The sequence below is a fragment of the Podarcis muralis genome, chromosome 3 (genome assembly GCF_964188315.1).
Source record: "Podarcis muralis chromosome 3, rPodMur119.hap1.1, whole genome shotgun sequence".
Lineage (NCBI taxonomy): Eukaryota > Metazoa > Chordata > Lepidosauria > Squamata > Lacertidae > Podarcis > Podarcis muralis.
The window spans coordinates 80,278,703-80,350,791 of NC_135657.1; the positions used below are offsets into that span (position 1 = coordinate 80,278,703).

Consider the following 72,089-nt stretch of genomic DNA (forward strand, 5'->3'; position numbering starts at 1 on the left):
TCTTCATGAAAGCATGACAGTAATTGATCATTTGTCCTCGCCCACATTCGTAATGCATTGTACTGTTCCTCACTGTAACATAGTCTCTACATATGATTGGCAGAGCCTCCAACCAGATTCACTTTTTTTCTAACAGCTTCACACAAAATAGTTCACATATAAATCTTAATTCTGAAATGTGGTCATGGGAATGGGCTACAAGAAGAGGAGGTGAAACATCTGGGTTGGAGTGAAGAGCCCTGCCCATACCCCACATCCCCAGAGAGAATATAATGGACAGATAAAACAGATAGAGAAAAGCAAACACAAGATGATTTCCATCTCTTTTGGAGCACAATTGCTAGCCATCAGCTTAACAGAACATTCGTAGCTTCTCACAGATACAGGGCAGGTCCATATCGTACATTTAAAGCAGTGTTAGAAAGCCAGGCAACAAATGACACCTTAAACCTGGGTTACGGTCGCCACAACAGAATGTCTATTCACCAGGGGGTTGGACTAGATGACCCTGGGGGGTTCCCGTCCAACACTACGATTCTACAATCTCAACTACATTGCTTGACCATAGCTTGCTCCAACATCAATTCACATGTCCCAGTATGGAAGAAGGAGAAACACACACAGTGGAAATGGAAATGGTATTAACTATGGACTAACTGTGATTGCCAGCTTGGTGCCTAGAAATCTCTACTGAGTCATGATAGGAATGTTTTGCTCCTTGCACAGGTCCTAACACCTGGGGCATTTTGAACACTGATTTAAAGCACTTAACTTTCCCCAAAGAATCCTGAGAGATGTGATTTCCCCATTCATAGAGCTATTATTTCCCAGTACTGTACCTTCAACAAACTGCAGTTTCTAAAATTCTTTGGGGAAAGTCATGGCTATAAATGTGTGTTGCTTGTGCTTTAAATATACTGTGTGAAACTTTCCATAAATCAGCAGCATCAATCCACAGGAAAAATAAAAGGAAAAAATCCAGAGCATTTTAAAAAAGAAAGAAAGAAAACAGCCCCCAACACTTTGCGCTTTCAGCTCCTTTTTAAATGCCATTTTGCTTGTACAACTTTTTCTGTCTGACAGAACGTAAGTGGGGGAGCAGGAGCTGCTCTCTCAAGAAAGAGCTGCAAAAGGAAAATGCCACTGAAAAAGCGCTGGTGTACACAAAAGGCACAATATCATACGAGGTTTGAAGCAAGATAGAAATCTCAGAAATAACTGAATCAAGCAGAACAAGACATGGAACAGGCCACTTCATAAAAATACAGCACCTCTTCTACAGAGCCTCTGGTTATTTTCCAGTTGTTTTTGCTTAACATTTCATATTCTTGACATTTGTTTCAATGAACACCTTACCTTCAACAGTTCAATCAGCAACGAAAATGCTAAAAGGAGCTCCAGTGGTGACTTTCTGTACTACAAAAATCCCAAGAGTGAAATAACACACACAAAGATCCAACAATATGTTTTGCAGCCAATTCTGGAATTAGCAGTAAACTGGATGAGGATCAACAAACTAAAGCAGAGTCCAGACAAGACAGAGATAATGCTAGTGGGCCAGATTGCACCCTGCCTACATAATCTAGCTTTTATTTTGAGGAGAGCTATTTGATCCAGCCATATTGTTGGGTGCTCAAATTACACCTGGGACACAACGCATTTTCCACCAGCTATGGCTGGTCCTGGACAGAGCTAGCCAGGTGGCAGCTAGCCATGCTCTGATAACTTCCTATCTGCACAACTATAATACAAGATACATGGGGCTGCCCTTGAAACTTCAATTGATGCAGTGTGTGTGTGTGTGTGTGTGTGTGTGTGTGTGTGTGTGTGTGTGTGTACTATTCCTCACAAATCTTAAAGCAACGGCATTGGCTTCCATTCTGTAACCTAAATGACTAGAAGACCCAGTTATCTGCGCAAACCTGTCCATGTATTAAGATCTTCCTCCAAGCTCCATGTCCGGGTTTCCCTCCCTTCCTTCACAGGTAGATGGTATCAGTGATGTTCTCCCTAAGGAAGCTCACCTTGTGCCAACTCTGATGTCTTTCTGGCGCCTGACGGAGACTTTTTTATTTGCTTGTGTTTTTAAAAAGCATTTTTTAAAAAACTCTTATCTTTTGTTCCCCTTCCCATTTTAGTAAAAAAGCTGCCGTTCTTCCAATTTGTCTTTAATTTTATCATGTTTCACTCTCTTTTTAGAGACTGAAAAGCAGTCTGCGAAAGGTTCTATAGCTAAATAAATATCCTTTCTACCAGCTGCCTCGACTAGAGAAATTGGTGATCAGCAGCCACAGCGGGTCATCAGCAAAAGTCTGTGGCTGCAAAGCAATCGCGGCGGCGATACCAGAGCGGGGAGGGAGGCAGAGAAAAAAAAAGAACCCCCTCCCCTCCTCCATTTACACGTTCCCAGCTGAGTATTGATTCTCCCAGTCACAGCTGCACTCCCGCTTCCAGGCAAACCGGACTCTTCATCTCACAGTCGTTGGTTCGAGCCCCGCGTTGGCAAAAAGAGTCCTGCATTGCAGGGGATGGACTAGATGACGCTTGTGGTCCCTCCTAATTCTACGACTCTAGTACGGTTCCGATTCCAGACGGCATCTCTACCCCTGCCGCGTCTTTCTACGGAAATACGGAACCACTGATCAATTCCACACGGTCCCTTTACAATAAGGGGACGGAGCGATTCAACGCTTGGCGGCTGAGACACGCGCGCAGCGGTGAAATCGATCCGCCAACAGGGCTTGCTTCGGAGTAAAAACGTGGTTACGGTGCGGCTAAAGAGGAAGGAGAGCAGAGGGTCCCCTCCGAATTAAATAGTCTTCTGAGCCCACCTGCAGCCATCCCATCAAAACATACACTCCCTTGAGTTTGCTAGGAGGGGAAGCCGCGGGAGAAACGCCCGAAGCTCGCCGTGTCCCGTGTCCCGCCCTCCCTTACCTGTCCAGGGCTCCTTCCTCCGCTCCAGACGAGCGGGCAAGCCGCTTTCATTCATAAGAAGAAGCGCGCCGCAGTGAAGCAAAGGCAGGAAAGCTCCTCCCCCTCAGCCAGCCTCGTGAATGAATGCGCTCAAGCTCCTCCCACGTCGGGAAAAAAAGAAGGCTCTGGTCACGTGGCATCGAATTCCGAAAAGGACAGGGGCCATTGGAGGAGAAGCAGAGCGGGTGGTAGCCTATTGGATTTTACCTCTGCAAACTGTGGGTGGCGATTATATTGCAAACTATTTCTTATTTTAATCAAACCTGCCTCTAGAAAGCTAGCGCATCAAGGAGTTAAGGTTTAATACCTCTCATTTGTTCTTGTTTATTTTATACATTTGTTTATGCAGACCATTTTTCGCCTGCCCTTCACCTCGAAGGATCCAGAGTTTGTACAAACTGAAATTAATGCGTGCAATCGCATAAATAAAAATAGCATCTGCATTCTATCAGCTGCCCTGGCTTCCAGTGTATTTTCAGGCCGAATTCAAAGTGCTGGTGTTAATTTTCAAAGCCCTAATCAGGCCTGAGCTATTAGATGAGCCACTTGCACTCATACTAGGATGCCCACAGCTGGGATCTCAGTCTGAGAGCTTTACAGTGTGTCCAACTCCTAGACCTTTGAGAGACAGGACCTTTTCAGTGGTAGCTCCATGCCTTTGGAACTCCTTCCTTGTAGAGCTGCATGTGGTTGCACTTCCAGGTTAGAGATGTTTCAATTGGCCTTTGAGCAAATCTTGTCTCACCCACTGCCTGGAGGCTGAAATATGTGCTTCTGAAACAAGTGTTTTCTCGATGCCAATGTTTATTAAAAAGCATAGGTCAACTTGCAATGCATCTGATGAAGTAGATCCCAGTCCCCAAAACCTTATGCTATAATAAATGTGTCACCCTTTAAGATCCCACAAGATTCCATAGCAACCAGTTGCAAGGGGTCTTGATGTACCTGTTGTGCACTAATTAATGTGAATGGGTCTGTCTCCATGGTTTTACCTGGAAGCAAGAATTTGAGAAAAGAAGCTGAGCCCCTTTAATGATTGTTGGTGCTCCCTGAATGCTCAATTCACATTTAGGTTGGAGTGTCCTGGGCCTGTGCTCTGCAGTGTGTGCTGTGTGCAAAAGAGGCAGATTAAAGATCATTGGATAAAAGTTCAGTTATCCTTTGGGATCAACTAAACCATGATGTCCTTATTTCTTTTTGAAACTCGATGCCAAAGTTCCCTTTCAATTCCCAGCAGCAGTTTTTGGAGGGCCCTTAAGTACAGTGGGGCTATTGGGTTTCTTCACTACCATTACCTGATTGCTTGCTAGGAAAGGAGGCTACTGGTGGGTAAGTGATCTAGCTGAAAGTGTCTGCCATCCATTCCCTCCTCTTGGCCAGAGGAAAAAGGCAGGCAAGCAAGCTGTTGGCAAGGAGGAGGAGGAGGAGGAGAAGGAACAATGGAGAAAAAGGAAGCCATCAAACCGTAGATCAGTCAACCTCAGCAGAATGCAAAACATTCCAAAGGGACATTCTAAAACTAACGTGTGGCAGCAAAAGTTATGAGGTTGTTGTTTTTCATATTATTAAAACTACTCGCATTGCTAAAGATACCAAACTAAAAAAGAATACAGAAAAAGTTTTAAGACATTACGAAAGTGTTCTAAAGAGATGATAAAAGGTATATTGAAAAATACACAAGCATACGCTTATGCACACATTAAACAAACACAAATTATGTTCTATTAAAGAGGGATTCATAGATAGGCCCATCAATGAGGGTTTGGGTTTGGATTTATTTGTTAGCAGCCATAAGGTTCTCCACAGAGCTCCGTCCAGAATGTAGCTGCTCAAAATCCAACTAGTCGTTGTCGTTTTTCTAAATGTAAGTGTATAATGAATATATAATAATAATTACAAAGCAATACATTTCTTAGCTGGCAAACAGTATTACAACACAAGACTCAAACTGCAAGAAAACAGGCTATGGGGGCATAGCTGTCAACTTTTCCTTTTTCTTGTGAGGAATCCTATTTGGAATAAGGGAATTTCCCTTAAAAAAAGGGAAACGTTGACAGCTATGTATGGGGGTCTCTTCCGCCCATTCCCCCCCAAATCTAAGCTTTATACCAAGCCACATGAAGTGATTAGACATGGCTTGCCGAGATTTCAAAGCCTTTCCGTGTATGTGGATAGGCCCTCTTTGTGAGGAGAACAAAAGCTTTGGAAGAGCTATCTTGTTTAACACAATTACCCTGTGTAATCACGTAAGACTTAATTTCTCCATTGTTGGAACTCTCTTTTGTCAATTACCGTCAGATCACTAGACCAGCAGTATTAAAGTGAGATTGACACTCCAAAGCTCCCAAGTGTCTCGGATCCAGTTATAAGAAAAACCATTAGAAATAACCTAAAATGGAACACGTCTAGCTATCATTTCTCATTTGCTGGAATCAATCCTCAGCCAGACGTCAAACCAATTTGTTCTCTTTCTTTTTTGTCTCTCTGGAACCAAAAACTCAGAAGCAAATCATACAAGATAACATCATCAGAAAAAAGTCCCTGTTTGTGCTGGATGTTACCTGTGTTAAAGGACATTTAATGGGTTATTATTACATGCTGCTTCAGTGAAGCGTTCGGTCAAAAGTGCAAAATGGAGTGGGTGGATGTAGACAGCCCTGAGGGGGATCTTTGCCACCAGGCCCTATAAAGTCTTGGTGTTGGCTGGTGAGAAAGTGCAGGCTGCTTAAGTGACTATGTCCTGCCTGAAGTGCTTCCCTGGCTCTTTTGGATTATGTAGCACCTGCTTCTGACACCCGAACCTAGCTACTTGGAGCCCATTGGTTGCTGAGGCCTAAAGATGTACAAAGGCAGAAAACCCAGCTTCATGGAAGCTGTGTGTACATTTTGGATTAGTGCTATGGGATTTCTTTGAAGACTTCACGTGTGTTTCAGCTAGTATAAAATGCTGCCACTAGACTGGGCTCGACATTTTAAATCAAATTCTTGTCAGTTTTGAAGTAAGTCCATTGGCAACCGGTCCACTTCTAAACACAGTTTGAAGTGCTGTCCCCACCGCCTCCCAGCCCTGAGTAGGTCAAGACCACATACCTTAAAGCACCATTGACTCCGCTTCAGCTTCTTGGATTGCTTGTGGGCAGCCTTCAGCGGCTCTGTTGTTGAGATGAGAAAAGCCAAAGCAGAGATTTCTTAGTAGTGGGACCATGTTTCTAGAATGCATGCCACAGAGATATTTGCTTTGATGTTGACTTCATATTTTCAGCACTCAGTAAAGATATTTGCATTTTTCCAGCGATGGGATGGAGAACCTGTGGCCCTTGAGATATTGCTAAACTACAGCTCCCATAGTCCTTTAGCATAACAGGCCATTCTGGCTAGGGCTGACTTGAGTTGCAGTTCAACATTTGTAGAGAGACATGTTTCTTCTCTCTGGCTCTGGGTCTTTTCCTTTTAATGCCTGATGTATTGTGTGTTCTTTATATTCTACTGGAAGCCACCCAGTGTGTCTGGAATGACCCAGTCAGATGAGCGGGGTACTAGAAATTTATTTATTTATTTATTTATTTATTTATTTATTTATTTATTTATTTATTATTTTCCTGCTGTTTGTTCCTAGTCTTACACGATTCTAAATCTACCCGTTATCTTCTGCTGTTTTTAATATTTTATTATGGATTGACTGTTTATAGGCTATTACTTTCAGTTGTTAGATGCTCTGATAACCCTTTGCGACTGAAGAAGGGAAATAAAAACAGGGTAGGGCTGTAGAATACATTTTGCATATAGAACACCCCCCAACTTCGAACCCTGGCATCTCCAGGTAGGACAGGCGTGAACTCCAACCTGGAACCCTGATAACCATTACAAGCCACTTGAAAAACAGGAATGGGTTGCCGGAAGCTACAGGAATAGCCTCCTGGCAGCTGCCTCAGTGCTGCTTGAGATGAGAGTGAAGGGAGTGGGAAAGGTGATGGCAAGGTCTGAACTCTTTTACCTCACTGGTAAAGAAACTCTGGCATTATCACCAGTGGGCCCACCCAGTCCTGACCTCCCCACCCCTCATCCTCCGAGTAATGCTGCTGCTGGGATCCTGTTAAATATATGCATTAAATAAAGTAAGGTATTGGAGGCTGCCTCTCTGGATTTCTGTTCAGGTACAGCACGTTAAAGCTTGCTAGGCACATTCATCCTCCCAAGTGATTTTGAGGTAGCCACCCCCATCCCCACATGAATGACAATAGTTCAATGCTGATTCTTCTGAAAAGCCAGTCAGCGCCTCCCTATGCACCTAGAATTTTATTATCAGTGAAGCAAATAAATTCTACTCCGGCTCTCTGAAGTCTTTGTCGATGCCTAGGCATCTGCGCCATTTCCCACTGTGCAGGAATTATTCACGAGCAGAACTCAGCTGCTTGCGCAAGCAGAAAAGTTCCCGAATATTAAAACACACCAGTAACCATTTCAAAAGGAAAATTGTCTTAGTCCATCAAAACCAAATCCATAAACTGCTACATTTTCCCCAAAAGAGGAACTCTTTGCACCAGACACAATCCAATTTAATTCTACACAACTCCTTCTCCACTCCATCACAAGACTCTTATCACCTGCTGCAAAAGGGCTTTTTTTCATGATCCGTCACCTGTTTGTTTTGCGTAATATCCAGTATGATCACGAGTTCTGATTTTCTTAAAAGCTTGGACATTGCGTTCTGATAATTTATTTGTTTTTGTTTAGTCGTTTAGTCATGTCCGCCTCTTCGTGACCCCATGGACCAGAGCACGCCAGGCACTTCTGTCTCCCACTGCCTCCCGCAGTTTGGTCAGACTCATGTTTGTAGCTTCGAAGACACTATCCAACCCTCTCGTCCTCGATGCTTTATTAGTTGATTCTAATAAAGGCAGAACGCTGCTGTTCCCAGCTGAAAGAGGAACACTTATTGTAGAGGGTAACTGTATATGAGCGGAAAACAACAATGGCCTTTCCTTCATACATGCTTTAAGGTTTTTTACATTTGTAGATAAGATACACATTTGGAAACCAAGTAGATTATGCTCTAAGGCTGAACTCTCTTGGTAAAAAGGACATGCGCTCCCAGCCACTAATAAACAAATCAGTGCACTGAACACAGAGGGGCTTTCTTACTTGTAGGATTGGGCTTCGCTTTAGCTAGCTAAGCATGCATACAGCTATTAAAAGACAGCAGAAAATGATATTATGCCCTAACCTAGCTCTACATGTCCTTCCACTTTTTTATTCTTTTGCAAGCATTCATCCTCAGCCTTTTAAAGCATAAAGAAAAAAAATCATAGGGGGGAGAGAATGAAGACCGACTCCAGTGAACTGCGGAGGAAGGTTTACAGCTTGTGTACATCATCACAAATTACAAATGCCATTTTGCTAACCTTCCCACAGCATTTATTATGCTGTTGAGATCACTTGCTTCCAGACTGCAACAGAAATAGGAGCTGCCTTTGTTCAGGTTTTATTAAAGCTAGCGCAGCCCTCCAAAATTGCATGTGGTTTGGTCCCTACAATTAATAATCATTTGCTTGAAGCATGTTGCCCTGGGCATTAGAGCTTGGGGGTGGGGAGAGGACCTGTTCTGTCCTGGATGCCAAAACCAAGCATATTTCTTCTTACAGGAGCAGAGTAGGATCTGTGCAGGTTGCTTAACTTAGAGCTGGCGTTCGGAGGGAGCTCATATGGTCCACTAGGACAACATTTATAGAGCTGCACTGGGGAGTGGGCTGATTTCTCCCAGTCTTCATTCCTCCACCCTCCCATGGCTTCTCAAGGACTCATCAACTTTCCCCATGTCTTGGCACATGGGCTTTTCTGAGAGAGCATCATTTGTGGTTGCTTTTTAAAGGACGCTGTAGCACTAGTGCGCAGAGTAAGGCTGTGTCGACATTACCATTTGCTCCCACCACTGATGTTCAAAGCTGTGTACACATGACGTCAACCACAACCCACAGGGATCCTGCAGTTCCTTGAGAAATATTCCTTTCCCTCAAACCGGCTTCCATCTAATTTGAAAACTCAAGCCAGAGTTATGCTGAGGTGCCTGAGCAGATGATCGTTTCCGTGAACAGGAGTTTGGGGTGATGCAACTTGAAATGCTAAGGTTGCCTAAGATTTGGGGTGGGTTTTTTAAAAGTCGGGTGAAACAAGTAAGGCTTTATCCTAAGTTTCACTGGTTGGCCAGCAGACAGGAGGATGAAAGTCTGGAGAGGGAGGAAGGCAAGAGTAACCAGATGAGACAATAGCAATGCCCTTGGACCTTCTGCTGGTAACTAATGAAAGACAGGCTGGTTTTCTTTGTTTTTAAACAGAAGTTCTTGAAGAAAATAATTTTCCATTTGTTGCCTTCTGTAATGGGGCAATCTCTTTACCAGAGTACTCTCTGCCGATTTTCTCCAACATTTCTCTCCCAATTTTATTTAAAAGATAAAGAAATGTTTCTTGTGTTCACACTTCTAATACTTTAGGAAGGTTTCACCAGGGGAAACTTCTAAACCAGTCAATAAATTATGAACTTTCTACTAACATTTTCCGGTCTGTTGATTCCATATCATGCAATTTTAAAAGGCCCTCAAATTCCCTCTTGCAGGAACAGAAAACCCCTTTAAAATGCTCTCTCAATTATTCAAGGGTGGGGGTGGGGGGAACAAATATCATCTTGGAAGCTGTAGGCATCTAAAAAATAAATTTTAGCATATTGCCTGTTTCTGACACGGCCCTGTGAACAAGTCTATTCTGATTCTGTTCTAAGCGATGCTCTCACATGAAGATCAACCTGGTGTTGCTTCATTCAGTGCCGTTATCTGGTTTTGCCTGTTCCCATGAAGAGGAAGTTCTGATCAACCTTGCTTTCCAAGTGCAGAACAAAAGAACAGAACGGAACATGATTATTTTCCAGCGGTTTGCTTTCCCTTGGTTTAAGTGTGCCCATGTTACTATGGCAACACTCTTAACAGGGGACGCCACAGCTAGATGTTTTGCTTGTAGTAATTACACACACACAAAGAGAGCATGATTCAGGATTTGGGACTGTCAGACATCGAGGATGGTAAGAAGAGATCTACTGGATCAGAAAAAAGACCCATTCAGTGGCCAGGGAGATGCCTTCAGCAATCCCACAAGCAAAGCAAGCAGGCCCTTCTTAATCCTCTGTTTGCTCCTCAGCACTTGCTATTCAATGGTAGACTGCCTCTCACCCTGAAGGTTTCCCTTAGCTATTCATTGCTGACAGCCCTTGCCAATAACCTATTCCCCATTAATTTACCTAATGCCCTGTTGAAGACGTTTAAACCAGTGTTCTCCCCCTACTGTACAGCAGCAAACTTCACAGGTTCATTGCAGAGGCAAAGATAAACCCATCTTAAGCATTGAGCTCAGAAAGGAAAAGCTGAAAGATGATCACGTACTTTCTACAATTCCTACATTATATACAGAAATTGATAACAGGCATAGTAAGGCTGAGAATCCAAGCTTTCACTTTAAAAACAAACAAAACCAAGTTTATTACCTTTATGACAAGATGGAAAGCATGTAGGTAATGTCTGATGAAGTGTCACAGATGAGTGGGAAAAGTTTAGCAAGATTTCTAATGATTAGGAAGCTGGGCCCTAAATAGCTCCTTCTTCCTGCACCTTGCCTGTTAGAGTAATTAAGCAAAATCCGTGGTGGGGAAAGTAATGGCATGTACTCCTCCTTAGGGCTGGTAGGGCTGCCACTTCTGAACACCATACAATCCCAACAAGAGATTTTTTTCCTCTGCATTTACTCCCATCCAGGTATTATTATCAGAATTGAATAAATATCTATGATGATCCCTGGACTATCTGCTTTTTGTATCACTACAGCTAATCCGCTTATGTAGTTTACCAAAAGAGAAAGCAGTGATCATTTATTCTCTTTACATAAGCAGAGCTTCGTTCCAAGTGATCCGAGATTATATGTGCACATTTAATCAAGCAACTCTCTTATGGGCTAACATACGTTCCACCAGAGGTAAATCATCACTACACACACACACACACACACACATTTAAAAGACAAAAGTGAGCTAACCTTCCTTTTGATTTTCTATTATATGTGGTATGCTGTGTCTCCATATTTAGGGTACAATTTCTTCAGCTCTAAAGCCAGATGCCATCAATTAAAATTCCAATGAAGGCATTTACCTTGGTGATTTTCAAGGTAGTGACTGTAGGTGATTGTTGCTTGTCTTAAAAGCAGAAAGAAGTTAATCTTGCAGACCTATGTTGAAAACTGCATATTGTATTAATACAGGTTGAGGCAGCAGTGTGACGCAGCAGCAAAAAAAGCTAATGCTATTATAGGCTGCATCAACAGAAGTATAATGGCCAGATCAAGGGAAATAATAGTACTGCTCAATTCTGCCTTGGTCAGACCACACATGGAGTACTGTGTCCAATTGTGGGCACCACAGTTTATGGAGGATATTGACAAGCTGAGATGTGTGCAGAGGGGACTGACCAAGATGATCAAGGTCGGGAACAGTTACGGGAGTTGGATGCTTACCCTGGATAAGAGGATGTTGCGAGGAGATACAATAGCCATCTTCAAATATCTAAAGAGCCGTCACATGAAAGATGGAGCAAGCTTGGTTTCCCCTGCTCCGGAGGGTAGGATCTGAACCAATGGCTTCAAGTGACAAGAAAGGAGATTCCAACTAAACAGCAGGAAGAACTTTCTGGTGCTAAGAGCTCTTTGACAGTGGAACGGACTTCTTCAAGAGGTGGTGGACTCTCCCTCATTGGAGGCTTTTAAGCAGAGGTTGGATGGCCACCTGTCATGGATGCTTTAGCTGAGATTCCTGCATTGCAGGGGGTTGGGACTACAGGGCTGCTTCCAACTCTGCAATTCTAGCTTCTCTGTTAATAGTAGTTATGAGCATGGATAGCCACTTGAACTATGTGTTGATGACATTAAACTACCTGGGGAATGGGTGGGTGGAGGGTCAGTGGATGCTGGTGGGGAGGAGGCTGGTGTTTTTGAGTTCTGTACATTTTTGTGGTTGTTCTGAAATCCAATAAAATTATATTAAAAATAATAATGAACAAGTTGATGTATTTAAACGCAACCATCTTGTTTTTATTAACATGATACAAAAAGTGATTTAGTATATAAAACCAATATTTTGCGTATAAATTATAAGAACACTCGTTATTTACAATACTACAGCGTTATGACACCTGTAAGATTGTTTTCCTGAGTTAACTGTGTAACATATAACTTCATACTATATTGCCGAGACTTTGGAAAGTGGTGAAGTTATAATTTAAAATAAGGTCTCTAGTGCCTATACAGACATAGTAACCAGTGCAAAGGGATGCTACTAAATCGTACTTGATGGAGGACAAAGTTCATATCTGTGCAATACATACACGTGCTAGTTTACTTACCCCTTAAAATATTCTGGCTAAGTTTGATATAGTAACAAAAATAAATACAATTTCAAAACAGCAGAATATAAAAGAACCCACTCTCACCTAAATATGATAAGAGTTCAAGTAATCACATAAAAAGAACAAGATATTCATGCATAATATTTTCTTGGTTTTTTTTAAAAAAAACCCAATGTTTTTGAAGTGCACAACCTAGGGTCTTAATGCTGCATATTTAAGCTGTAAAACAGTGTGTTTCTTTAGAGGAATACCCAAGATCTTGCAGAAACCTGGAATGAAACAAACACATATACACAAAATAATGTACAGAGGGAAAACACGAATATTAAAGTAGCATTACATTAGATAGATAGATAGATGATAGATAGATTGATAGATAGATAGATAGATAGATAGATAGATAGATAGATAGATGATAGATAGTAGAGTATTCCTATTATAAAACTGGGATTTGTTTGTTGATGCTACAAAACCTATGACCAACTTTTTCCCCTAGCGCTGTTGAGCCCGCCCTCACTTAAATATAGTGCACCCACCTCACAGAACACCAGTTCCACGAATTCCTACAAACTACCCTAGATTATCTTGTAGGGTACTTGTGTGAGGGAAAACTTAATAATCTGGAGTCTCAGGCGGGATTTGATCCAATAAACAAGAAAGATTTTATTAAACAAAGGAAGTTTATGACACAAAGTGGATAAAACATAGGATACTTCAGATTATAAAGCTATTTCACTTCAGTTCTTTCTCAGCTGTTGCACAGCTGTTGCCGCTTAATACTTTGGTTCTTAAACAAGGTGGTATTTTCTGTCAGTTATATCCTCCTTAGGCAACCCTACTCCTGAGATACTCCAAGTAACAGACCCAAGGGATCACCACACCCCTCTTAACTGGTTTGGGAGACTTCTCTTTTGGTTGAAGAATCTCCCCCCTCCTGACTGGAATGAGACCTAAGTAGACTGTATCCTCACAGTTTCTACTTCTCCTGGCTCAGCCTCCCAGTTAATTCCTGGCCTATTACTCTTACAGGACACCACACACTGTCCTTCACACTAAGCTCAGAGTCTCCTTTCTCTAGCTTGTGATATATTCCTCCAAGTGGATGTTTCTACCCAGAACCAACTCTCTCTCCTCTCACTCCCTACCTCCCACCCTATTCTCCCAACCTACAAACTGTCTCTCAAAATCCTCTCCTTTTCAACTCCCTCTCCTGGAACCCTGGCCAATCAAGAGGCTGCCATTCGTTAACCATATGCTGGCAGGGTAAAAGAAAAAGAAAACACTTGGGGACCCAACCTGCCCAGCAAAACAAACTTTTCCATCACACTAACCCACCCTTGAAATTAGCCCACAGAAAAGCAGTATTAAAATTAACGAGTGGTATCCAATTTTAGTCAGGGCAGACCCATTGAAAACAATGAATTACGCTACCCTAGGTGGCTCTCACCAAGTTTCCCACATATGTAAATTCTTTACTGCTTTATATTTGAACATTTTTAAATAAAATATCAATTATAAAAATCAAGGGGAGGGAGTGCACATGAAGTTTACAACATGTAACCGATCAATATTTCCTCTTTTACTTACTGTATTCCTTGCTCCATGAAAGGTGGTGGACCACAGATACATATGAGCACCTTAGAATCACATTTACTTCTTTTCACAAACTGGGAAAGAAGAGAGGAAGAAATTTTTCCTTCTTTGCCTTTCCAGCCTTTCTTTGGCTCCGAGAGGACAAACTGAACCTCAAATCTGAAAGACAGAATGATTAAGTCACAGAACATGCACAATTTATTCAGCCATAGAACAAACTGGAACAAGCAAAAAATAAATAAAATTGGATTTTATTTGTATGTCAGCATATCAGGTCTTGTATGGTTTTGCAACACGGAGTTTGATCTAGAGCTAAGGCTAAAATCTGTTCCCTTCTGGTCTTCAATGCATTTGGGAAGTATGAAAATTACAGTGACTTCAGGATTTCTCCTACTCTTGTTTTAACAGTTATGCTTTCTAACTGCCCTCTTTTATTGCATATTCATTAACAATGCTTTAATGTTCTGATCAAATTGTTATTGTGTATTTTAATTGTGTATGTATTTTATCATTGATTTCATAGCCATTTGGAAACCATTTTGGCATAAGTGGCATGCAATAATGATAACAATGATGATATTGTTCTGGAATTTAGGGGACAAAAATATTATGAACTACAGCAGCAGCTCTGAACAATTAAAGGCATATTGAGATGTTGGGAAATCACCACTATAGGCAGAAACAAGATTTCTATATTTTCCATCAAAATCAATGTGAAAAACAATTTCCCTGTGATTTTTTTTCATTAAAATAATAAAGAAAGCCGCTTTCCCCTGCAGTGTGTAACTAACGCGGCAGATAAACAACTGAATAAAAGCTTTTTACATAGCCCCTTCTGTAACAAAAATAGTGAATGGTTTAGATATCAAGCAGTGATCTGATGTTGGTCCTGCAGAGATGAAGCACTTTGCTTTAAGCAAGATGAATAATTATTCAACACAACCGCACCCACCGCCCAAAGCACTTCATTAATATTTCAAAAAGTAATTTGGATGACTAACAAATGAATGCCTTGTACGCTACACTACTGCAAATTCAAACCAAGCTTAAATGTAAGACAAGGGGTGCAAGCAATGAATGATGTAAACAGGGGAGATGAGTAACAGGAGGTTTGTGAACTTTAGACAATATGATCATCACCGCATTAAATTCCTTTCTGTGCACCTATCCCTACATAGGATATATATTGTTCAAAGCTAACCCGTACTGCCCAATAAAGCTGCATTTCTATGTATTTTGTGCTTGCAGGAGTAACATACTTCTCTACATTGCTAGAACTGAGCAGGCACCTACTGCAAGGAGAGTGGGGGGAAGTCTCCATCCTCCTCAAGAACAATAAAGTTACCATCCTTCCCCCCAATTACCCAGTTCCAGGGTCTCCCCAGTTACCTTGCATCATTCAGGGCTAGTTGCTCCAGCTGATTTCTCCAAAGTATGTCATCTTCCGTCTTATTGAAGAACATAAATTTCACTGCCCTTAAAAAGAAATTAGGGCTTCAATATTTAAAATCACAGCTGTTAGAAACATTGTACCCATGCAGGAGACACTGAATAATGCAACAAGTATTCCTCAGTAAGAACTCCCAACAGCTTTTAACAATGCCACTTTGTGTAATTTAATAGCAATGAAAGACTCATGTAAGTTTACTTATGTATAGTGGGGTTGGAAGAGATGATTCTGGCCCCTCTATAGCCCTCATTTGCTTTGCCCTCCTTATCAAACTCACTCCAAGCACGCCATAGCTGTACTAAGACCACTGCTCACCTTTGTATTTACATAACATAACTGCCCATTGTCTGGATGGGTTAGAACAAGAAATACAACAATCAAATATTATAATCACTTAAAAAGCATCAGTTAACTACATTCTGTGGTCCAGGCATAGTATATACCAGGGGTGTCCAACTGGCCAACCACCATCGACAGGTTGATCCCCGAGTGATATTGGTCGATTGTGGTAGATTGCTTGCTCATTTCTGGCCCCGCCCTCTTGGTATGTTGTGCAGGATCGCTAAAACGGAAGATGGAGTTATCACCGCCCAGCTCTGTTTTTGGTGGACGTACTTTGGCATTTCCGAATTAAGGAGTGCATATTCGGTGCCACCCCTAAAAAAGCTTAAAAACTTTGAGCTGCCCCCCCCCCCAGTCTCTTGGGAGTTGGATGTTCCTGTTATATACAAGAGGTGTGACCAAAAAAAATGCACAATTTTAGTTGGTGTTGTACTGCAGGCCTACGCTAGGGCTACCTATCATTTTGAGATTGCCCAGTATCTCTTTTTCTCCATTGTCTTAGTGGAGAAATCACTGTAGAAATTGTATTGAAGGGTGATGGAAAAATTGGGACCCCCACTGCCGCTAAAAATACAATTTTTCTCCATAGCTGGGGAATCCCTCGATTATACAGAAACTCCTACATTCTATGAGGGTGCTCTCATTTCAGTGACATACTGGTAGTCACAGGAAATCCATGGTAGAAATGGAATCAGCTAGACCTCTGGCAGTTTAATTACCATGAAGAAATCAAACTTCATGAACCCGGACCCCACATTAAAACCTGCTTGTAGGAAACTGTGCACATGTGATCTGAGAAACTTTACAACCACAACCACGGAAGCCACCAGTCTTGCCAAGTAACATTAGCAGAAGCCTTACAGTACAATCCTATACATGCCTACTCAAAATTAAGTCTGATTTCAATACGGATTACTCCAGGGACAGTGGGTGTAAAACTGCAACTGCAGATATTGCTAAAACAAGGTAGTAAGAAATACTGCAACACAAACATTATGAGCAATTTGTATTGTTTTGTCAAAACCTTCCTTCACAGCAAAAGACTGTTTTGTTTCTATCATCAAATACCTATGCAGTGTTTTGAAACAATCTTGCTGCTAAACACATAACCAGAGCAAGAACTACTTAAAATGACTTTTCTTGTCATTTATAATGCTTGCACCTAGTCATAAGCAGAGAAGATACCTGAGGCTGTTGCTACTGGTCAGAGCATAGCTGAGCAGCTTAACCATTGGGGTGAATCCTGTGCCTCCTGCCAATAAAAACAGATCCTCTACATCTTCCATTTGCGATTTCATGAAGTTACCTTCAGGATTACTCACAGAAATATACTCCCCTGTAGAAGAAGAAGAAGAAGAAAAACATACAGTGCAGTGAATCCTGGAGAGAATGAAATAAGGGCACTCTCAACATCCACCCATTAAAAGAAACCTAAGGGTGCATTAGCTCACATTTTATACAACTATAAAAACAGTGGGCAGGATTCAACTTATGAGTCCTGTCCATGGAAGCCCTACACAAAGACCTCTGTTTGCGCAACAGGGTTTGACTCAGGGCAGTTGGGAGAATCTCTGTAACAGCACCTTTGGGGGTAGGAGAGGAAAGAGGGGGTTGTTTTGTTTGGTAAGCCAAAATGCTTGCCCTGATGGAAGGGTTGCCTTAGTGAGGCATTGAAGTCCTTCTAGTATAAAACAAGCATTCATCAGGAAAAGATTGAAAAACAAAACACTTAAAAATAAATTATATTTTATTAATTTTTCAAGAAAACAAACTATATTTTTGAAATGAATGCTTTGCAACCAGATTTTTTGATAGACCACCGTACGATGCTTAACAGCTTTCCCCCTTTTTTCCATTTTCTATTAAATGTATTTTCATATCATTAAAAAAAATTAAAATGGAAACTTTCACAAGATTTATAGCAACAAACACTGTTTTAGAATATCCCGAAAGAGTGCGAGAAAAAGAAAGAAAGCAAACACTTACCTATTTGTAGGGCATCAAGTACTGGTGTGAATAGTCCACTTGGGTAAATTTTGATTATGAAAAATATATGCAACTGATCATCGTGACAGGGATTTTTGAATGTAGACACCAAGAAAGATGGCACTGGTGTATATGGCTTCACTATCTCTGTGCCTGAGGAAAAGAAGTAGAAGAAAATTCAACATTTAGTATTCACAGAAACAATCCCTTTTAGTAGAGTCAACCATCAATGTCAAATCACATATTCTTACAAATAATGTAATTACTTCCTGCTAAGTGTGGAAGTCATATGGGCCAGAAGCCCTTACCCCTTTTCTAAATAAACTGAATATTCAACATACCTGACCATGTGTGTATAAATGGGCTAAACAAAGAAGTTTTGAATACCATCTGAGTGACTTTTTAAAAAGAAAAAGCAGCTTACTAGTGCTTATGAAAAGAAGTCATGCTGTCAGCTGACTTAATAATTACAAGCTGATGGGCTGAGTTTCAGCACTGATGTATTTTATCCTGGTACTTGTAACAAATGCAGCTTTTAAGGTTGGCTATTATCTTTGTCTAGTTGCTAAAACCTATTTTTTTAGACTGTGAAAAAGCACAACGCTCAACGAAAATAGAATATCACCTTTCTTCCCATTCAGAACTGCTTGTCATTTTCTCCCTGTAGCTTCTCCACTTGCACACTTCAATCCAGCGGGAGCCACTGATAACAGAGTTGGGGGAGATATTTTTGTTGATTCCCCCTTCCCACAGAAACCCCTCCTGAACACCCCCAATGCATTCTGGAGGTTGGGGGACCCTCTCAAATAGTGTCGTAGGTGGCATGGGGGGGGGTGTCTGTAGGAGAAATAAGGAATTTGCAAAAATGGCTTCTTCCCCTCTTCTGCTTAATAAAGCCCTCTATGAACAGAGGAACACAACTGGGTATTATCCTATTTTATGCAAGATTAACTGGCTGGACATTGCAAGTTCTTTCTGGTGAGGTGTAAAGTAGTGGACATCTTCATACACAAAACACTGCTAAAGGAACCTTTATAAAATAGAGTTTTAATTCCACAGTGTATGGTTCCCTTTCAACATTTGAGATATCTGAGCATTACCTATTTAATTAGGGTGGAACGTGTTTTTCATTTAAGAAGGTAAGTGATAAACTTGTGTGATCATTTGTGTGCCTTTCCTTTTTAAAACAACACCACAACAGAATTAGAATATATTCTATGAAATAACAAAGGATCTTTCATTACATTACCTGTAATAGTTTGTCTGAGGTAAACATGGTGCCCAACAGGGACCAGGAGATGGGTTCCCAGCGGTAATGCTAAACAAAAGAGTTGGGTGTCATGACTGACATTTGTCTTTGACAGCAATCTGCATTTTCTGTAATACAGACCTTAAAAATACAGAAACTGTAATTAATTCAATTCAGGCCACTCAAATGTTCACATTCCATGGATCTAAAGAGATACTTCTGTGTGCATAACTCTTCTTCCATGACTAGAACAAAATCCCCAGATCCTCAAACCAAAGTTATGCAAAATATCTACTCATGCCTTTATCACTTGAAAAGTCTACAACTTATGCTTCAACCATTATTGGTATTAAAATTAGTTATTAATACAGCAACAACAGATTCCTGCTAATATGAAAATTTTAGCTATCATATCTGGTCCCATGTAAAGGTTATGGCATTTTTGAATCATTGCATTTTTGGTTTCCAAATACCGTATTTTTCGCCCTATAAGACGCACTTTTCCCCCTCCAAAAATGAAGGGGAAATGTGTGTGCGTCCTATGGGGCGAATGCAGGCTTTCGCTGCAGCCTGGAGAGCGAGGGGGGTCGGTGTGCACCGACCCCTCTCGCTCTCCAGGCTTCAGGAAGCTATCCACTAGCCGTGGGAGACCCAGCTCTCCCAGGGCTAGCGGAGAGCTTGCCAGCACCCAGAAGCTTGGGGCGCGCTGAGCTCCGCACGCCCCAAGCTTCGGGATTAGCGGAGACCTTGCCGGCACCCAGAAGCTTGGGGCGCACTGAGCTCCGCACGCCGCAAGCTTTGGGCTTAGCGCAGCGCACCTGAGGGGGAAAAAATTTTTTTTCCTTTATTTCCCCCCCAAAAAACTAGGTGCGTCCTATGGGCCAGTGCGTCCTATGGGGCGAAAAATACGGTACATTATATAAGAATCTGAAACATAACTGAGATACTTTGCACTCTGCATAAATTTTTTAGGCAGCTGAGGAGAAGAGGGGATACAGAGAGGTTTTATTATCATGGACAGTACATTTTGCAGGTACAATGAAAACACAAAGCCATCATATTATACACAGCTATACACAATGCTTTTGCTAAGACTATAATACATCCTTAAACATAGTCATTCTGACTATGCTGCAGACCTTGAACAGCAATCTGATTTTGTCTCCTGATTTTGGGTGTGCTGAGAATCAGTCATGAGTATGGCAGCAAAACTAATTACCTCTCTCTGTGCGTTTGACAAAGGAGTTATGACTTTCCAGTGGCTGTCCAAGTTTTTTCCAAGAAAGAATTTCTTTCTTCTTCAGGACAAATTCCACCTTTCCCACTTTTTCAGAGACCTGTACTAAAAATACACAGAGTGTTGTTCTATACTAATACATACATGTCGTTTTGTACAAAAAATGTAATTACAGCGTTCACAACCTGCCTCTGTTCAATTTATTATTAAAGAGAGAGGGAGGGAGTAAAGCCCTTGGGAGACCCACTGAAAGAAATGGTCATTCGTTTCAATGAGTCTTCTCTGCGGATGGTAGTTGGATATTCTCCAGACACAATAAAACTGCAGGGCAGCAGCTGAAAGAATGAAACACAACTACTTTGCTGAAATTAAACAGATTTGGGCTAGTCAGTGCCTGAACTCCTTATGTACCAATATTGCCATGAGCTGCCTGATACAGAGAGATGGAACAGAAATGTAAGCAGTAATAGTCAGAATGTGAAAAGCATTTGATTAAATACCACATTTTGCAGTTTTTATCTGAATGAGAGGATAGCAGATGCATGCTCAACAAGAGATGTTTACATATGGCAGGCAAATAAATAAATAAATAAGGGACAAATTATATTCAAAGGACAACAGATCATTGTTACAGGACCCAACATAGAGTAGCCAGAATCAAAAAGAACAGCAATATAAGGAAGCTTTTGGCTGGTTCCTTCTTAACAGCAGCGCTCATGCAGAATGACAGACTGTTTCTAAAGTAAAGTGAATTTCAAAAGTAGTTTGCAATATGGCACAGGGGTCTTTAATGCAGCATTAAAGGGTTTTAAAAAAAAAATCAACAGAAAACACTTGTATGAGCAGAAAAGCATTTCTTTCAAACTGTTCATTGGGAAAGAACACTCTCAAGAGACTCAAAAGACATTAAGATACAGTCATTCAAGAATCCTGACAGCTATGAAATGCATTACAATGAATAAGATAACTAACATAAAATGTAAGCTTTGCAAAGAAGCTGATGCAAGATGATACTCTCAGTTCTTAAGTTAACATGCTGCTACAGTAAGCTAAACCAGTTTAACTTCAATGGTGCACCACGTGCATCTAACATTGTTTTCATATAGGCATGCATCAATGTGTGGTGAACCATACACAACACACTAAGATTATAGTCCAATCATATGAATTGCTATGCCAACAAATACTAAGGCTCTGAAGTCTTGATTAGCACAAGAGTTAACATGATGTTAGAACAGGGAAAGTATTTCACATGAGGGCACTCTACTATAGATTAGCCTTATTTAAGTTTCTCAAACAGTCATCTGGAAGGTACGGGCAACTCTCAACTTACACTTGGGTAATGTTCTGGGGATGGCACTTAAAGTCAAAAATTGCATATAGTCAAAACACATTGGGTTCAACAGCAGGTGGGATTCCAGATGCCCACCCCCTTTTTAACTTTTTGGCCATGAGCAAAAAGCAGAATGCGCATAAGTTAAATGTGCGCAAGTTGTGAGTTACCTGTACTTAATATACAGCACAATAAATACATAGAAATACAAGAAATATGTTACATTTCTTGCATTATGTAAGATTTCGGTGACAGCACTAGTAGTAATATTACTGAAAAAAGTGATCAGATACTGAATATACTAACAAGTCAGAGCAAAAAAAGCACAAATGTTTTGACTGTAAGAGGATGTACTTGCTTACCTATCATATCCTCATGAACTGCATAACTCAGTTCTAAAACAGAAGTATATATTTTGATTTAATAAAAACCAAGTGTCTCTCTACGTCGATTATTATGAGTAGCAATAACCATTAAATGTACAGGTGTCAGGAAAATGCAAAGCTTTAGAGCTTTGCATTTCATCATTTAAATAAAGTTATGAGGTTCTCTACAATGGAAAACCCAAATAATTAGCTATACCACAAAGTTCCATTACATTAATATATAGGCATTGCTTGACAGTACATATTCAAGTCTTGGAAGTGCATGCTCCCTTCTCCCCTTTTCCTTGCCAGGAGGCAATTCCCTCCCTTTGCACTAAGCATAGTTTGCTTTGAAACCAGAATTGGAAATACGCAACAGCATCTTTTGGTTTGGTGGCAAACAGGAAGTGAGGGAAGAAACTGCAGCACAAAGGGAAGGAGGAATTGCACGTTCAAACTAAAGGCTGTTTTCATGTAGTGCCAAATTATTGCTTGCTGTTATACTTCAATTGAGCCTCATATTGCAACCAATTTCTAATCACCTTATAAACCACTGTCTCGGGGTGATTTACACATAAATTAAAAACAGAAAAACAACAGATACATTTAAAACAAAACTAAAATTTTACAAATGGAGACTCATGATAAAACTAGTCATAAATCAAGGATCCACGTATCTGGTGTGTGCACACAGCTGGAGCTTCATTCTATTAAGAGGAAAGGTCAAAGCTCAATGGTAGAAAGTGTGCATTACATTCACAGTGTCTCCAACATTTCCAGCAGAGGCTGGGGAAAGCTCCTGTTGGAAAGCTTGGAAAGCCTCTATCACTCAGTAGAGATGATCTGATCTAGATGGAGCATCCTGCACTTGCACTCAGTCACTCTGTTTTACAAAGTTCAATACAGTGGTACCTCGGGTTACATACGCTTCAGGTTACAGACTCTGCTAACCCAGAAATAGTGCTTCAGGTTAAGAACTTTGCTTCAGGATGAGAACAGAAATCGTGCTCCAGCGGTGCAGCAGCAGCGGGAGGCCCCATTAGCTAAAGTGGTGCTTCAGGTTAAGAACAGTTTCAGGTTAAGAACGGACCTCCGGAATGAATTAAGTACTTAACCCGAGGTACCACTGTATCTGACAATTTAATGGTGCCCTTTAATGGTGCCCAAAGTCTATCACTTGAATTTTCTCTTCACTTTCCGCTGGAGAGGAAAGATGCTTTTAAAAATGAACACTAGCTACTCTTAAGGAACAGAACAACTGCATGCAGGAATGAAACTCCAACTGAATGCACAAGTCTCTCCCTCAACATATTTCACATCTTTGGAGTCTAGACTCCGGTATACAGATACCAGCCTTTCCCAACCCTGTGCTCTCCAGGCATTGTTGGACTACAACTCCCATCAAACCCTGACCTCTGGCTATGCCTACCAAGTACAAAGCATTCATGGGGTACCATGGCTTGAGTACAATACACATTCCACTCTTATCACTGCGGGATTTTAATGCAGCTGAAATGCATTTATGTATGAGTGTATATGTGCATACATTACATGTATATAATTACATGCACACCTCTGCAATAAAGAATTTGCCAGTAAAGTCCTTACCGAGATGTAAAAGATACGAGTAGTCTTTCACAATCAGCTCTCCTCTCAGTTTACATTCTTGAAGATCAGCTATCACCAACTCACTGTTCATATCCTTACAGAGGAAGGAAAATGAAGGTTTTTCAAAGTGGTTGTTAAAATTGAAGTGTTTTTTATTATAATAGTGCACCATCAATGCGCACAGCACTTTACAAAGTAACAAGAGTTCTCCACAGTGGAGAGTTTTCAATCTGAACCTATCAAGAGGAGCCAAGAAAGAAGACAGGAAGGAGGAGGTGAGGGTAAATGGTTGAAGAAGGCACTTCACTTCCACATACTTAAGCTTGGTTTTGGTACAGAAGGAGGGCAGAGGGAGGAGGAGGAGGAGGAGGAGGAGGAGGAGGAGGAGGAGGAAGAAGAAGAAGAAGAAGAAGAAGAAGAAGAAGAAGAAGAAGAAGAAGAAGAAGAAGAAGAAGAAGAAGAAGAGGAGGAGGAGGAGGAGGAGGAAGAGGAGGAGGAGGAGGAGGAGGAGGAGGAGGAGGAGGAGGAGGAGGAGGAGGAGGAGGAGGAGTTTGGATTTGATATCCTGCTTTATCACTACCCGAAGTAGTCTCAAAGCGGCTAACATTCTCCTTTCCCTTCCTCCCCCACAACAAACACTCTGTGAGGTGAGTGGAGCTGAGAGACTTCAGAGAAGTGTGACTGGCCCAAGGTCACCCAGCAGCTGCATGTGGAGGAGTGGGGAAGCGAACCTGGTTCACCAGATTACGAGACTACCGCTCTTAACCACTACACCGCAGTGGCAAGTGAGACCACAGAAGTGTTCTTGGAGGCAGTTTCAAGCATATGGAGAAGCAAGAAACAACTCTGGACAGCTGTTAATGAGGGAGCTGGAGGAGCGAAGGCCAAGGTGACCTGAGTTCAAATTCCCAGCTAGCCACGAAACGTACAGGGTGGCCTTGATTTAGTCACTATTTTTTAGTCTATCCTACCTCACAGGGTTGTTATGAGGATGAAATGTGGGGGGAGAACAAGTACATTGCTTTGAGCTCTTTGGGGCAAAGGCTGGATACAAATGGAGCTACTAAATGATATATTGGAAAAACAAGTATACAGTTTTCAAAATTCTTTAATATAAAAAGCAATTCTCTACCTTTTGTTTAGTGTATATGACCACGGTGATAGAACCATCTGTCTGGAACCAATCATAACTAAAATATTAGGGAAAAAACCTATTAATCTTTTTGAAACAATGCATGTATATATCTGCCTCCGTCTTCATTTGTTTGCTGAAGAAATATGCCTAAAAGCACTTGAAAACTTTCCACTAACGAAGCTTGTGAGCAAAACTCTGGCAGTCGCACCAAAAGATTGATATTAACTTAGTTTACTTTAATCTGAAAGGCACCATCACATAGAACGTTGTAACGTAGTAACGTTGAGTTACTTTGTTTTGTTTATAATTTGAAATTACTGTAGTAGAATTTAGCTGCCCATTTCCCACTCCACCAAGTGGTGGAGTGGGAAATGTACCAAGAATCCCAGCCCCCTAGAAATTACTGAATTGTTATTCATGCCATTAAATAGTGTAACAATGGTCACCGTACTGCAGCTATTTCATGGAACTGTGTAGGCGGGTCACCTAAGAGCTGCTAGTTGTTACTGAAGCTTATGTAAAATAGAGCTTTACAAAGATTTTATAAAAATGATAATGGTGTCTTGGAATAGTACCTGGGAACTGCTTCTTTGGAATAATTATCCGGGACTTTCTTTTTAGAAAACAGACCTGCAAAAAAGAAAAAAGAGAGAGAAAGAAATGATATACATATATAGGGACCTAAAAAGCAAATGTTATTCATTAGGTAAACAAATTGACTTAGATCCACGGTTCCCATGGGCAGAACTCCACGCCTGGGCTGCTCCTGTGGAGGAATGGCAAAGGATATTTTCACTGACCCCTGCAAAGCTGGAGTAAGTGATGCGGGGGTGGCCTGGGGAGAACAGACAATTGCTTCCCTTCCTCCTTCTACTGTGGCAGCCTTCACTGGATTGGTCCCTTTAGAAACTGGAAGGAGTTTATAGAAGGGATAATCTGCATCCACCCCCAAGTATGCAGATATAACCTTAGTTTCATACCATTTTATCGGCATGAGACGTGTATCAGCCCGATCTACCTCTCAGTAGGTTACAATAATATATGAGGAGAACATGCATGTTGATCTGAACTTCTTGGACAAAGGGCAATATAAAAATATAGCAATAATAACTTTTTCAAATACAGTGGTGCCCCGCAAGACAAATGCCTCGCAAGACGGAAAACCCGCTAGACAAAAGGGTTTTCCGTTTTGGAGGTGCTTCGCAAAACGAATTTCCTATGGGCTTGCTTCGCAAGACAAAAATGTCTTGCGAGTTCCTGCAGGGTTCCCCCCCCCCTTTCCCCAAGCCGCTAAGCCGCTTAACAGCTGATCCGCTAAGCCACTAAACAGCTGATCCGCTAAGCCGCTTAACAGCTGATCGCTAAGCCGCTTAACAGCTGATCCGCTAAGCCGCTTAACAGCTGATCCGCTAAGCCGCTAAACAGCTGATCGCTAAGCCGCTTATCAGCTGATCCGCTAAGCCCGCTAAGCCGCTAATAGCGCTAATCCGCTAAGGGGCTTGCTTCGCAAGACGAAAAAACCACAAGACAAAGAGACTCGCGGAACGGATTCTTTTCGTCTTGCGAGGCACCACTGTAAAGAACACTGTCTACCTGGGACATATCAGGCACTTGCTGAAATTAGTTCAGAACGTTCAGTTCAGAGTTGATTGTCCTTAGGTACCTGGAAGCACTCAAGTTCAGGACACATGGTTCATGCCTCCAGAAGTTTAAATTGTCTGAGGCACAGAAACACCCCAATCCAAGAGAATAGATGGAAAAAAGGCAACCACGTATCACTTGTTAAAGAGCAAAGCGTAACAGATGGGATCCTGGTTTTAATGCATTTGTTTTGAGCTCAGATGAGGTTTCTGTCAGGATGCCTAACATGCTAGTGTTATGCAATTTTAAAATGTATAAACAGTTTTAGTAAATACAGCACACACGCAACTTGTATCAAAAACACAAAGAAACCAGCTACCATATAAGACTGCGGAAGAGTTTCACAGTTGCTAGCAGCTACACACACCTTTGAACATAGCCTGACATAAAAGCAACTTTCACAACGTCAAATTCTGCAGAACAGCATTTGGATGTGTTTCCGCTGTTTGCTTCAAATTCATTTGTTTAAGAATATTTATATACTGCTTCATATTTTAAAGTATCTAAAGCGGTATGCAGTGCTGATTATACCACATAATTAGAGCCATTATCCATCTGATCACACAAGGGCCCTGCCTTGAGTCTGCTGCATGTGAAAGCAAAACGAATCTAGAAAGCTCTCAACTAAGTACAATTCAGAGTACTGTGAAAACAGCCTTTGAGTCTGTTTTTTGGTGATGTAGGTGGGGGGAAAGTGTCACGCAAAGCACTCAGCTTCACCCCATAGCCAGCTGCTTGTTGTTACAAGCATCTCATCTCACTTCCAGAATACCTGCTGCCTTTGGGCCTGCCCCAGTTGCCAGTTAGGAGAGTGCTACTTTCCCTTCATCCACACAAGACACTGCAGCAGAAGACTATGCATAAAACTGGAGTAATCCATACTTTAATGAAACATAATTTGGAAGTAGGGGCTGGATAACTTTCCCCCCCCAGTCCAATGACTGCAATTCAAAAATGGAAAACCATAAGGGACACATGCCTGACTATGGCCAAAGTGGTCTCTGAATGTGCAACTGCTGTTGCATGCATGCACTTTGCTCACCACAAACTCGTTTCAAAACACACACATATAAATTGTTAATCCAGGCATGCATCATCCACAAACTGCAACTTCCCCATCTCCACTTAGCCCAGCATAAAGATGGGAGAGATTTCCAGCTCAGAGAAAGGACTATTTCCATCCAAAGCACAGCAGTCTTCTACTCTTGGTGGAAGCCAGCCTCATGAGGGGAAGTGGGCCACATTTAAAGGCTTGGCAAGTCAGATCCAACTCATAGGTTGTAGGGTTCACCACTCCCAGTGTAAAGGATCAAAATGAATGCTGGATCCACTGCACATAGTTATATGGTGCAAGAGACAGTAATATTCCCAGCCATAAGAGTTTTGCAGTGTTATGAGAACCAACAAAAGAACAGAGACAACTAGTAATTCAAATCCAAAGAAAGTCACACAAAGTCCATAGACATAAATTTATGTCAATGTCCTGTTGCTTTTCATGGGTCTTCTCAGATTTCCCAAGGAAATCTTTTCCAAAAGGTTAGGAAACTCTCAAAAAGTGTGTGAGTTGGGGAGACATGAGGCATTTCAGGGAGGAGGGGTAATTGATGAGAATCTGCTAGTGGAAGCTACCACTAGATGGAACACGCTTCTGTGAACAGAATGGACATGTAGGATTTTAGTCAAATACCATTAAAAGGTGAGAATAAAGGATCCAGATAGCCAGATGAAAATCCACACACCCCAGTACCACTAGGCATTCTGTCTAAATTCTACCATCTAAATATAGCTTTTGTTATTTGAAAAGATGTCCTTCAGTTGGTAATGGAAATGTCATTCAAGAATGCTGACCTTAAGGTTCCCAGGTGTCTAATACAAGTCTGAACAGAAAATGAGTCAAACAAAGCCAATACCAGAAAGAAAGAAAGAAAGAAAGATAGAAAGAAAGAAAGAAAGGAAGGAAAAAAAGAAAGAAAGAAAGAAAGAAAGAAAGAAAGAAAGAAAGAAAGAACTGGAATACTGCTGATGATTTCAAACAGTGAAAGTATACCTGTTCCACTATGTGGTAGCAGTTTCTAAACCTTACCAATAACTATAATAAAATATTAAATGGTTAAAACTGGAATATTTTCCATTAACCATCTCTTCAGGATGAGGAAACTCGGTATTATTCAAGACCTATGACCCAAAATAAGTAGAATCAAAGTTTGCTATACCTATAGAAACACAACAGAAAAACAAAATCTGCCCTCTTAATGAATTGTCAATAATACACTATGAAGACTTCCCAGGGGAAGAGATTTTTAGAATGCCCTTTAGAAACTCTCTGTAAACAAGGCTTAGCATTTCTTTTATTGATTAAAATTGATCTTTTCTTGCTTGCCTACAGAAAATATATTTAGAATTATACTATTATACTGTAACTATAATCCCAAACTGGAATTAAGATCGCCGGAAGAAATATCAACAACCTCAGATATGCAGATGACACAACCTTGATGGCAGAAAGTGAGGAGGAATTAAAGAACCTCTTAATGAGGGTGAAAGAGGAGAGCGCAAAATATGGTCTGAAGCTCAACATCAAAAAAATCGAAGATCATGGCCACTGGGCCCATCAACTCCTGGCAAATAGAAGGGGAAGAAATGGAGGTAGTGAGAGATTTTACTTTCTTGGGCTCCATGATCACTGCAGATGGTGACAGCAGTCACGAAATTAAAAGACGCCTGCTCCTTGGGAGAAAGGCGATGGCAAACCTAGACAGCACCTTAAAAAGCAGAGACATCACCTTGCCAACAAAGGTCCGTATAGTTAAAGCCATGGTTTTCCCAGTAGTGATGTATGGAAGTGAGAGCTGGACCATAAAGAAGGCTGATCTCCGAAGAATTGATGCTTTTGAATTATGGTGCTGGAGGAGACTCTTGAGAGTCCCATGGACTGCAAGAAGATCAAACGTATCCATTCTTAAGGAAATCAGCCCTGAGTGCTCACTGGAAGGACAGATTGTGAAGCTGAGGCTCCAATACTTTGGCCACCTCATGAGAAGAGAAGACTCCCTGGAAAAGACCCTGATGTTGGGAAAGATGGAGGGCACAAGGAGAAGGGGACGTCAGAGGACAAGATGGTTGGACAGTGTTCTTGAAGCTACAAACATGAGTCTGACCAAACTGCGGGAGGCAGTGGAAGACAGGAGTGCCTGGCGTGCTCTGGTCCATGGGGTCACGAAGAGTCGAACATGACTAAACAACAACTATAACTATGTTACAGGGTTGCTGTAGATTTTTAGTAATTCCTTCATTCATTTTTTTCTCCTATATTTACATGTTATAGTGTTCTACGAGTTCAGGAATATCATATTGCTTACAGGGACCACATATACTGAAACTGTCACTACTGGAAATTCACAGACTATCTTAAAGTTAACAACAACAACAAAAACAATCCAGTGTAATGCAGCAAGACTGAATTTTCAAGCCTTGACAATTTATTTCCCAACTTCCTAAATGCTGCAAGTGACCTTTATATTAAAGTCTAAACTAGATTTGACACAGGAAGCATGGGACACAATAGAAAACTCATTGAAAATATCAACTGCCTGCTATAGCACAGGGGGGAAAGTACTGTGTGACCACATTGTAATTGCATTTGAAAGATAATATTTCCGCATAAGGTACGATCTAGCATTTTGCACAAGCCTTTTCCCTCTTATCTGGAAAAAGACGACAATAGGTGGCATCCAACTAACATGTCCTGTCAGCACAAGGATTTCCTATAGTGCAACAGAACACCCCACCCACCAGAGCAGATTTGGGGAGGGCATAGGGCATGTGCAGGGAGACAAGGGAGAAAGTTATGTTGTCCAAGTGTAAATCCTTGTGCTGACCGGATGCATTAGTTAGCTACACAAGTAGGTCTTGCCCCAATGATTCAGTTGCAAGGACTGAAGGTCCCCACCTTCCCGCCGTCCTATAAGGCTCCTCCTCTCCATTGTCTATCCGAAGCAGCTGCAGGCTGCATCTGCATACAACCACTTTCTGCTCTTCCCTTTCCATTTCTCTAGGAGAAATGGGCTCTAGGAGACCAGGAGAGAGGGCAACTGGTCGCAGCAGGAGGGGGATACTCCTTGGATTTTCACTAGCCTGCCTCATCGCTGCCTCTTGGTCCCCCTCTTTTCCAGCCTCCGCCTCTCCCACAGTGTTTGAACCACTTTCTGACACAGCCTCTTCCTGCTCACTAAACCCTGTTACCTCTTTTGCCTCTGACTGCTCCTCCTCCCTCTGACCACTAATTGTCACCCCACTACCAACCCCCCTGGCTCTCAGCCTTCTTCCCCTGGGGGTTCCCTGGGGGGTTTTCCAGCTAGTGCCTCCCACCACGCCTCTGCCTCCAGCCAGTCCATGACATGGTCACATATTCAGACCCCATTGGCACAACTGCCTTGGCCCTCTACTTTTACATCTCAATACAGTGGTACCTCGAACACTTCGGGTTACAAACACTTTGGGTTACAGACTCCGCTAACCTGGAAGGAATACCTTTGGTTAAGAACTTTACCTCAGGATGAGAACAGAAATCACGCCCCATTAGCTAAAGTGGTACCTCAGGTTAAGATCGGTTTCAGGTTAAGAACGGACCTCCGGAACAAATTAAGTTTGTAACCAGAGGTATCACTGTACAGTATATACAACACAGAATATTATGCTCGATAAGCTTCCTATCACAATAAAGCTTTCCCCCCAAGTTTCATCATAAACTTACACTGCCCTTTAGTGTTGCAATATTAGATTATTTCTTACATCCACCCTCACAAGGCAAATTCTCAACATTTCGCTTTCACAGATGGAGAGCACAGCCTGGGGAAAACTGATTTTCCCAAAGTCCCATAATAAAAAACTGTTCTAAGTCTAATGCAATATACAGGGAAAGATTTGGCCCTTGCTGATTTCTCTGCATACCAATTCTTCTCCGGTTCTGCCGCTATGCTAATGAACTCAATGAACAGTGGCAACAGAAAATTGGTTTCATGTCAGGCTTTTTAATTATAGTTTTGTTCCTGTTCTATTCATAAATTACAAGCAGAGAATATACCTGCTTTTTAAGTGAAGGCATGGTAGATTATCTTTATAAAGAAAGACAGGTGAGGGGGAGTTGAGTCAGAGGGCTTATTTACACAAGGTAGATGACTCAGTGTTGTTTTGCTGCTCTTCATATCTGCCCACGCTTATTTGCAATGAATTTCTGATTCAGTCCATTTTTACATGCCCAGTACAGTGAGTGACTCTAGTATTGTTCAGATATATTTATCGGCTAATGAAGCATATTATTGAAGCAGACTTTGATGGTGACTTATTCAGCTCAGTCACCCATTAACCCTTTCAAACAAAAAACAAATGTGTTACTCCATGATAGCTACTGATAATATGGTATTATTTTTAGCCAAATATAATTGCCGGTCCATATGTTCTACAGGTATTTCTCCAAAGCAACAATTTAACACCTTTTCCTCCTTATTCTCAGCAGATACAATCAGCTGTTATTCCTTACTATAGCTCAGTGGATCGCTTTATATGATCAGCGTTATGCCGATACAGGAAGGGGTGGGGAGAAAGAGAGGGAGAGAAGAACCAGTTTGCTGCCTTTTTAATTCTTCTCCACAATATTCTAAAAACTAGAATCCGTATTTTGGAAGAAGCATTTTACTCTTAACAACAAGAAGTGACATGAATTGTGGCAGGGCTAGCCCTGTAGAGCCTCACTGGGGTGGGAGAGTGGGAAAACTTCATCTCTAATTTTGCTTCTTAAATGTATTTTGCTCAAAACTGCAGACATCCTTTTGTTAGCAGCAGTCAACCCTGCAGGAAGCAAACCTAAAAACAGACTTAAAGAATAAAGAAATCTAAATTCTAGTTTCAGTTAAGAAACTCACTGCTCAGCTAAGTAGTCGACTTCTGATTAGGACATAAGCGACAGCATTAGAAACACAGAAACGTTTTCATGATCTCTTCAGAATCATCTTTTAAATTGTTTGGCATGTGTCAAATCTAGATCAATCAACTGTAGCAAGAAGCAATGGGTAGGTGTTGTGTGTTTCCTCTCCACTCTCTTCCTCTGGTGCAGCCACAAGGAGATTAGAAGCTTGTGTTTCTGTTTCCAATTAACAGCAATCTGTTGCTATGTCCATTCTCTGAGAAACAGTGATTAGTCTTAAGTATGGTTTAAACCAGGCATAGGCAAACTCGGCCCTCCAGGTGTTTTGGGACTACAGTTTCCATCATCCCTGACCACTGGTCCTGTTAGCTAGGGACCATGGTCTAAACCATAGGAAAGACTAACAACATTTTGAATTCAGACATAACACACTACAGTTAGTTGAAAACTGAAATTAAAGCTTCCAATACGCACCTCATGACGCTGGAAGAGCAAATGCATTGGCCCAATGCTTGAGCACTATGGTTTAATGTAACATCTCAACTCAGCCAAAAGACTTCTGCAATCGCAATTTCTTCAACAATCCACTATGAAAAATTTGACCCAATGTCTAAGCACCACATATATGCACAGCAATTTGCTCCAACTTGTTCTTCCCGAAACTCCTGCCACCATCTTTGAGCAGGCTTCAATATAAGACAATAATATGAAATCAGAAAGCAAGAAGGGAACTCAAGATCTGTGCTGTTAATAAGGGCACACAGGAACAGAGATTTCATCAAGCACCTGCAAGTTTTCCAACAACAAAAACTCCTGAACTATTATTGGCAACAGATCCGAGGAGCATTTTTCTTCCCCTGCAGCTCTCTTTCTCAAGTAGCCCAATGCTCTATCTTCTCTATTTCATTTTCTGCTGTGTCATCTTATTTCTGACAGTAGCACATGACAGTATAGGCAACTTAGATAGAGTGTTGTTGGAGTGAAAGTGGGATGGTCCTTAGTTTAGTCAGAAAAAGATATCTATATGAAGTTCCACCAGTGATCTGCATGTCTCTGATTTGTATATCTCTGTGTTGTTGTTTTTAAAATACATGCGATACTGTTTGCACCAATACTTACCATTTAAGATTCTGTTTTCTTCAGATACAATGGGGCAAGATTCTGCAAGTATGCAAGAAGAATGCTGTGATCATGAGAGCAAAAAAACTCCCACAAGTTATGCTACAATATGCAATCATTCTGGGCAAAACAACACAAAACAAAAAAAACTGAGGAAAAATAAAGAAGGCTCATCAAAGCTGAAGAGAAGAAAAATAAAGCATGCAAAAGAATAAAAAGCAGTAAACTGAAGAGAAGAATATATCCAATTGTAAATAAATGTAATTATTTGATGGGCTACTGGCATATATGATGAAAAAGTTAGTACAACCTTAGGAATTATATATTTAAAGCCACGGTTTCCCCAATCTGGATACATTCACTGCATAACATATAAAAGTGACAAACTGAAAACTGGATTTCTTAGAAATGCTGCAAACCATGTTTTGCCTTATGCTCCCAACATGTAGGATGCTGTACTGCTAATGGCACAACTATCTGCTATATTTTTGGATAATGAAACAATCACTATGAAAACCACATGGAACTGCCTCATTGTGCTATATCATTTATGTGTAGAGACTAGAATGATTTCCCCCCCTGCATGCCACTATGCAATGTTTGTGGTAGTGTGAATAAAAGCCACCCAGCTGCTATGGCAAGCCACTGTTTGCCGCATGGCAGCACTTGCTGCAAGAAGCAGCTTAAAGCACATTCCATTTAGCGCCCATTCATGTGCACCAGTCCTAGGACTTGCTGCACCAGTGCTGCTTCAAATGGAATGCATTATAACCCTCTCAGTGGCAGTACTCTGGACAATTCATCTTTGGCCCTTTCACCTGCAAGCAAATTGCAGGAAACACTAAACAAAAGTTTACAACCATTTCTGTAACTACAGTGGTGCCTCGCAAGACGAAATTAATTCGTTCCGCAAGTCTCTTCGTCTTGCGGTTTTTTCGTCTTGCGATGCACGGTTTCCCATAGGAATGCATTGAAAATCAATTAATGCGTTCCTAGGGAAACCGCCTTCAGACCAGGTCCGGGGACAGTCTGTCCCCGGACCTCTTCTGAAGGCTGGGGGGGGGACAAGGGCATTTCTTCCCACCCCCAACATTTTAAAAAACCCTGGGACAGCGGAGGACTTCTCCGCTGTCCGGGCGATCTTAAAATGCTGGCGGGCGGCATTTTAAAATCGCCCCGACAGCGGAGGACTTCTCCGCTGTCCGGGGCGATTTAAAAGCCCCTGGGAAGGCAGGCAGGGGGGACAAAGACTTTCGCCCCCTGCCCGCCTTCAGAAGGTGTTCCCGCCCCCCGCCCCGCTTCGGAACAGCGTTCCGAAGTGGGGCGGCTGGGGCAGGTCTTCCCGCCCCCCCTCCCCGCTTCGGAACAGCGTTCCGAAGTGGGGCGGCTGGGGCAGGTCTTCCCGCCCCCCCTCCCCGCTTCGGAACAGCGTTCCGAAGTGGGGCGGCTGGGGCAGGTCTTCCCGCCCCCCCTCCCCGCTTCGGAACAGCGTTCCGAAGTGGGGCGGCTGGGGCAGGTGATCCCGCCCCCCCCTTCGGAACAGCGTTTTAAAATGCTGGGGGTCGGGAGCGAAGCGCTGCCGACCCCAGCATTTTAAAATCTCCCCGTGTCCCGGGAAGGTTTTAAAATGCTGGGGGTCGGGAGCAAAGCGTTCGCTGCCGACCCCAGCATTTTAAAATCTCCAAGGGACAGCAGAGAAGTCTCTGTCCCGAGGAGATTTTAAAATGCTGGGGGTCGGGAGGGAAGCGCTGCCGACCCCCAGCATTTTAAAATCTCCCCGTGTCCCGGGAAGGTTTTAAAATGCTGGGGGTCGGGAGCGAAGCGCTGCCGACCCCCAGCATTTTTAAATCTCCCCGGGACACGGGGAGATTTTAAAATGCTGGGGTCGGCAGCGAACGCTTCGCTCCCGCCCGCCAGCATTTTAAGATCGCCCGGGGCAGGCGGGGGGAAGGCAGGCGGGGGGGAGCAAAGACTTTTGCCCCCCGCCGGCCTTCAGAAGAGGTCCTCTTCTGAAGGCCGGCTGTGGGCGAAAGTCTTTGCTCCCGACCGCCAGCATTTCCCTATGGGCTTTCGTCTTGCGATGCAAGCCCATAGGGAAATTCGTCTTGCGAAGCGCCTCCAAAACAGAAAACCCTTTCGTCTTGCGGGTTTTCCGTCTTGCGAGGCATTCGTCTTGCGGGGTACCACTGTAACAGTGCATTTTAATGTCGTCATTCCTAAGTCAGGCCTTTGAAAATGTATAGTACTTTGTATAGAGCTGATGTCTTAACAGCAGACATTTTTAGGAATGGAATGATCTCCATATGGAATACTGAAAGCTTGGGATACTTTGTCCTACTCTTTAAACCTTGGCTACAGCACATTCATTTACATGTTATTTTTTCATAAAGGGAAAAAAATAGATACCTTTCAAATATAGTATCAGGTACCAACAACTGGGGATAAATGAACTGTTTAACTGCTACTTTGTCCTCAAATAATTCAGATAGTCTTCACTCTAAATGTAAGTGTACCAAAAATGCCAACAAACGGCAAACTATGGCCACAAACACAGCTTGCTCGAGTCTCTAGCTGTGCTTTAGGCTTGTGGGTTTTTTGGTGTTTGTTTGTTTTTTCAAATTGCGATCATCTCTGCCACATAAAGACCACCTCTGCTTTTTAATATTTTTAATGGATTTCAAAAGCAGTGGTGAGTGGCAGGCTATCATTTTTTCAAGAAGCACCACAAGTCCCATGGGATGCATATGTAAGCCCCAGAGATTGCCTAATGAAGGACCTCTGGAGATTGTATCCAAAATTTCCCCCTTAAGATTATTGCTCCCTGTCTGTTGTCGTTAGTGTTTGTTCTTAGAGCTAGGAAAGACGAACAGCTAAATTACTGTACAATGAACTATCCTAAGTAGAAGAACTACTGTAACTATTAATTTAGCTTTGTATACGAAGCTGACTTTTGAAAGGCTGTGTTGGGAGGCGATACTCAGTATCATTTAAAAGTGCCAAATAAAATGAAAGGATATTGATCTATGTCTATTACACTGAAAAGGAAATTTTCGTAGTTCTCCTTTATAAGACATTCTAAAGAGCCTCCATTTCCTCGCTGAATCCAGGAGTTCAATATCATTATAGAGTGTGCAACAGAAATTAGAGGAAGAAAACAAGCTTTCAGCATCACACAAGTCAGCAAGAAGTCATGAAGAAGCTACTACCCTGGAGCGAACAGAAGACGTAGAGCAAAAGCTAGCAGAGCTTATGGGAGGCAGGAGATAACGATCATTCACAACCTCAAAATTGCCTAGGATGCCCAATTCTTTAATGCTATTTTAATCACATAAAAGTTATAAACCTGCACCAAGACCATTTGTTTTAAAACCCTGTTCTTGTACTTAAAAGATGCCTTAGCCAATCTGGATTCTACAGATTCTGCTCAACTAGAAGACTACTCTTGGTTACGTTTATACACAGCAGCATCTTACTATAACTCACAGTGTCAGCTACATAGCAACAATAAAACCCAGTCTCCTGAGCTCTCTGTTGTGTTGACACAGCAAGCAAATTAAAACAAGAAGCTAGAACATTGCCTTTTAAAGCTGAACCAACACTTGGCAAGCATTAAAAATAAATTTTAACAAAACTGTGCTACTCAGGAGTATGTATTGAGGGAAGGGAACCATGGCTCTGCAGAGGTAACACAATGAACTAGTTTTGCACATCCAATAATTCAATCTAGCAAATGCTGCTTATCATAAGCAAGCGTCAGTTAAATGAATGGGTCTTTAATAACAGGCAGATCGTGAGCGGACTACAGTGGTGCCTCGCAAGACGAAATTAATTCGTTCCGCGAGTTTTTTCATCTTGCGATTTTTTCGTCTTGCGAAGCACGGTGTCGGAAAAGTTTTGGAAAAGCTTCAAAAATCACCAAAGTGAGGTTAAAAACCTCAAAAAAGACTACCACACCGTGTGCTATGAGTTGCTCCTGGAAGTCAAGTCGCAACTGTATTAACGGTTTTAAGAAAAAGGAAACAAACTTGCAAGACGTTTCCGTCTTGTGAAGCAAGCCCATAGGGAAAATCGTCTTGCGAAGCAGCTCAAAAAACAAAAAACCCTTTCGTCTTGCGAGTTTTCCGTCTTGCGAGGCATTCATCTTGCGAGGTACCACTGTAATTTGCCTTTGGATTATCACTGCATCCAAACTCAGGTGCTTAACTGGACAATGCTAAGGGCCTCAACAAAAGACAACTTAGGTCTGCACATACAGTGTAAAGTGTAATGCAGCAATGTGTTTGAAAATTCAGGTATCACAGAGAAAGCCAGAATTGGCTACATCTCTCTGTCAAGTTACACTAGCAAGGGACATTGATTTTGGTATGGAATGTGTCAATGAACCTTACTCCAACATAAATGGGATTAGGATTGCACCTAGTTTTTTTTAAAAAAATATTAAACAATTTATTATTACACACACAAACACACACACACACACACACACAGAGTGTATACCTTTCAAAGCAGCAAAAGGTTTGAGTGCCATTCTTCCAACCATACACTCTTTTAGCATCGATTCATAATTAACCCAGCGATGAACCTGCATGTGGAAGAAACCAGGACTATTTTAGGGGATTCGGACACTTATAATAACACTTGCTTCTAAGCAACTGTAAAGGTATAGTAAAAAAATAATAATGAAAACTTGTTACATAGAACTTCTGAATGAAAACAAACACAAGCAGAGGTAGATCCTGATCCACCATGGGGACAGAGGTACTAGGTAGCATAATATGCTTTTCATTTTTAAGAAATGTAAACTCAAAATAGGAACAATGCAACTAACACATGGAGTAGCACTTAAGCTTCTGATTTAGCTATTTAAGAGGGCACCTTGCTGAAGTTGTGCCCAATTGCTTAACAAGTGCATGATATAAATGAATTTTCAGTTTCTTTTTGGAGTGGACTCATGAACTCCTCTCTTTCCTCACACTTGGCCAGGAGGAACACAATGGAAGCTTTTACTTCAAAACAACACATCTTACAACTCAAAACATCAAAAAGTTGTTGTTTATCACGATACACACATTATACACAATTTTAAAATATAGTAAATGACAGAATAGTGTCTTCTTCTTCAGACAGCAGAATACTTTATAGTGTGCAGCTTTCGGATTAAGTTTTGATGAACTGAATACGACCTGTACTCTTTTTACCTGATCAAATAGCTCTGTGCCATCAGCTCCTGCTGCTTTCATCAACTCATCTTCGCCACCAGGGTGATATTCCATATACGGTGTGATATTATACACAAGACCTACAATTTTTGTAAAAAGAATTTTTAAAAATCCAATTAAAACATGCAGCATGCCCTCTATGAAAAAAAATATTAAATATATCTGCATTGCTTCTTTATTATTTTGGCAATACTGAAACAGGAAATTGTACAATGAAAGTGGTTATATTCACAAAAAGACAGGAATGCCATGCTAGGTAAACCTAAGGCACAATATTAAAGCACATGTGAGAGCTTATGTTCTGATGACTAGGCATCTGAGAGTCCAGAATCCAGAGTCACATCTATCCTTGCTTCAGAGGAAGTGGTAGATCCAAGCATACATCCCTTCCTATGTGCATGGTTACCCTTTCCCCTAATCAATGGAGACGTAGTCACGTTAGGAAGAGCTCTGTGCATGCACTGCAAGATGCAAGGAACCAGGAAAATACATATATTTACTTTTGTAACCCACTACTGAATCGGAATGATCATAGGTAAAATATTATATCCAGTGCTGTAAACCGTTCTACATTTGTAGATGTTATAAGAATTTTAAAGTCGTGTGTGTGTGTGTGTGTGTGTGTGTGTGTGTGTGTGTAACATTCATAAATGTTTAAACCATATTTATGTGGTCTAAAACCCCACAGAACATAGTCCTGAAACCATTTTGTCTCTCCCAAATGACCTCAAATATTTCTCTGCAAGGTGAAAGGAAAAGGGGAGCCTCCCCATTGTCTCTTTGCTCACAAATCCTGTCTCAAGGGCACATTTAATATATGAATGGGGTGAGCCTGTGACCTGGATTCAGGGATTGAGTAGTTATTATAACAAAAGAGTGGCCAGGATGCCCAGGTAATCCAATCAGGTAACCTGGCAGACAGGATAAAAACAACTCACTCAGATTTCTGTTGTAGTCCACCCCTTCTCTGATGTATGTATGATGTATTTGGGGTAGTGGTCTTGGGCTACACCCTTTCTGTGATGTATGTATGATGTATGGAGTGGTGGTCTTGAGCTACAGGGTGGGAAGTTCAAAAGTCTATAGAAGGGCTTGCACACCTTTGTCCTGGGTCCTCCTCCTCTCTCCTGCATGTGAGGGAGCACCCTGTTGCAACAGCTTTAATAAAGATCAGGCTTACTAGCTGCTTTGCTTCTCAATATTCTCTGGTTGGCCTCTGTTATTTTCTTCTACTGATGGAGAACCTACAAAGGACTCTATAAGGGCTCTTGTGGACCCCATAAGGGAAAGGGAACTGTTTTTGTTTACAACATAGACAAGGGATCCACTCTAAGAAAAGTATTTGCTGATAAATGGGTTAATCAGAACTGTGGGGTTCTCTCTCATTACAGGCTTGCACACTTGCAAAGCTAGAAAGCTACAACAAATCTACTAGGTTTCAAAAATGCCCCAAGACTGTGTGTGTATATAACACTGTCCATTTAGCAGTAGCACTAGATACAGAGAACAATGCTTTAGGGACTCATGGAAGACTTGTCCAAATATCTTAGCTCAATACAGATGTCACATAACAAAGCCTTTCATCCAATATGCACTCAGAATGCCATCTAGTGTAAAGTGCTGAGCACTGCATATCAGAAAAGGTATGTTAACTCTGAAAGCAGATTCAGTCACTTTTTTGCTCATAGGTATCTTTGCAGAGTGTCCTGGGCAGACAGGTGAATTTATAACATCACTGTTAAAAAAACAGAAGCGGGTATTTCACCACTCAGAATGGAGTGAGTGCCATTTTAAGGCTATGACAATGTAGCTGATGTCATAGAAAGGATCCTAATTTGTTCATAATGCATGGAAATGGTTTTCTTTCTCAAATCATGCGACCCACAGAAAATGTAGGTGATGCCAGCACGTCAATACATACAAATTTATATAAGGTGTGCTTCCCACTATCATTTACACAAGGTTTTAATTACAGGTAGGTAGCCATGTTGGTCTGCCATAGTCGAAACAAAAATAAAATAAAATAAAATAAATAATAAAATAAAATAAAATCCTTCCAACTAAGTTAGTTATTGGTATAAGCTCATACCAATAACTAACTTAGTTGGTCTCTAAGGTGCTACTGGAATGATTTTTTTTTATTTTTTTATTTTGTTTTGTTTCGACAAGATTTTAAGACTGGGGGGGGGGGGCATGTCAGTTGTACAGTGGCATTTAACAGGCGTGTGTAAATACATATATTACTGCAATTAATGGTACTCTTCATAGCCAGGCAACTCAGTGATTATTTTGGTATATTAGATTCCTTATTCAAGACCTACAGCAAGCAATTTTGCCTTTGCATTTAGTGCTTTCCTAAAGCACAAAGCAATTATAGCTATTACCGTGCATTACATCTGTGCAGCTTGGCAAAATACAATCTACTATAGATAAATGTTTCATATTTTCCGGAGCATTAAAACTACAGCTGAGAGAGGAATGAGTTCCAAGCTGGCCAATGCCAGCAATATACTCCACCTGGAGGTATTTTTTAAAATGAAAAGCAGCATTCAAGAGCACAAAAATAAACACTGAAAATGGAACAAAGATGTTTGCCAGACTCTGTCAAGTCCAAGGCCAACAGGAAAAAAACCACACTGGAAGAAAAGTAGAGGTTAGTACAAGGGAACGCATATGGTATTAAGTCTTCCCGGGAAATCTAACAGTGTATTACCTTGAATTCATGAACCATAGCTCTATCAACAGCAATTCACTATGACGACAAATATGTAGAGTCAACATGTACAAAAGTTCTACCTTCAGAGGCATCAAGCCTGTCTCTACTAGAAGCAGAATGCTGGCCCTTGGTTTTCTCCAGCGAGGCAATTAATTTGTCCCACAAACCTCGCAGAAGCATTCTGTAAGCACAGTCTGTGTGTCATTTGGCTCTCAGCCTATTAGTGTACTGGTCAGGACGCAACCAGGAATGAAAAGAACAGTCCAGGGAGTCAAATGATGTTACAGAGAAATACAGGAAGCTGCCTTATACCAAGTCAGTCCACTGGGTCCATCTAGCTCAGCATCATCTACAGACTGTAAACTGATTGGCCATGACTCTCCAAGTTTTCAGACAGGGTTCTCTCCCAGATCTACCTAGAGATGCTGGGAAAATGAACTTGGGACGTTCTGCAGGCAAAGCAAATGCTCTTCCATTGAGCTATGGCCCTCTCCAAATATTATTCCTCTATTTGAGGAAAAACAGGTGTTTGGTGGTTTGTCTCTCTTCTTTCTAGCATGAAAAAGAAAGGACTCAAACCTGAACCAAAACTTTTTTTCCTGAACCTAAACAGAATTAAGTCCATTTGACTGCTGATCACAGGATTATTATAAGACAGGGCGGACAGTCCAACTTTTCATACCAAGAGGGCCACAAGAGTACTTTGAGACGGAGCCTGGGGGCTGTACACTGCCTTGTTGTGTGGGGGAGTAAGGCCAAAATTTCACACACCCCAGCCTTCGTGATGCCTTCCCGAAGACAGCTAAGTGAGGTGCTGGACTTTGGAAAGGAAGCACAAAGCGCTGGAAGGGTCCTAGAGCCCCTCCCACAGCTGGGAAAATGCTAACTGGGCTTTGGGAAGGCGGCAGGAGGACTCTAGAATCCGGTCAGAGCCCCCATGCCTCCTTCCCAAAGGCCAGCATCTTCTCTCCTGGCTTTGAGAAGGCAGTGTGAGGGCTGTGGAGGGTGTAATCAAATGTTGCCACAGTCACCAAAAGAGGCCTTGAGGGCCACATGCAGTCCTTGGGTTGTGTGATGGACCACCCTGCTATAGGAGAAAGAGAACCTAGGCCCTGGAGCACACATACCATCTGCTCCTGACAGAACGATCAATGGTCTGAGAAAACCGCTGGGGCAGATCCTGCCCCACCTTCCCTTGGACAACCCTGCAGTAGCCCAGAAAAGGAAGAACACATACCATCAGCTCACAGTTGGCCTGAAATGGCTTTGTGACTCTTCATTTTAAATAACGTATTTGTTTTAATGCTTTAAAATAGTAAACCACCTTGGGTGCTTTGGCAGAAAGGGAATTGCAGTCCAACAACCTCTGGTCTATTGTCTTTACTAAAGGGGCATCCATCCCCCACATCCCCTAGTGGGCATTAAGTTTCAAAAGTACTCTCTGCACCCCCATTGAGAATTCCACAAATCTGTTTCTACTTTGCTTATGACAGAGGATATATTTCCAGTAAATGAAAGGCAAGGATAACTCTTTGGAAGGTGAGTGAGAGAAAAAAGAATATGCTCAAAGCAAAATTTGGGACAATACAGTTACAGGTGTTCACTTGCTGCTATCTAAATGCTAAATGGCATTGCTATTAACTAATCTCATTACCTAAGCTCTAATGGAACTTTTTAACCACTTACACATATTTATTTTGTTATATTTCTTTCTTCTATATAAGAGTGGCTGGGGAAACCCAGCCAGATGGGCAGGGTATAAATAAATTATTGTTGTTGTTGTTGCTGCTGCTGCTGCATAAAAGCTTTGGGGGGAAATAAGTAGCAATAGCACATTCATAAGAAATGTCAACAAAGCAGCCTACCTCTTATGCATATCCAACAGTCAGTCCTCTTATTATGCTTAGCAAGTTCGTCTTCAGTCACCTCTATTAATCTTCCTTTTAGACCAGTTAGATCTTTCCCACTTTTAGTTAATCGAATCCAGTCCATAAGACTTCGGCCTGGTTTCAAAGGTACCTAGAAAGGAAGATAAGTTTGTGGAGGAAGATAAGTTTATTAAATAATTAGCAACAAAAAGCAGAAGTAGATCGGTTTATTGCCATCCTTTATGGTGAACAGCAAAAAACCTTGTTTAATTCTGGCACACAAAGACAAAGCTATGCAAAGCAGAAGAAAATAACCTTCAAACAGAGACATAGCAGACAATGGTGAGGAAAGTTAGCATGCAGGACTGCTTCTGTGGTAAATACGAATATGTAATCTAATAATCAGAAAAACTGGGGGAGGGGGAGGGAAGTTCAATTTATTCCAGCCAAGTTCTCCTATCCAAACACATTTCCCTGAACAGACCCTTGGAATGGGGTATAGCTTAAGGTTTTCTCAGGCTGTGTGTGTTGCTGTTATTAATATTCACTTTCTGTATCTTTATTTTAGATCTTATAATTTATGTGGAAATTGTTTAACTTGGTTGTGTACTTTTGATATTTTAGTTATTATTTATGGCTATTTTTGTTATGTTCGTAATTAGGGATTTTTTTCATGTTGTTAGCTGCCTTGAACATGACTTGAACTATGGAAATGTGGCATAAAAATAAATGTATGTAACCAAGCCCCACGAACATCATTATAGCTAATGGTCTAGGCTCTTGAATTAATTTTTTTATCACAATTTCATATCCTGGCTTGTCTGTAAGCCAGTAACTATAGTTTCCTAGTTCTTATGTAGTGGGAAGTTACGGTTAACTGTGGCTTTGTGCCATATTTCACTGCTCATGGGAAGGGAGGAGTAAAGTAACTACTTAATAAGCCAATATTTTATAACATAAATGCAGTCATTGTGCATTTAAGTGCTCTAAGTGCACAATTTAGGCTTGGTCTTTACTTCTATATGAAATTAAATCAGAGACAACATTGGGCCCGGCAGTGGGAGAAGATATACAAACTAGAAAGACAAGCATACAGCAAATCTCTTGGTCAAGGAGACTATGCTTTAAATGCAATTGAGAACATGTAACATAGGGGATTTTGAAGGAGGCTATTGTTTCCCCAACAGAATTTCTATCTCCCTACAATAGGGAGATACTTATGCTGGAAAATATGCAACTTGTGTATGCATGAGGAACACAACATTGCATCAGTTCCTGCTTTTCCTGCATCTTTAGTCACTCTAAATTTCTAGTAATCTTCTCCTTAGATCTTCAATATGGGCAGAACTTCACTCCAATTACTACTGTTATTTGTGACACACTTAACAGCTGCGTGGTTTTTAAAGTGCACATTCTTCTCTAATGCTCAAACAGCACTGTCTGCAAAAGAGCTGTACCATGAAAAATTCATTGACTCTACTTGTTGAGGACTCCACAATTTCCACAGCCCATCACATTACTCAACAGGAATCAGCTGACATACCAACACTGGCTTCAGCCTTATACTACCGCATGACAGCCCACTAGTTTCATAATGACAACAATCAGCTTGAAGACACTTCAAAACCAATCTTCCTTTATGCAAATGTTCCCCATACCCTGCCACTATTATAGTTTTAACCAACCACCACACTGGACTTAAGTTGAGTCCCAAACACATGAAAGGAATAGGATGCACAGAAGCATCTATAGCCTTTCCACAGCCCTAAAGAACAAAAAAGTCAGATACTGCCCGTCAGCTATTAGGGCTTCCAGGATAATAAGCATATTCTGAAAGCAAGCTTGAACCCTGGAGCTCCCTTCTCTTTTAGAAACTACGTGCCCCATAATTACACAACGGTCCTCAGAAAAGAGGAAACAGCCAGATGCATCTGTGTTGCCTGCAAAACACACACACACACACACAAGAAAAGGCAGCACAAACTGCTCTTAACCTAAAAGAACCTCTGAACCTCATTCCCTCAAGAACTGACACCATCCTCTCGCCGGGCAGAACTTTAGGAACTACGTAACAGACAGAAACCAAACAGCTTTTCTCACTTCCTAAATCTCCGGGCCAGGAAAGGCTTCACCTGCCGAGTTTCCGCCTGTAACACCCATCTGGGTTCCAGATCTCTACCCTCAACGAGCAAATGAAGCGTTAACCCCCATTCCGCCTCTGCAGGTGCCAATGCGCAAGGCGACCCCTCTCACACCGCCAGGTTGCCCTGGGACCCAGTGGCAAGGAGTACCACAGACCCACCCCCCGTTCCCAGTTCCCGCCGCACCTTGCTGCGCCCTCCTGCGGCCACCCGCTGCTGGGAGCCTGGGGCAGGGAAAGCTTGAGAGGGGACGTTGAGCATCCTGCCGGCCGCAGGACAGCCGCCCCAGCCGCTGCCGCCTCTTCTTCAGAAACTGCAAGCGGACGGAAAGAGCCGCTTCCGGGTCCGGCCCGGCGCCGAAGCAGCCAGTAGCGTAGCTGAAAGGCAGGCGGAGACTTAAAAGGCCGTACTGCGCAGGCGTGAGGTTGAACTGGGGCGGGGCGGGTGGTTGGAGCTCTCTCCACCGACGAGAGCGCGTGCCTAGGCCCCACCCACCAGAGTTGACTGACGGCGGCATCGCAAAAACCCACGGCGGGGGCGGGATCTTCCGCCCACGTGGTCCAGAGACGCTCCTAGCTTGGACCTTTACCGCTTGCCTGTGTTTTGTTTCGCGCGCTCGCTGCGCGGGGATTTGTTCCATTAAAATGCTCGCATCCTGCTTTTCGAGTGGCGCTTGCTCCAAGCGGCGGCAGAGGATCGTACAACCATAACATCAATAATAATAATAATAATTCGAAGTATTATTATTATTTCCTAAGCTGTCAACTTTCCCCTTTTTTAAAGGGAAATTCCCTTATTCCGAATAGGATTCCTCACAAGAAAAGGGAAAAGTTGACAGCTATGATTATTACCAATAATAGTAATGCGAAGTATTAAAATAGACGTCAGTTTTGCATGCCTGGGTATTCCTGCCTCAACAAAAAAGTATTCAGTGCAGTAAAGGTCGCCTGCCTAATCTCTCAGCCTAACCTACCTCACAGGGTTGTTGTGAGGTTGAAATGGAAAGAACCACTTACACCACCTCACTTGTCCCACCCCCATTCCTGCATTAAGCAGGAAAGTGTGATGAGGGCTTCTACACGTGTATAGCAACCCTACTCACGTTTGCATTGCCTATAAAGGCATAACGCCTGAATACAGTTATTGTGGATCTCCATGAGCCGTAGCTAGGATTTGGGGTGTGTGTGTGTGCAGAACCTCAGTTTGCTATGTATGCTATGCCCATGTTGATCTCACCATTTGATAGAGTACAGTTCTGAACCGTTTAACCCATGGCAGTCCCTTCGAAGCCAATGGAGTTACTTCAGTGGATGAGTAAGCAATCTATGCTGTAGAAAACTGCTCAGAATTCAGTACATATTATGCTCTTTAGAAAATCTATGTGCACCAGTGATTTAGGACTTTTTAATAAAACCTACTTTTCTTACCTGGAAAGTGTCTCTGTATATGGAGATGCAACAACATGTTACTACTGCCTGTAAACACACTATTTATTTTGTAGATTTATATTCCACTTTTCAGATAAACTTTCTTACAAGGCAGCTCACAATAATGTATAAAAACAATCATAACAACAAAATGAAAAAATACAAAAAGAAAGCCTAACTAAAAAAAAGTTTTCACACATCAGGATACACAAATAAACTAGTAAGAAGTGTTCCTGAGTAAAAATGTCTTCAGAGTTCACTTAAAGGATAAAGATTTCCATTACTAAAGCTGAAATTCTATGCAGCTTACTACAAACACACGAGCAGTATATGTGCTTGTATAATTTTCATATACAATGTCCTACACATGGATCTTACTTTGTTTCCCTATAGGAGCAATTTCTATATATGAACTACTGTATATTCTGAGTGGTTCCAGTTTCACACACATGGAACATTGTTTGAGTTTATGAAGTGTAAATCAGCATTGAGTTAATCCAGTTTATCAAGTCAGATACATTTTGTACTCCAGTTGAGTCTGGTTTTAACTCTTTATGGAGATTTCAGTAATCAAAAAAGGCAATGTTTACTCAAAAGCAAGCCCCATTGTTCTCAGTGAGGCATGATATCAGGTAGGATAACTAGATGCAAAAGAGGATGGGTTTTCCCCACCTTTAATAGTTGTGCAGAACAGAAAATTTCACCTTGCATGACAAGCTACATCTGAAATTCTCTATTCTACACAACTATTGAAGGTGATGGAGCTCCATCCAAGTAAATGTACATAGGATTACAGCCCTACAGTGCAATCCTACACTTGTCTATTCAGAAGTAGGCCTCACTGAGTTCAATAGGACTTCCAGGTTAGTGTAGGATTGCAGGCTTAGATCCTTTGTTGACTTAAGAATGGAATAATTTAAGAATGAGTTGCCTCTTTCATTTTCTAAGGGCAGATTGCAGAATGACAACATTTTCATATGTGATGTGTGACATGCAACACGGGAAACACAAATTCACATTTCTCCCTCTTGCCGGTTTGTATGCTTCTCTTTTTTAACCCTGAAAAACAATGCAAGGCTGAAATTCTTACATGAACATCAGCTCCACTGAAATCAATAGGGCTTCTTCTTCTGAATATGTTCAGAATCAGGGTATAGGGCATATTTTATTTTTTTAAGTATCTTTTTAAGGGATATATATCTGGACATATATCCAGATTCCAATATGCAAGCTCACCCCTCCTTACTTCTGTCCGCTGCCACAATGCATCCCACCTCTGCAGCTCTGTAATTCTAATTGACTCTGCTGCCCTATGGTACTACCAGCATAAAAGAGTTGCTATTTTCAGAGGAACAGAGGAGTGTAGCAGGCATAAAATAAAACAAAACTCAATACTGTTTCTATAAAAATGTAAAATGCTTGCTTTTAATGAAAAATAACTTACATATAAATTAGCTTAAAATACTATGATAGCGTGTTGATATCAATATTAAATTAACGAATGAATATGAACAGTGGTATTAACATTCATTATAATTAAGAATCCAATTCTGCTCCAGAATCATGTTCCGAGTCATCACTATCCTCCTCACTCTCTGAATCTTCATAGAAGGAAATTGTGGCTTGGACAGGAAAGTTCTTCAGAAGTGCTTCAGCTTCTTGATACAAGTAGTCAAAGCACCTTGATTTGGGCCAGAATAACCTACAAACACACAGAGACAACCTGTTCTGTTAATTTAACATTTAAGGGATTCACTTCAGTTTAGTTGACCTAGGGTTAATGTGAAATAACTTTTGCTGAAAATTACTTCTTTAGGATTTAGAGCAAATGCGTAAGAGGTAATTGGTGGAAATTGGATACTTCACCTTAAGCAAGTGGAACTTCTTTCAGCTTACATGGTGGGTAGCATTGGATGCAAACCAGAGTTAGGAGCTATAATATGTGGCTGCACTCTGATACTCCATTTACTAGAGCTACAAAAATCCAGCAGGAAATGGAAGTTTAATGAGAAAACAGGCCCTACTTATGCCTAAATGTAATTAGGGGCATTTCACACCTAAAGTTTCCCTACAATTAAATATTAAATGATGCTGCAAACCTTTCTGAATGGTTTGGTACTGGTAATAGCTCTGCTCTTGTACTGCAAAAGGCGTAAATGTACTACATTCTTAGCGATGACACAGAACTTTGGTTCCGCAGCAGCTGCTTAGTGGGCCCATCACTTCAGTCTGCAACCTAGTTCCCCACCCTTGTGAAAATTTCTTGTCCTTGGCCAGAATACTTAAACATACATTCTGCATAACTCTATCATTAGTAAAACAGAAGCTATGTAAGCCCTCAAATACAATTATTGTTGTACTGTACAAGGTCAAACAGATACCTCTGACAACTCAAACACCAGATATGGTTTGATAGCATCTGATGGGAAATTTAACGATACAGGTCTGAATTGCTCCTGGGCACATATAGTGAGTAGGACATACACACATACAAGAAAGGTTAGCTTTGCACTGGAAACTTTGCCATGATGCTTGATACTGACATCTCTGCATAGTACATTTTCCCGTTCGCCTGGGTGAAAAGGCCAGAAACAGTTATACAACCGGGGGGGGGGGGGGTACAATCTGGTAGAGAGTTTTTCAAACTCATCTCATCCTGCCATACAAACTATGTAGTCCACAGTTCTCTGGTGCAGCCAATGAACTCACCCAGGACTGCAGGGAGAGAGAAGAACATCTTTCATGTGGAGTTGTAATATACACCATAGGAATCATGGTCTTCAATAGGTGAGCCACATACTATTCTATGACCACCAGGAGAGGCAGGTGTGCAATACAGGCAGCAGCCTCATAAAGCCTTGTGGGTCAGAGGGACAGTGCAAAGATGTAGCTGCTGCCTGAAATTAACAAAAAGTGTCCACTGTTCTGCACCATAACCATTTCCACCTGTTGGCCCTAACAGAGGCTGTAAACGATAATATTAATGTTTACACCTTACCTAACTGGATGTATATACTGTGTGAGTTTTGCTGAGTCTGTCTCCGAAGAGCTGCACAACTAGGAATAATAAACAGGAGACACAGATCAAAAACAGAATGATTAACAGTATCCAGAAAGGGCAGTTTCAAAAGTAATATAAAAACTATTCCTGAGCATGGAAAATTTGTGGAATGTAAGGAAGCTGATTTCATTTTAGCCATCTGTGGTCCACCAGATGCTGCTGAACTACAAGTCCCATCATCTCTGACCATTGGCCAGGCTAGCTGAGGGTGGATGAGAGTTGGGAATTCAACAACATCTGAAAGGACCACAGGTTCCCCAGCCCTGCCTGACAGATAGGACATGCATATTCAGGTATCACTTGTGAAAGAAACGTAAAGCAACATCCCAGATATCAAAAAAGAGTGTCATCCTGTTTAATTATTGACTTGGCATTTTTAAATGACCAAAGCTTTATAATGCCTTTATAATGGATTCTTATTTATATTACTTGGTTGTATTTGCTGTATTTCAATTTTACAGTTTCTGTAACCTGCTTAAAGTAAAAATAAAGAGGCCCCTGACCATTAGGTCCAGTCGTGGCCGACTCTGGGGTTGCGGCGCTCATTTCGCTTTATTGACCGAGGGAGCCGGTGTACAGCTTCCAGGTCAGGTAGCCAGCATGACTAAGCCGCTTCTGGCAAACCAGGGCAGCGCACGGAAACACCGTTTACCTTCCCGCCGGACACTTTGACATGCTTTCGAACTGCTAGGTTGGCAGGAGCAGGGACCGAGCAATGGGAGCTCACCCCGTCGCGGGGATTAGAACCGCCAACCTTCTGATCGGCAAGTCCTGCAACCTTTAAAACAAAAAGAGCCACTTGGACCCGTTTCCGAAGAAAAAAAAACACCTGGGAGCCGCAAAACCGGGAAGGTGACGTCGGGATGGTGTGTGACTAACGCACGCACTGCCCTCATGCGACGTCACAGCCAGTACAGCACCTGCCACAGTGAGGAGTGTCGGGGCGCACAATGCGCCTCCTCCCCTCGCTAGTATCCGCCCCAGAGCCGCGGCAAAGGTGTAAAAGAGCCACATGTGGCTCCGGAGCCACGGGTTGCAGACCCCTGTCCTAGACTGTGTGGTTTAACCCACAGCACCACCCACGTCCCTGTCTGTAACCTGCTTAGGGATTTTTATTTTTGCCAAAAACATATATAACTTTTCTAATTAATTAATTAATTAAAGCATGCCATCAAAATAAGCATGACGTTGCCCTCACTATTGCCAACTTGGGCTCTTTGGGAAGAAGGGTGGGATATAAATTGAAACAGCAGCAGCAGCAGCAGCAGCAGCAGCAGCAACAAAGACATAAAAATAATGTCAAATCCCAATATGACTTTCTTGGAGGTTTTTGAGCAGAGGTTGGCTGGCCATCTGTAATGGTTGCGTTGGCTGAGATTCCTGCATTGCAGGGGGTTGGACTAGATGACCCTCGGGATCCCTTCCGACTCTACAAATCTATGAGTTTTCCCGAATTGTGTTTAACTGACAGCCTGAAAAGGAAAGGACTTTCCCATTCTGGCTCCTGCACACCCACAAAGTTAATGATCCAAGGTCCAGCTTAGTCAGGAGAACACAACTCCCCGCTCCAGCCACCCCACGTGGGACTGTTGCCGCTTTAATCAGAATGGACACACTCACCGCCCTGTAGTCTCGCCTGCGCTGCCTTTCTGCATCTTTGGGGGTGGGAATCCAAGGTCTCCAGAATCCTCCGGACCTGTAGAATCAATAGAAGGGAATACAGCTTTGCGTTAGCTGGGCGACACAAAAAAGCGGTTGGTAGTTGGAAAGGAGGGTGGAGGAAAGGAAAGGAAAACACTCGAAGCCTATGATTTCTGGAGCTGGCTGGCCGGCTAGCGGGTCTGGAGGAAAGCGCGGGTTACCTCGCTTGTCCTCTGCAGCAGATCCGGGCGTTGTGCGCGCCAGGTGGAGAAGCGCAGAGGCGCAGCCGAGAGCTGTCCATGCTGCGTCGCTGGCAGCAGTCGAGGCAGTCCAAGTGGCGCAGACGCCGCTGGCGCACCGCTTCCTCTTCCTCCTCCTCTTCTTGTCCTTGTGCCTCCCCTTCGGGGGTTTAGCCTGGCCTGGGTTCTGGTGCGGCTGCAGCCCGAGGGGTTTTTATAGCTCTCGCCGCGCAGGGTCCCAGCCACTTTCTCTCATTTGCCGGAGAGGTAAACAAAAAGGCTGCGCGTGAAAGGCGCGTCAGGGTAAACAAGGAGCGTGGACGCGTGCGAGCTCCAAATGGCCCAGGGAGAGGTTTGGCGAGGGAGTGTGAATCGCACTTGAGCAGACACATGGCTGTGTTGTCCTTCAGAGGGGAGAGACCACGCTTGGGCTCGGGCTGCGAAGTGTCCAGCGTGAGAAAGCCAGCGTGTGTGTATCTGTGTCTGAGGGTGTGCAGTTTTGCTGGGAGAAATGCCGCTTCCCGCGTTGGAAAATTCCTGCAACTGTTTTTTTAGTTCATTCGAATATTTAGTCCTCCCTTTCCCAAAAATCGTGTCCGAAACAACTTGTAATGATGAAACAATCAGATCCAACGCAGGGGGAAAAACAATAGAATTGAACAATAAAAACAAATATATAAATTTCATTCTCTCACTCACTCTTACACACCCACACATGGGCGTAGCCAGGATTTTTTTGGGGGGGGCAGGACTTTTGTTGGGCGGCAGAACCAACACAATTCGTCAGTTAAGTATTTATTTTTTTTACTTGATGGGGGGGGCAGCTGCCCCTCCCTGCCCCCTTGGCTACACACAGACACACACACATATATAACAATTTTATATACAAATATATATATAACAATTTAAAATACAATGGCAAGAACAATGAGCTGAAACAAAACACCTGAAATACCTAAAGGCATCTATAGAACACCATAGAAGAAATGACTGAAAGTTTCAATGGAGCACTATCTAGTTTCTAAATGTTTTTCAGAAATTGCCCACTCCATGTTTATTTTTCACAAAGAAGGCCTCCCCACATGGCCTCCGCATGGTTGCAGGAAGGAGCACTTGGATCCTGGCCACATTGCATGGGAAGTACATAGGCCAGCATCACAAGCTTGTGCCACTTACAAAATCATGGATATTGCTTTAGCTCCTAAAGCTGGTCTGTGGTGTTGCGATAGAAGGCTAGAGTCAAAAGCTTACAGATTTGAAAGCACATTCCATGGGAGTCAAGTGTTTTCCATCAGGGTGCCAATTACATAGACCTAGTTTGTGTTGTTTATGATGCATTTGGCTCCAATTTTCCACATTTATTGGGTCACTAGGAATATTTCATCAGTTCGGGGGTGGCTTGTGTTACCTTTGAATTGGAGCTGTTGATTAGCTGCAGGAGGGTTTATGAGCTAAGCACACAGTAAAACAAAATACCACTCAAGGCAAGAGCAGGGGTGATCTATACTGAGGGAAAAGAGAGTTAAAGGTTTGAATAGTGGACTGGAAAACTGGTATTGCATGATAATATGCAGAGGAACTTTAGGAATATTTTATTCATAAGAAAAGTAATACTATTTGAAGTGGTAGCTGTCACTTCAGTTATTTAAAGCAGGCTGAATGGTGCACACAATCTGTGCACACCTATAGAATGCCTATAGGTGTCATGGGAGGAAGTAAGAATGCACAGTGAAAAGCTGTGTACCAGTTATTAGTACGGTCATAAGCCAAGCAAATAGCAACTCTCCCCCTGCCAAGGTAGAACAATATCATATAGTAAATGTACAGTGTTTTTTATGGTCTTAAAATGATCATTATTATGACTGGTAGGGCATATGTGAAGGAAGGGCTTGTATATTACAGGGTTCCCTCTGCAAGTTTAGTGTATGTGTGTTTACTGTTCCATGTGCAGAATGTACAGAGACACATCTGCCAAGATAGGCTTGTCCATGTAATAAACTTCCATAGGAAGTCTAGCCTCCTGGTGAAGTGATAACCTGGGTGATGAGCCATTAAGTAGTCCACATTGTTGCATGTCAATCCAATCTCTGAGCAGTACAGGGTTTGCAGGCATGCTTACCCAGGGTTTGTGTTTCCTTCAGGAATGCAGCACAGTGGAGACTGTGGTGTCTTTATGATATATGGTTTATTTATATACATATGTACAATGTGAGACTACACTGGAGGATTCATCAACACCCCAAGAGGGTCTTGCTTCCCCCTTCATCAGAGCCTTGGATTCAAACAGAAATCATACATTGCTCTCAAATGTTGCTCTGACTCTCTCTCCAGCTTGCTACTTTAGTTCTGGTCCACAGCACTGCAAAAAAACTCTACTCTGGCTTTGTCTGTTAAAGAAGGGGCTCCACCCATTTGCCATCTCACACTGAGCTCCTTAATCCCCTAATGGCTCATCACCCAGGTTATCACCTCACCAGGAGGCCAGCCAGGCTATTCCAAGAATTAGAAGCCTTGATTAAATTCTAACACTTGCTGGATCCAGGGATTAGAGGGGTCTAAGCTTAGCACCCCAAACTCATAAAGTGCACATGCAGCAGCAGAACTTCAGTTAAATGGATCATTGCTTGGCGCACAAGTTGGGTTGTAAAGTATTCAGACTGAGACTTGGTATAAAATAAAAAGTTTATATTTATTAAAGGAAGTACATTTTTTATATACCTAATTATCTAGCTGGAGCAGCAAATTTGTTCTACTTGCCTTTTAGTTCTCGGAAGGTAGATCAAGATGGCCTTTCGCTTTTAGGTCCTGTAAAAGTGTGAGGAGGAACAAGTTGTAAACAGGATGCAACCTAAGATGTATCAGTCTAAACTGAGCATCAAGTCAGCATAGAGATAAAGGTAGAGGGATAGTCTAGGAATCCTGAAGTTCATCAAGCTATCCATGCAAACTCCATGCAAACTTCCCTCATTAAGCTGAGTTGCACCCGAGCTTCCAACAGGAAAGTCATTACTGACAGCAATTTCCACTTTGATGACATAGAAGATGCATAGTTTGGTGTGAGTAGACAGCAGATGCAGTTGGCATACGTCTGCTCCAGCCGTTCTCCAAAATGGCCTGCAACCATCCTCTTGCAGCACTTATCCCATCAAACATGACTCCTCCATTCATAAAAAATACATCAAACTACAAGTTTGGGGGTGTTTTAATACCAGCCCATTCCATTCTACTCCATTCAATTCCATTCACTTTATTGCATTGCTATATTGCCAATAAAAACCAAAATATGTGGAATAAGGAAGGAAATAAGACTTGAGCTATCGCAAATGACATACATGCACTTCCAGAGAGTGTCCTCCCTGAGATGGCCCTGAATCACATCTGTCCCAGTGCTTTGTTTAAGCACAACACTGCCAAGGATTGTGCTCTAAAGTCATTAATAGGCAACACTTATAGAACAGAATAAGGGACGCGGGTGGCACTGTGGGTAAAAGCCTCAGTGCCTAGGGCTTGCTGATCGAAAGGTCGGCGGTTCGAATCCCCACGGCAGGGTGCGCTCCCGTTGCTCAGTCCCAGCGCCTGCCAACCTAGCAGTTCGAAAGCACTTCCAGGTACAAGTAGATAAATAGGGACCGCTTACTAGCGGGAAGGTAAACGGCATTTCCGTGTGCGGCTCTGGCTCGCCAGAGCAGCGATGTCACGCTGGCCACGTGACCCGGAAGTGTCTCCGGACAGCGCTGGCCCCCGGCCTCTAGAGTGAGATGGGCGCACAACCCTAGAGTCTGTCAAGACTGGCCCGTACGGGCAGGGGTACCTTTACCTTTATAGAACAGAATAAGATAGTGGAGTTGTGCACTCCAAAATAATCTTGGGGTCATTACAAATGACACACCCACTCATGCAGGACAGTATCCTCTGGAAGTTGATGTTGCATCACATCTAACACAGTGCTTAGTTTAGGTGCAGGGCATGTACCTCCAATGCAATAATAGTTAAAACTAGGGATGCACATCCCAAAATAAGCTTCGTACCATTACAGATCATACAGTCATATCTTGGAGAATGTTGTCTACAAGGTGGCAGTGAATTGTGACCTGTCCAACACTTTGGGTGCAAGACACTGACAAAATGTGCTTAAAGGTAGAAGAAATAAATGGGGATGTGCAGCTCACAGTAACCTTTGTGGTGCCTCAAATGATGCACCCAAATGTTGAGGAGAGTATGTAGGGTTGTGGTTGACGATTTAAAGTGGTATATTACTGCTTTCAACAACTGGTGCAGATGAAGCCAAGGCCGCTCTGCAGTTTGACAAAATGTTGGGAATTATATACTTTATGAGTGTTAAAATATTTATTCGTGGTATTACAACTTACAACGGTTCTGCTATCATATCCAATACTGATTACCACACACACACACACACACACACACAGAGAGAGAGAGAGAGAGAGAGAGAGAGAGAGCCAAATATATAAAAAGTATAAATGTTGCTTATCCGCCTCTTTGTGTACATATGCTGCAGTTAATGTCCAAAGTTAAATGAATATTGATGCTGACAATTCTAGACACGTTTTGTAAATGTCTAAAGAAAGATAGATATAGATACTAGATATATGCACACATTTAGGAGACTGTCAATTTGGACATTTAGGGGATTAATTTGGAATTGAGCTATTTTTGAACATTTGGCTTAATATATTAATTGCAGCTTTATCACTTAAGTAACCAGGCATTTGGACTGAATCCGTCTTGAGAAATGTTTTCATTGTCCACAGTGCATCACTGGGAGACAATGCCGTATAACATGGACACACAAGAGTAAGCACTGAGATCTGGGCAAACCTGAGTGTGTTAATCCAAACAAGAAGGGTGTTCACAGATGGCTCAGGGTGAGATTTGGCAGGGTGGTGCTAATGACACTTTTACATGGGAATATCTGGATGGAAAACATTCCACTCTTAATTTTTACTTCTGAGTTAACAAAGTTTGAAAGAGAGCTCTTGCTATCACTGGAACAATGCTGCATTGTGGACCTTCTATTTGTAAACAATAAGCAGAATTATATCTCTATTTTACATATGCAATGTTAAGGGCTCAGTGTGTGTTACAGATCTTACTTTTACAGCCAGGATTCTGTTCTGCTTCACTACGGATGACAGGAAAACACCCAAGGTAATTAGTTTGTCACCTCTTTATCACTAATGACTTTCTGAGGTTGAGAACCTCTTATTACAGGAGATTCCACGGTCTTGAAAACTTGAAGACAGAACCAGTCCACAGGATTATTTTTTTTAATGTGATGTAGTCAATCTGAGTTGACTCATCCAATACATATTAGCTAGGTGTTGAGTTGGACTTCTGAATATTTAGCATAGGATGAGCTGCAATCTGGACACACTCAGGGCTGCTACAAACATGGCAAAATTCCAACAGAGAAAGCTCATCTCTGTAGGAAATAGCATTACTGCATGAACTGAACATTAGTGTGATTGCATAAAGCAGTTCACCGCTGGGAAATAAAATGTTACTGAAATTATGGGGAATGGGGCCTGATGTAACTGTTATCATAGATTCATTTCACAACTAGTGACTCTGCATATAGAATGCTGGTCAGGTAGATAATTTCTCTGGGAATAATCTCTGATGCCTGCAACTGCTACGTGTCCTCCAAAATACTTTTGCACATTGAAAAGTTTAATACTGCAATCACTACTAATTGCACCAGCAGTACCACCAGCCAAGAAAAAGAGAAATAACACTGTTAAGAAAAGCAATTCAAACAGCCCAATTTAGTAATCATCTCAATAGTAGTTTTTATCATTTTTGGGGTTTCAATCCAATGGTAAGACTTTGTATTTAGACTGCAGTTATATGAACACTTCTTTAAGAAAAAACCTTTTGGAATTTAATGTAAGGTACTAGGGACACGGGTGGCGCTGTGGGTAAAACCTCAGCGCCTACGACTTGCCGATCGCATGGTCGGCGGTTCGAATCCCCGCGGCGGGGTGCGCTCCCGTCGTTCGGTCCCAGCGCCTGCCAACCTAGCAGTTCGAAAGCACCTCCGGGTGCAAGTAGATAAATAGGGACCGCTACAATCCCATACATGCTACAATCCCATACATGCAGAATTTAGTAAGAATGTCACAGTGTATGCCCATGAATGTCCATTCAGAAGTAAGGAAACCTGCCTGCCAGTTCTGATCTTCTTTGCTTACATCCTACTAACATTTGAAATGGGTTTGGCTGGGATGCAGGAAAAGACATCTTCCATAGCCATGCCTACATCTTGGAACACTCAGCCAATGGAGGCCCATGTTACTTCTCAGATGGCCCTTCTGCCCCTGTGCAAAGACATTTATTTTCCAGCAGGCATTTGGCCTGTCAAGGTGTTAATTTTAATCTCCCCGATTTGTTAACTGGAAATGTTTTATTGGCTTCCTCTTTTACGGTCAATTTATTTATTGTTTTTCACATTTATTTTATTTTATTTGTCTAATGACCTTCTACCTGTCCTTCCAGAATATTTCTCGTGGGGCAGCAAACATTAATATGTGAGTTAAACCAACACATAGGGTAAAATCTAGGGTGCCTATCTGCTAGCACAACATACTTGTGCTATGTGCAACAAGGAGCTCCCCATCCTCTCTGCTTATAGATTCCTGTATTCCCCCAAAATCTGCTCTGGGGTGGTGGGGGTGGTGGAACCTCTTAAGAAAATTGGGGGGGGGGGGTTGCAGGAGACTGCAGGGGGAAGAAAGGGAGGGAAAGTTTCCCTGTACCAATGACGTCTGCTTGTACAATGTGGATATCTCCCATAATAATAGTAGAATATCAAGTACCAACAAAAAAAACCCAAGTAGGCAGCTCCAAGTTTACACAGATATAGCTAACCCAAATATGTTGATAATAAGATTGCAAGCTACCTTGAGCATATCTTTTTAATGGATAAATATGCTTGTAAAAGAAAATGAAGCCTGCTGAGTTCAGTGGGATGTACTCTGGCTGTAAATGAGTTAAGATGGCAGCATCAATTTGAGAGGCAGTGTGAGTCAAAACAGGTTCCCACCTCTTAAGCAGTACCACTTCAGCTCACTAAAAATTAACACCTCTCTCTTAACTCTGAACAAACAAGGATCTTCCTTCATTGCAGACAAACCTTTCAGAATACAACTGAAAATGGCAGCTGAGCTCTCTTTCCATTGTCCTCCAACTCAATGACTATGAAACATTTCTAACCAGGCAGTGTTGATTGCACTTCTTATTTGGGAAAACTGTGTTCTGTCTCTTATCACTACAATTGTTAATATAATTGTAGCTATGTGTCTTATTCAAATGCATTGGTGCACCTATTTTTCATTCAAAAAAGTACTTTTTGTATTTTCTTATGGTGGAATCTTTATAATCTTATAAATGATGATGATACCTTAGTAATTGAACTAATTAATAATTTAAGGCAGTTTCCATGCATCAAAAATATACAGATTTAAAAACCAATAAAACAATTACTGTACTGTAGATAGCAGACCATTAAAAACAAACTAACTAGGGTAGACAAGACAAAAAATGAAACACAGAGAGGAGACCAGTAATTATAAAGCATACACACACACACACACACACACACACACACACACACACACACCCTAAAGCAGCCAGCAAAATTGTCATGGCAGCCTGCCAGGAAAATCAGAGCATTGATGTCTGGGCCAGATGACAAAAGTCCATTCACCACATGGAAAAGCTCTGTGCACACTTTCTTCACTGCTATCATTGCCACATAATAGGTGCAATAATGCATGTTCGGTCAGATTTGCACCACCTACCCTTTTCCCCATTTCATCGCATGCAGGTCACTAAAGGACCAAGGTGACCTACACACTCCACAGTGTTGGCAAAGGAGGATGGAGGTGCGCATGTGTGTTGCGTGTACAAACCTTTTGCTTAACTGGAATGTAGTATGCTGTGCAAAGAGTCACATCCCTTGCTTCATGCTGTTTTGTGACTTGTTAAGGTATTGGGTAGAATCCTAGTCATCAATTCTAGTCCCAAACCACCAGCAGATTCTACCCCGATAGAAGAGTCTTGGTGGAAGTCTTTGTCCAGAAGCCATAGAGCTTCTAGCGGGAGCTTTAGGACAGCCACCTCTGTAGATCAGCATCTTCGGGGGCCATAATCCTTGGAATGACTCTGAAATGGTTTCAGCCCTCTGGCAGGAGGCTGGAACACATACACACCCTATGCCTGAGCCAGAGTTCTACCTATGTTTGTAATCAATAAAGTTGTGGCCATTTTTAATGCAGATGGTTGTCTGTTTGAGTTCATCTCATCACCCCTTAATTTAACCACTGCCAGGGTGAGGGTGACACTGCGACTGGGACCACAAAGAGTCACATCCCTTGCTCCATGCTCTTTTGTGACTTGCCATGCTCACTTTTGCCTCCAGCTCCACCTACTACAGCTCTCGAAAATTGCCCACAATAGGATGCTGCTCTTGGGCTGGAAAGAGGACCCCTCTAAGCCATGAAGAGATTAAAAAGGCTAAAGTGAAATGTTTGTGTGGAAGCTTATCACAAAGGCACAAGGGAACTTATATCATTCATTTCTACCTCTCTTTCAAATTGGAACTAGTGAAGGTGGTGAAGGTCCTGTGTGAGTGCCTGGAGGCAGTTGGAGGATAGATGGCAGCTGAGGCTGAATCCTGACAAGACAAAGGTACTGTTTTTGGGGGGCAGGGGTGGGCGGGGGTGGAGGATTTCCTGGTCCTGAATGGGGCAACTGTGCCCCTGAAGGACCAGGAGCACAGCCTGGGAGTCAATTTGGACTCACAGCTGTCCATGGAGGCACAGGTCAATTCTGTGTCCAGGGCGGCTGTCTACCAGCTCCATCTGGTACGCAGGCTGAGACCCTACATGCCTGCAGACTGTCTCGCCAGAGTGGTGCATGCTCTAGTTATCTCGCACTTGGACTACTGCAATGCGCTCTATGTGGGGCTACCTTTGAAGGTGACCTGGAAACTACAACTAATCCAGAATGCGGCAGCTTGACTGGTGTCTGGGAGTGGCCGCTGAGACCACATAACACTGGTTTCGAAAGACTTACACTGGCTCTCAGTACATTTCCAAGCACAATTCAAAGTGTCAGTGCTGACCTTTAAAGCCCTAAATGTCCTTGGCTCAGTATACCTGAAGGAGCATCTCCACCCCGATCGTTCAACCTGGACACTGAGGTCCAGCGCCGAGGGCCTTCTGGCGGTCCCCTCACTGCGAGAAGCGAAGTTACAGGGAACCAGGCAGAGAGCCTTCTCGGTAGTGGTGCCTGCCCTGTGGAATGCCCTCCCATAAGATGTCAAAGAAATAACTATATACATTTAGAAAACATCTGAAGGCAGCCCTGTTTAGGGAAGTTTTTAATGACTCATGTTTTAATGTATTTTAATCTTTTGTTGGAAGCCACCCAGAGTGGCTGGGGAAAGAAATAAATTATTATTATTATTATTATTATTATTATTATTATTATTTTGTAAAAAGGGAGGGGGAGACTCACTTCCATCAGTATGCCATTCCAATATTGCTACCATTTTGTTGACCAAGAATAACACGGTTGCTTCGCGGGGTGGGAGTGGGGGGTGGAGAATAGATAAAGATATGTCACTTTGTTAATTAGGCATGGTAGGCATCATGCGGTTCTGCATCAATATGCTAACTGGTTAGAAGCACACATCAGAATCATCACCATCATACCACTATCGACCCTTCTCAACTAGGTATTTTCAAGACAATGCGGCTTTTGCTGTCATTAAACAATAGATTAGGCCTATAATTCTGCAGCCACTGAAACTGATTAAACTTAGGCAGAGTGGGTTGCAATCTTAACATACAAATAATTCTGCAGTTGGGTAATCTTAGGCTCTGGACTTAATAGTCTTATGGAGGGATGTGTGGTATTTCACTTATTTTAAAGTGCAGAAACTAATTCCTGCTGCATTTGGGGATTCTAATTTTTGTCTGAGTGAGCAGAAGCACTTCAAAGTTCTGCCTCGGCCGGCAGCACTGACTGCAGTCATCAGCATAGTTTCTTGGAAGTATGTGCCAACACAGCTTATTTTTGAAGAAACATGTCTAAGATCAGAATTTTCATTTGGTCCAGCTTTTGTTCACCCCTTTCCTACTCTTTATATTTTACAATCCTGTCATCCGTTTGACAATTGTATCGAAGTTTTGTGGGCAGCATATCCCCAGAAGTCAAAATTGTGACTAGTAAACCTGATTGTTGCAACCAAAATAACTCTGACTTGCTATTGGAAAAAAGCATTTTCTTCCTACAATGAAAAAGTGCCTGCTAAAAGTTCTGGAAGTAACAGACACGGACAAGCTGATATGTATAGTTCATCAGATAAATGGACTGATAGATTGGACTTAACTTTCTTATTTAGTATTAAAATCAAAATACTTTGTCAACCAAATTGGAGTTCTTTGGGCAACATCAACATCTTCAACAGTGGTACCTCGGGTTAAGTACTTAATTCGTTCCGGAGGTCCGTTCTTAACCTGAAACTGTTCTTAACCTGAAGCACCACTTTAGCTAATGGGGCCTCCTGCTGCTGCCGTGCCACCGGAGCACAATTTCTGTTCTCATCCTGAAGCAAAGTTCTTAACCCGAGGTAATAGTTCTGGGTTAGCGGAGTCTGTAACCTGAAGCGTATGTAACCTGAAGCGTATGTAACCCAAGGTAACACTGTATTTGTGTGATGAAACTTTCCTCTCCTCTCCTCTCCTCTCCCTTGCAGTCCCCCCTGCACCTTAAAATCTGTTCCAGAGGGTGCCCCAACCCTCTGAAACAGATTTTGGGAGGCTGAGAGCCTGCAGAGGGAGAAAGAAGCAATCCATTCCACTGGTGGATGGACAACTTTGGGTTTCCCCCTTTGTATTTATGAAAATGTCTCTCTTTTGTGTGTGCCCCTCCCCTTTAAGCATTAACTTCTGCTAAAATACCCCAGGACTCTTGCTTGTTTTGGTCTAAACCTCTAGTGGAGTTATAGGGCCCCTACTTGGTGATTCCAGCTACCTGGTGTGCATATAAAATGCAGAACAACTCATTTATATTTCTCACCCCAATATAAATATCTAGCATGATTTACTAAATATTCACTTTGAATGCTGAGCAAAAATAAGTAGCCTTCTTTGGTTCTCATGAGCTCACCAAGAGCAATTGCAACGAGCCCAAGTTGAGCTACATGCTGAATATATACATTTCACAGGCATTGTTAAAATGCTCAGCTTTCTAGAAACTTGAGCAGAAATCTCAATAGTCTTAATGTCTTCCCTACTTGCCTATGACAATTTTATTACATTATACATTATCCCATTCAGGCTTTCCCTTCACAGTACTCTGGTGAACGGAATAACACTTACAGATTGTTAGGTTTATACATTAAGCTCATACAAAACACAATGGATCTTTCCTATCCATATTTAATTCTGCAAGAGAGCAATGATGCATTAATAAGGAAGAAATAAACAAAAAATAATACCTATATTTCTTAGTTTGAATAATTTTCCTGATGCTTAGCAACAAGTTGATTCTGATAGCCACATGACAACATTGTGGTAATATTTTCCCATTTAATCAGTGAATGACTGATTCAATGACAGCTATACAGTTACAGATAAAGGACTAAAGGCCTTGGCTCAGTGGTAGGGCATCTATTTGCATGCTAAAAGTCCCTGGTTCAATCCTTGGCATCTCTAGGTAGGGCTTGGGGAGACTTTTATCCTGAAACCTTGGAGAGCAGTTGCTAGTCAGTGTAGACAATGCTGAATTAGATGGACCTATATTTTCTGAGTTGACACATCTTTGATTCTCTGGCAAAGTAATGGAACACCAAGTAATTTGGATCCCCAAAAGAGTGAAGCTACACAAATAGCTTCCACTTCATTTACTAGCATACTATCTAGAATAAGGTTACCAGATGTCCCTATTTCCCGGGGACAGTCCCCGGATTTACAAATCAGTCCCCATACAAAATCCATTGAAGTTGAAAAGTGTCCCTGGATTCATTGGGAAAAAATCTGGTAACCTTAATCTAGAAGTGTGTGTGTAGCTTCTCAAGCTTTAACTACAGACTCATAGTCTCTTCCTGTTCTTTCATATCAACGATCTAGTTTTCAGCCAGATTGTACATAAAGCCTCCTGCACTCTTAAATCAACACTTCTATCCAGGGTAGGTCACCATTTAATTAAGGCCTCTAAAAAAAAAAATCCTCAGTACTGGGGATATTGTGCTATTAATTATACACACCGGGTTCATGTTTAGTTTTTCCCACTAGTATTATATAACATCTTCAAGACTGCTGGGTTCCTTAATGGGAGAGAGAGATTATACATGACTGCTTTCTTACGCTGAAAATGGGCTAACCCCACGTCCTGCAGGATTACAACATTTAAATTATGTTAATTTAATTAAAAGGACAGTGTCAGGTACTTTAGGACCCAAGTGCAGATTTTGTTAATGTAGCACCATCGTTTAATCAATCTGATTACATCATTTTCTAACAACCGGGCAACTGAGACTGTATGCATTGTTATGGGGTTAGGGTTGGACCAGATGTCCTCTTGGGATCTCGAATAGCCTTGTGATTCTTGACTGTAATATTGGGGCTGGGGTGGTTAATAGAACCAGAAAGACCAGTAGACAATATCTTTATCATTCTGGCATATGGCCAAGCATCCTCCTTTTGTTAGGGATATTGGGGTCCTTTAACAATGGCCAGAGACTGTTAGGGAAGGGGGCATGTCTTTCTCTCTTCTCCTAAGGAATATTGTGGTCCAGGTGTCTGTGTGAAGAAAATGAAGACAGAGTTCAGACTGACAACAAGACAGACTAGGGATCTCTAGAACGCAGCGGTAGTTGAGGAGGCACTGAGCTTTGGGGATATTTCTTAGGGTGTTTAAGCCAATATTACCAAATGCCAATAACCCTCCAGTGAGCTCATTCAGTGGAAACCAAAACCAGAGGGTTGTATCCAGTATCTTTGCATAGTAGACCCACTGAAATGAAAGGAACTAAATTAGTCATTGCGATGGGTCTGCTCTGAGTAGGACTTGCATTGAATACAACCCAGTCTAGACACTGAACTCCTGAAATCTCTCACCACTCAAAGAATTGGCGTGAATGCATTACAGTATGATCATAATACTGGTAAAACAAGCAACAGCCATTTCTGGACCACAATGGCCTGGCCACTGTCATCCTTCCACTGGTAACCTCTAGGGAGAATTACTTCAATGTGCTTAGTATAGGACACAAAAAGGGAATCCTTTGGCCTGCAGTGCTCTTCAAGACAGGGGTCAGCAGGGATGTTGAAAAGAAGCATAAGCTGACACAATACAACCATATACAACCAGAATATTGGGGGAAGGTGTCAAAGTGGCCTCTGCCTTTAACCATGCAACTTGACTGCTGCCAGGCAGGAAATGTTTAGCCCTTTAAATGCTATTCTGCAACTAAAATTATTCATACAGCCAAAGAGGGAGCCACTATAGTTTATGGATGGACTCTACATAGTATATACATTGACCTGAAACTGGTTCTCTGTGTAGTGGCAACCTTGCATGCACAGAGCTGATGTTTTCAGAATGCAAACCACAGGAAACCCCCTGGGACATTGCCAGATACTGCTGGGTACAAGCACAATATCCTGTTTCAGATTCAGATGCACAAGGAAGCTCAATCGGAATCCAAGCAGGACCACGGTCAGCTCAGTGTGGAGCTGGGTAGATGCAGGCTTGCTAGATGCACATTAACCAAGAATTTGTAGATTGTACTCCAGCAAAACATGGAATTGAGTGAGACATACATCAGGGGGAGCCGATGTAGTGCTGCCCAGATGCTGGATGCCATTCTCCATCAGCCCCAGCCAGCATGGCCAGAGGTCAAGGCTGATGGGAGCTGTAGTATGTCAAAACAAATTCAATGCCTTGCTATGCAAATACAGTAATCACAATACACAAAGCGCAACAGGCTGAATAATAATAACTGTAAACTGTATTTTTTCTTCTTGTAAGTTCCTGTATAACACAATCCTTAGGTAAAAATAGAAAAGTCCTCAAGGTAATGAGAACAACACAGCTGATGTAGACTGATGTAGAATAAACAATAAGAAAAGATAAGAAAAGACGAGAGATGGACCATAAAGAAGGCTGATCGCCGAAGAATTGATGCTTTTGAATTATGGTGTTGGAGGAGACTCTTGAGAGTCCCATGGACAGCAAGAAGATCAAACCTTTCCATTCTTAAGGAAATCAGCCCTGAGTGCTCACTGGAAGGACAGATTCTGAAGCTGAGGCTCCAATACTTTGGCCACCTCATGAGAAGAGAAGACTCCTGGAAAAGACCCTGATGTTGGGAAAGATGGAGGGCACAAGGAGAAGGGGATGACAGAGGACGAGATGGTTGGACAGTGTTCTTGAAGTCTGACCAAACTGCGGGAGGCAGTGGAAGACAGAAGTGCCTGGCGTGCTCTGGTCCATGGAGTCACGAAGAGTCGGACACGACTAAATGACTAAACAACAACAAGAAAAGACGAAATGTATTAATACTGGAATAAGTTTCATAGGTTATATACCACACATATGAACTGTATATGTTGCACATACTGGGCTAGACCTTTACATTAGGAAATAACCAATAAAATGTTTACAGTTATTATTATTCAGCCTGTTGCGCTTTGTGTATTTTGGGAGCTGTAGTACAACAGGGGGACCATATTGGCTACTCCTGGCCTAAGTAGTCCTGTTATCAGGATGGTATCTCCAGTTCTGCCCCCTTTGAGAAAATTCTTGGTACCCTATTCCACAGCCACTGGCTCCTGTCGACCCAGGACATAGTGTGATTGCAGAGAAGGGCCCTTCTGAGGAGCAGTCCTCAGAGGAGAGAGATAAGGCTACCTTTTCAGCCAGCAACCCATGCAGATAGTCATTGCTCCTCTGTGGCAGGCTTCTGGGCTGGTTCCTACACCTACAGTGGTACCTCAGGTTACGAACACCTCGGGGAACAGACTCCGCTAACCCAGAAGTAGTACCTCGGGTTAAGAACTTCGCCCCAGGATGAGAACAGAAATCACGCGGCGGCAGCAGTGGGAGGCCCCATTAGCTAAAGTGGTACCTCAGGTTAAGAACGGTTTCAGGTTAAGAACGGACCTTCAGAACGAATTAAGTTCGTAACCAGAGGTACCACTGTACTCTTCTCCAGTCTCAGTGTTCTCAGATTGCTCCTCTAATAGTAGTGGGTTTGACTGCTGTACAGATGGCTCCGGGGATCCACTGAACTGTATGACATTATAAGTATGCATGACCGTGTTGTACACTCATAAAGGACATTGTATATATTTTTTGCAGTAACATCTCCAGCAACAATGTCCAACACAGAATTATTCTACAGAAGCATTAGTTGATTGAGCTCATTTCAAAAACTTGCTTCCTCTAATTTCTAATGCTTCTCTCTCTCTTTCTATCTCCACTCCCCATTTTTCTTTTCCGATTTTTGGTTCTGTCCCCTTTTCTTCCACGTATGCAGGGAACAAAAACTTGGTAAATCCTACATATGGCAGGAAATGCTTTCTTGCCTATCTTTAAGCATGGGTACCACATCTGCATTTGATGTGTTCTTCCACTGATGCACATGTTTTCCATGTGCAGACCTAGCTGCACATGGAACATGTCCATGGTGTCGGAATCAAGCCTTATCAGAGGAATTGGCCACTCTCCAGGCACCCGGCCTGAGTTCCTTGTTGACCTCCCCGTCTGCGACTCCCGGCAAGATCAGGCGAGGCCTCTATCGGCGATCCTCCTCTAACGTGAGGAGAACACACCACTCCTCCCCTCTTCCCTGCCATTCCCAGGGAGGGGAAAGAGACAGACAGAAATGTATTTACATGCCTTTATTTCTGTCCTTTTCAGCAGTACAGAGAAACGTGTCTGAACTCTCTAAACACCAACAGCAGAGAGAGAAAACTCCTCCCCTGTACTTCCAGTACAGGTCAGATGACACTCTGAGCTAACATCCGGTGCTCAGTACAGTGAATAGACTGTCCCTTTGTTCCCACGGTACAGTCCCAAACATCAACATCCTGTCTGGCTTTCCAGCCAGCTGGAGCTCGCTGCTACATTGCTCCTTTTTCGTAACACATGGTCTTTGTATTCTGGGAATGTAAACCTACACAACAGTATTTTAAGTATCTCTGACATGACATCAGCTGAAGTCAGCAAAACTGCTGTTTTGATATACATTGTATGGCCACGTTCACACCATACATTTACAGGACTATGGCACCACTTTAAATAATTATGTCTTCCCACAAAGAATGCTGGGAAGTGTGGCTTGTTAGGGGGTGCTGAGAGTTCTTAAGAGACACCATTCCCCTCTCAGAGCTACAATTCCCAGAGTTCCCTGGGAAGAGGGCTAGGCTGTTAAACTACTGTGGGAGATGTAGCTCTGTGAGGGGAATAGGGGTCTCCTAACAACTCTCAGTCCCCCCCTTCCCCTTAACAAATGACAGCCCCCAGAATTCTTTGAGGGAAGCCATGACTGTTTAAGACAGCGTTCTCGAAGCTACAAACATGAGTCTGACCAAACTGTGGGAGGCAGTGGAAGACAGGAGTGCCTGGTGTGCTCTGGTCCATGGGGTCACAAAGAGTCGGACACGACTAAACGACTAAACAACAACAACAACATGACTGTTTAAAATGCTATTGTAGTCCATTGTATGGTGTGAATGTGGCCTATGTTACTTGCTGCTTTTTATGACCAAATAATCTGAGTATTAGAAATGATGTATAAAAGGAGGGCACAATGGATGTAATATTAATTATATGGAAAGTTTGTCAAACACCAGTTTGCAAATCCACCTCACCCTTTCTGCTTCTTTTGGCAATTAGGAGGCAAATGTATCAATGTGACATGAAAAGGATTAACTGAAAAAAGGTGCAGCTGCAGGTCAAACAAAAACCACCAGAGCACTGAATGTTACGAGAATCAAATGGCTTCTGATATCTGATACGCACCAGCCATCCTAAGCATCAATGGACAATTTATTCCAGGAAAATATATCAGTGGCACTGCCCAACTGTCATTGACTCAGCCATTTAGATCTTTTCTGATATATCCATCCCAATAAATCTAGTTAAATTGTTTTAGATAAGGAAGCTGCAAATTAATGACTATTGTCTAGTGAGTTTCCAAAAGCAATAGCCTTGATGATGAGATAAATGCTGCTATGCCTCTCCAGAGAAAGGAGCAGGAATATATAGGCTCAGTTTGACTGGCATTACGACCATAATGAATAATAGCTATGGCTCTGTGGGGAAACTGGAAGACAGACTGAATACGAGACACAGCAAATGCATGGCAGCGCCATCCAACTGTGTGTAGTTTAATGGCGGGACTCGTTGGCATTTTCTGAGGGGAACAAAAAGCCACAACCCCATCTCCTTTACCAAACATACATGTAGGGAACACGAGTGCTTAACTGGAGAAACAAAAAGATATCTCATTCTCCAGTGGGTTTAAAAAAAAGAAAATATTGCTATTTCTGATATCATTTTGAGCGTGAGCAGTTCTTTTTTGGGGGAGGGGGGATGGGGACTAGGGAGAACAACCACTGCAGAAAGCTCTACAAAGGGGTTGGGAAACCATCTTTGTTCATCCTGATTCCTGAGGGCTGCATTTCCTTCTGGACAAACTTCTGAGGGCCACATGTCAATGGCGGATGGGTCCAGAGTCAAAAGTAGAAGAGGCACAAATATAAATTGTACCTATGTATCTTAGGAAAGTTGCTACAGATAATCATACACCCCTCTCTATCTTGCATCCAGACAAGCAAGAGTCATTATCAGAGTTCAAGGATGCATTCTTCCCCTCATGAAATTAGATATGCCCAATAGAATATGTTGCGGCATGTGCTTGGTTGAGGCGCATGTGTGGTGCCCACAACAGTTTCTCCTGTACGCAAATGTGGCCACAGGTTGGCAAGCTTTCCCCTACGGATTGCAGATTGGCCGAGTTAAACCAATGTCACAGTGGAGAAAAACTGAGGGCCTCAGATCCTCACAAACTGAGGGCTTCAGATCCCAAGAGGGGGCAGGAAGGTTTAGGAGGAAGAGAGGCAGGGTATTGAGACGGTTAGAGGAAGCGAAGGCGGTGGGTGGGGGGGTGGAGGACAGCCTAGGAAGAGGTGCTGAGGAAGTGAGTAGCCCAGAAGCAGCCTTCTCTGCTCTGGTACCCTCCAGGTGCCCCCCCAGCTCCCCCCAGTCCCAGCCAGTATGGCCACTGGTGGTCAGGGAAGAGGGAACTAGTTGTTCAAAAACATCAGGAGGCCACAAGGTTGGGGGAGGCGAGCTCAAAGGAACATAGAGGAAACTAGAGGGAGAAAATACCTTGTAGTCTAGTTGGCCTCTCAGCAGTTGTTCTGGGTAGAGTGGGGGGGGGGGTAACAGCAAGCAACACTTTGTATTTGGGAAGATGCCAGCGCAAATACATTATATAGTGTAATAGTATATAAGTAGACATTAAGTAGATAATGTAGAAGAAACAACATGCTGCAAAGGGGAATACGGCTTCAGAAGATTTATGGTAACTGTGGTATTTCTGATACATATAACTGCACCTTAGATCTGAACGGTAATGCAGTGGACTTAATGCGTACTACACACTCCATTTGATATTTTCAGCGCCATTATCAAAAAGGATGTAATTTCTCTAATGGATATTTGGCGCCATCTATAGACTGATAACGAAACAGTATCCCTTTGCTGTAAATTATATGCAGCCATTGTGACTTTTAGAAATCATGTGCCAAACTGTATCAAAACGTTAGGGTTGTATCTACCTTCATTCTACCCAGAGTAGACCCGCTGAAATTTACAGACTGAAGCTAGTCATGTCCATTAATTCCAGTATGTCTACTCTGAGTAGCCTAGCACTGGATTACGATTACAACCCATAACCAGGCTAGGAAGGGCCCTTGAACTCTGATAATGTTTCTTGCTTGTCTGGATGGGGAATAGAGAGGAATGTGTGAGTAAATTAACATTTGTTGCTCTACACAATTTTGCTTCTGGCCCTGCCCACCATTGGCACGTGGTTTCTAGAATATGACTGTGGCGATCACACAGGGTCCCCGGACGTTTAACGATCTATTGATCCCTGTGCCACCACTGTGCTTGCTTCCACGCTGCCACCAACCCGTTACTCTCAGGTAAAACACTGAGTCCAGACAGTTGTTAAAATTGAACCAAATAAACACGTTTATTTTATAAACATTAACAAGTTTATGGTTTCTCAGATAATATTCCTGTCAGTAGCTTAACTTTAGTTTCTTTACCCGCCTATACCTTCCTAATACCTTCTGACTGATTATATCAACTGTTTGACTGACTCCTCTTAACAGATTCTCTCACATCAGACTAGCCCAACCCACAGACTTATCCTCTCTGTCTCTTCTCTAACTGCAGACTGACTTCTCAACCACCAGAACTCTAACTCCTCCCCTTGGGTTCCCATTGGTTAGTCATTTTACAATTAGTTAACCCTTTCCTTATGAACCCAGTATGATGTCACACACTTAGGAGGGCAAACGCCACAATGACCCTTGGGGTGAAAAGGGTTCCCAACCCCTTGTGTGTTGGAATGCAGCCTAATACATTTTTTTTGCAGGGCTGACATTTTGAAGAACTGGATTTTAGGCTGTGATCCTATGCTCATTTACCTGTGAGTAAATTGCACTGAACACTATACATGCATAGGATTGCACTGAGGAGAATTTAGGCACCCCCATGCTGTCACAGTTGATATATATACCAAGAGACAGCTAGATAGACAAGAGATATAGATACTGTATATAGATATAGATATAGACATAGATATATAGATATGTAAGAGGGATGTCTTGGCTGTCAATAAAAATCCCAATATTAACTTGTCTAGAGTATTTCAAAGGGAAGAAATATGATAAGAAATCCCATTATCTGAAACACAATTAGCCACATTTAATTTCTAAACAGTCCTTCATCCGAGAATCACAGGGTGTTTTATACTATAAAAACACCAAATTATTTACCATAGTAACAAACAATACCTTCCCACACACATTTTAAACAGCCATAGATTGTTGAATTAACCAAAGGCCTGGGAGAAGAGGAAAGTTTTTGCTTGGCGCCTAAAGATATGCAGCGAAGGCACTAGGCAAGCTTCCTTGGGGAGAGCATTCCACAAATGGGGAGCCACCATAACAAAAACAATTGCCATTTGTTTTAGTATCTTAGATTATCCAAAGTACTTTATATAAAGAACCTCCCTCACAGGGTTGTTATGAGGATTAAATAGGTACGTAGC

The 72,089-nt window shown here is 42.2% G+C and overlaps 2 protein-coding genes across 4 annotated transcripts; both read right to left on the reverse strand.

Annotated features, from left to right (window-relative positions):
• Window positions 1–12,070: 12,070 nt before the first annotated feature.
• CYB5R4 (cytochrome b5 reductase 4) lies at window positions 12,071–45,717 on the reverse strand. Of its 3 annotated transcripts, none has more exons than XM_077926182.1 (16): window positions 45,522–45,717; window positions 43,192–43,345; window positions 38,590–38,690; window positions 37,889–37,973; window positions 33,392–33,433; window positions 25,284–25,338; window positions 24,706–24,763; window positions 23,574–23,667; window positions 21,963–21,995; window positions 20,250–20,372; window positions 19,031–19,099; window positions 17,782–17,934; window positions 16,981–17,131; window positions 15,393–15,479; window positions 13,998–14,162; window positions 12,071–12,679 (listed from the first exon to the last, which is right to left on the reverse strand). In XM_077926182.1, exons 1-16 carry the CDS (start codon window positions 45,594–45,596, stop codon window positions 12,625–12,627), a joined length of 1,500 nt encoding a protein of 499 aa, XP_077782308.1. In that variant the 5' UTR covers window positions 45,597–45,717; the 3' UTR covers window positions 12,071–12,624. The 3 variants fall into 3 exon arrangements, with proteins under 3 accessions (XP_077782308.1, XP_028578722.2, XP_077782307.1); XM_028722889.2 differs by having other exon boundaries at window positions 19,031–19,171; window positions 45,522–45,715; XM_077926181.1 differs by lacking the exon at window positions 33,392–33,433 and having other exon boundaries at window positions 19,031–19,171; window positions 45,522–45,715.
• Window positions 45,718–46,807: 1,090 nt separating this feature from the next.
• Window positions 46,808–52,096, reverse strand: RIPPLY2 (ripply transcriptional repressor 2). Its single transcript, XM_028721696.2, has 4 exons — window positions 51,686–52,096; window positions 51,444–51,519; window positions 49,761–49,819; window positions 46,808–48,464 (listed from the first exon to the last, which is right to left on the reverse strand). The coding sequence occupies exons 1-4, from the start codon at window positions 51,763–51,765 to the stop codon at window positions 48,299–48,301; spliced, it is 381 nt and encodes a 126-aa protein (XP_028577529.2). The 5' UTR covers window positions 51,766–52,096; the 3' UTR covers window positions 46,808–48,298.
• Window positions 52,097–72,089: the final 19,993 nt, after the last annotated feature.

What these genes read in the sequence shown, in the direction of transcription:
- RIPPLY2 (XM_028721696.2), bottom strand. Translation starts at nt 51,765, where the DNA reads ATGGACAGCTCTCGGCTGCGCCTCTGCGCTTCTCCACCTGGCGCGCAC. An exon ending in TGCTGCAGAGGACAAGCGAG is followed by an intron (nt 51,520 to 51,685) that starts GTAACCCGCGCT and finishes TTGATTCTACAG; the next exon opens with GTCCGGAGGATTCTGGAGAC. An exon ending in GCAGGCGAGACTACAGGGCG is followed by an intron (nt 49,820 to 51,443) that starts GTGAGTGTGTCC and finishes TATTATTCCTAG; the next exon opens with TTGTGCAGCTCTTCGGAGAC.
- CYB5R4 (XM_028722889.2), bottom strand. Translation starts at nt 45,596, where the DNA reads ATGCTCAACGTCCCCTCTCAAGCTTTCCCTGCCCCAGGCTCCCAGCAG. An exon ending in CCTCAGACAAACTATTACAG is followed by an intron (nt 17,935 to 19,030) that starts GTAATGTAATGA and finishes TCTTTTCCTCAG; the next exon opens with GCACAGAGATAGTGAAGCCA. An exon ending in ACCAGTAGCAACAGCCTCAG is followed by an intron (nt 15,480 to 16,980) that starts GTATCTTCTCTG and finishes TTTCTTTTTAAG; the next exon opens with GGCAGTGAAATTTATGTTCT.